At 41.3% G+C, this 60,948-nt stretch overlaps 5 protein-coding genes across 6 annotated transcripts; 3 read left to right on the top strand and 2 right to left on the bottom strand.

Moving 5' to 3' along the window:
- Nucleotides 1-3,786: 3,786 nt before the first annotated feature.
- LOC133013764 (nuclear receptor coactivator 7) lies at nucleotides 3,787-8,046 on the top strand. Of its 2 annotated transcripts, XM_061080806.1 has the most exons (7): nucleotides 3,787-3,999; nucleotides 4,707-4,893; nucleotides 5,482-5,634; nucleotides 5,736-5,888; nucleotides 6,150-6,245; nucleotides 6,505-6,578; nucleotides 6,859-8,046. In XM_061080806.1, the coding sequence occupies exons 1-7, from the start codon at nucleotides 3,875-3,877 to the stop codon at nucleotides 6,995-6,997; spliced, it is 927 nt and encodes a 308-aa protein (XP_060936789.1). In that variant the 5' UTR covers nucleotides 3,787-3,874; the 3' UTR covers nucleotides 6,998-8,046. The 2 variants fall into 2 exon arrangements, with proteins under 2 accessions (XP_060936789.1, XP_060936790.1); XM_061080807.1 differs by lacking the exons at nucleotides 3,787-3,999; nucleotides 4,707-4,893 and adding an exon at nucleotides 5,227-5,377.
- A 1,983-nt stretch (nucleotides 8,047-10,029) lies between these two features.
- On the top strand, nucleotides 10,030-13,869 carry hint3 (histidine triad nucleotide binding protein 3). Its single transcript, XM_061081642.1, has 5 exons — nucleotides 10,030-10,168; nucleotides 11,351-11,468; nucleotides 11,762-11,831; nucleotides 12,284-12,410; nucleotides 12,868-13,869. The coding sequence occupies exons 1-5, from the start codon at nucleotides 10,031-10,033 to the stop codon at nucleotides 12,913-12,915; spliced, it is 501 nt and encodes a 166-aa protein (XP_060937625.1). The 5' UTR covers nucleotide 10,030; the 3' UTR covers nucleotides 12,916-13,869.
- A 1,344-nt stretch (nucleotides 13,870-15,213) lies between these two features.
- On the bottom strand, nucleotides 15,214-15,753 carry si:dkey-29b11.3 (actin-binding Rho-activating protein-like). The gene has a single exon (XM_061081847.1). It carries the CDS (start codon nucleotides 15,751-15,753, stop codon nucleotides 15,214-15,216), a length of 540 nt encoding a protein of 179 aa, XP_060937830.1.
- Nucleotides 15,754-16,943: 1,190 nt separating this feature from the next.
- On the top strand, nucleotides 16,944-27,120 carry trmt11 (tRNA methyltransferase 11 homolog). The gene is made up of 13 exons (XM_061081640.1): nucleotides 16,944-17,021; nucleotides 18,478-18,543; nucleotides 18,682-18,755; nucleotides 18,871-18,952; nucleotides 19,082-19,174; nucleotides 19,281-19,415; nucleotides 19,493-19,649; nucleotides 19,734-19,814; nucleotides 19,897-20,061; nucleotides 20,713-20,785; nucleotides 21,021-21,155; nucleotides 24,284-24,404; nucleotides 26,778-27,120. Exons 1-13 carry the CDS (start codon nucleotides 16,944-16,946, stop codon nucleotides 26,910-26,912), a joined length of 1,395 nt encoding a protein of 464 aa, XP_060937623.1. The 3' UTR covers nucleotides 26,913-27,120.
- A 16,987-nt stretch (nucleotides 27,121-44,107) lies between these two features.
- LOC133014580 (DIS3-like exonuclease 2) lies at nucleotides 44,108-45,883 on the bottom strand. The gene is given in 1 exon segment (XM_061081845.1): nucleotides 44,108-45,883. A coding segment is annotated over 1 exon segment (1,776 nt).
- Between the last annotated feature and the right edge of the window lie 15,065 nt (nucleotides 45,884-60,948).

Genomic DNA, 60,948 nt, shown 5'->3' with positions numbered 1-60,948 from the left:
GAGAAGTTCCCAACCAAACCACAAAGGCACAAAGGAAACACTTTTGGTCAGATTTGGTGAAATCGTCTTCACGTCCTTATAGCAATCAATTAATATTGTCATCTGATAAAGAAAAAAGGAAAAGAAGCTGGAGTCTGTGGCCCTCACAGGACTGTAATGAGCTCAAACCACTATTTCATTAGGTCCCCATTTTTCACTGTGTTTTGTTTTGTGCTGGCGTACCTGTCCGTCACTAACCTGCCAGCGCTCTCACTGTACATGACTGGAGTGCAGAGAGTCACACACCGCTGAACCACAGCCCATAGCCAGAAGTTAGTTTTCAAAGTGGAGCCTGATCTTGCCTGCGCTTTTCCAGGATTACCAACCCTAGCTTCTCAGCTTCCTCAAGATTTATTTTCATTCCCATACATGAGGTACATGAGAGGGAATGAAACCAAGTACTGAATAAAACTAAGTACTGAGGTTCATGTGAGCAGCAAAGAACAATAGAATCTAAAAACTAAGCAAAGAAAAGCATTAACCACCGACAGGAACAATGAGCTCTCCTCTTTTTTACAGTTTCTCTGCATCTCTGAGAATTTCCCAGCCAAACCACAAAGGTTGTGGTCTACTGTCAGAATAAAACGTAATAGAAAGAAGTTGGTATCGGTATAGTATGGTGTTCTACTGGTATTTCCTGCAATACAGGATGCAGTCTACAAGACAAAAACAAAATTATATATGAATGGCAGAGTCTCTGTTAAATTGAGTGTTTGTCTGGGTGGTTTACTAAGTTCCATGAGCTGATCCAGTTTTCTACATTAATAAAGAAAAACACAAGGGGGGGATATCTAATTTGAATGGCAACTTTTGGGTTTCAAAATTACATTTAGCCATTATCCTATTTTCTACAGTTAACAATTACCAGTTATGCAATAATCTTTACTGTCCAAAAATATGAGCAATAATGCTTTTAATACCCCTCACATTTTACCAGAACATCATTGATATGATTATATGTGATAAAAAAATGGTTGTGGAAAATAATAACTTTTTGTATTCATGTATTAGTCACCCGTAGCCGACTGAAAAGCCTGTATGCTCTCTCAGCTTCCTCCTGTCAACTCTCTGTGTTGTACAAGCACACACACACACACACACACACACACACACACACACAGACACACACACAGACACACACACACACACACACACACACACACACACACACACACACACACACACAGACACACACAGACAGCACTGTGTTTTAGAGAAGACCAATGTGCGTCTACATCCCAGACTCCAAAACCCAAACACTTTAATAAGACCTACACCACCACAGTACGTCAGCCAGCAGAGCGATGCCAATTTCTGTGCGTGTGTGCGCACAGGAGCTGAGCCTACTGTCTCATCAAGGTTTTTTTCCCCGTGGCTGATCGGAGCCAAAAGAGAATGCATCAGACAGGATTTACAGGAATTGGAGTAGAGATGAAGAAATGATGGTGCTTCAGCAAGTGATGCCAAAACTTACTGCCACGAAATTTGATGTTGTTCTTGTGTTTGTGTACATGTGCGTGTGTGTGTGTCTGTGAGTGCTTGGCCCTCAGCTATGCATACAAACAGAAAGTGTGTGAATGTACTGTATACACAGCTCATTTCTCAAAAACCAACACCCCCTGGGAAAAGTCCCCAGACATTAACTGATGGTCTGATCAAACTTACATTTATGAATTAATTAAATTTTTCCTTAAAGTGATGGTGGGAGGAATTTGCCATATTTATTATCTTAACCATTTCCTTAATTGTTTATTATCCTGCCTTAAAAAGAGAGCTCTAAATTTGGTCATGTCAAAGCTTGATGATAATAGACAAATATAGTTGCTCATCATGACCTCAGTTATGCTTAATTTTTGCATTCATTTTTCATGTTGCTTTTAAAGGGATTGTGTGGAAACAGTGGTGTGGTGACACTGTAGCCTAACAGCATTATGTTTCCTGGTTTGAATCTTCCTTCCCCCTAATCTCACAGCAGCAGTGGAGAGGAACTGACCAATAACTTTATTTTTTTCACATCATAAAATATGTGACTCTCTCAACACTGCCTTAACTAACATGTATGCATGCATCAGGTGTAAGTATGGGACTTTTGATAGTGTTTGCGAACATGCATATTTAACTAAACATCTTTTGAGTGTGTGTATCTGTATATATGTGAGTTTACACATCGAACTTGTCTGTGCGTCAGACCGGACCACTGTCTCCAATTGATCTCTTTCTATTTCTCTTGTGTAAGAGCATCACATAGCTGATTGTTGACCCCGCAGTGTCCAGTCTGCAATCTCCTGACCTGATATCTTAACATGAACAAACCTGAGTACTGGGACTATTATCATAAACTGCCATTTTGTAATTTAACTGAACCACAGTCCTGCCACAGGATCTGTTAAGACGCAGTTGTTGTTGTTGTACATTCATACATACAGGGTTACATTCATACATACAGGGTTATATTTCTGGTTACAAAAGCTTCATGCAGCTCTCACAAATAGGATTGGTCCTTCCACAGGAGCACATTCAAATGGTCCAATGATAATTCTTTATGTCTGTTTACGCATGTAATCCCAGTGACCACAAACAGAACCAACATACAACTCTAATTCTATTTGAGAATTAGCGCTGAGAGATAAAAGCCTACTATGGAAATTGATCAAGTCTGAATGATATTGAACATTGATTAAATGGTCAACACTCTAATCAAGGGTCGGTGCTTTGATTAACTCTTGCTATTAACGCCTGAGCCTGAGCCTAATCCTGAAAGACAGGACACTGTTAAGATAAAGGTCTCAAATGATAAATGCAAGGTGATAAGTGTCTATGTCTAAGATTGTTTTCAAACCTACAATCAGAAAGAAAAACAACATCAAAAGCAATATGCATATTCTATAAAAAACACACCCTAACCGACAGTAGATATCACACAAAGCTATGCTGTCACATGACTGTTCAACCAGTTCCTGGATGTTCCACAATCCCAAATACACACACATCTAATGACTGCTTGGCTCCTCTTACAACAGGCCGCAACTATTCATTCGACGGCTTCTCGTCCCGCTCTGGGAAACCTCTATTTTGGGCTGGTTAAAAAAATACATAATAATAACTACATTGACTTCTTCTTTATCTTTATTCAAGAGGAAACAGAGAAGACGAAACTTAGGGAAGGTAACCGAGAAGACGAAACTTAGGGAAGGAAACCCAGAGAGACAAACCTAGAGAGACAAAGAAAAACGAAAAGAGATAGAGATTCAGAGAGAAAGACGTGAATAAATGTCATGCAGTGGTGGAACAAGTATCTAGAAGTTTCTTTAACATGCTTTTGTGTAACAAACCAGACAAAATTCACATACACACTGCTGCTAAAACAACAACATCTTCCCACACCCAACCTTTCTGTACTCAACAGTCACTCACCCACTCAACTGCCACTGCCGTGTTTGTGCCTGATGATTTGTTAAAGTATCCTAAACTATAAGAGTAACTCAGTCTAAAATACTCCTTTAGTAATTTATAGTAATGTCCTACATAATCACACTCATATGAGGAGTTTGAGACAATCAAGCCAGGCCAGGCTAGACATGCCTCTTTCATGTTATCAAGCCACTTCATTAAATATCTGAGCCACAGCCTTGACACAGTAACAGTCTGAAATTCACCCAAAAGCTAAGGCCAGGGACCTAGAGCAGGTCAAGTTAATGTGTCACCAGGTTTGGCCTCCAGGCGTCATTGTGAAATCCTTGAGAGAAAATGTGCAGGCCCTGCAGATCTGCAAGGGGAGAAGGGGAGGGTTTACGGTCAATAGGAGCTTATATCACAATTGATCCGTTGGTATATAATGCAGGCAATGGCAGACTCGGAGCAGACACACTGGATCAGCTCTGAGCTCCAAACCAACTTCTCTTCACAGTCTCAACACCTTCATCCGAAGTCAGCCATGGGAGTTGCCTACAGCGTTGGAGAGTAAGTGACACAGATCATCGACACAGCTGTAGACATCATGCTGGTTCCTGTATATGGTGGGGTTACCTGGATTTGAATCAGAAAGTATTTAGTTCAACCTGTTTCTACTTAATGCAAAGAAAATGTGAGAACTGAGATGAAATTCTAATTTTTACAAGGGTTTGAATCAAGTCAACTCTGATCAAATGCAAGAGGAATGAACTTTTTCTAAATCCATTGAGAACTACTTGGTGGTGTTGTGTTTATTAGTTATTACATATGTGCAAGAACAGCAAGCAGAGTTAGTTTGGTGTCTAATGGTGGAAGGGTGGAAGCCAAAGAGATGGAGTCTATGTGTTTTATGACAGGCAGTGACTGAAATAGTGAGAGGAAAGAGAAAGAGAGAGATTTAATCAAGGTTTAACATCCATAAATCAAGTAGCTTTGCACTTTGAATCCCTGTTTCTCACTAACTGTTAATAGAAGAGAGTTGATAATAGAGAAATAAAACATCCTGTAGGGGTTAATCATTTCTCTGAGATCCCTTCAAATATTCCAACTGTGTGTCACTTTCCTGTGATTCAAGCCCAGGCACGTTTCGACACATAACAGCAATGTGGAATCTCATTTGTTCAACCGTGACCACTTATTAAAGCCACACAGCATTCCATGTCAGTACAGAATATGATGCTTGTTTAAATATCACGTTCTCCCTTTCGCCCCTGTAGGGTCGACCACCTCAACACCTTCTTTGTGCAGTGGTCACCAGACATCTACACCAAAGGCAGCAAGAAGCACCGTCAGCCCCGACTCCTCATCAGAGAGAAGCATCCGAACCACCACCTGGTCGTGAAGAAGAACAAAGTCAACAAGCTCTTCAATCACCCTGTCAACCCCACTGAGAAGAATTGGGAGGTGAGGACTGCACTGGACTGACATACACACATGCTAAAGAAGTCAATGTTAAGCTGCCATGCTTATCTGCAGCCATATAAACCCTGCAAGCATCTCCTGAATTACAGTAAGTTAGTAAATGGAGAATTTGGGAGATTGGCTGGGGTCCCAGATGTTCTGGGAAATCCCACATGTCTATATATGGACATCCTCTCCACCGCTCCCTCCCAGTCACAAAGAAACCATGCCTCACTTTCCTGTTTGATGAGAAAAGAAAGTTAACAGTGTCAGGGCTAACCAATGGGAGGCCCCTCTACCCAAATTTCCAACCAATGGCATTTCAAGCGGAGAAAGTGAAAGTAACCCAGAGAGTACAAAAATAAGTGCAGCCTTGGTTTGACTTATGTGTAGAACTTGACAGAGGACTGTAGGAAAAATGAAGCGGCTGCCAGAGAATATCAAAGTACTTTACATAGCCAGTGACTCTGAGGAGCCCTATGTTGAGGTATGACTAGTGCTCCTTTCATCTGTTGCATCAGGAGAAATGCTTGTTCTTCAAGCTACTTTAAAGTGTGAAAAGGTTTGACAAGCCTGTGTTTTCTCCTGCAGATTATCAGAATGAAGGACTCCAAACGCCGCACGAGTCTGTGCAGCTCTGAGGACTCAGAGGCCGAGGAGCCCGAGCTCCAGGAGGAGGAAGATGATGCTCTGCTGGTGCTGAGCAAGCACAGCCAGCTGCTGGATGCCCACAACCTGGAGCAGGTGAGTTCCCGATGAATCTAAGAGGAGGATTTTGAATTAGTTACAGCCTATTAATATTGTGACACCATGGGATTCACAACTACTTTCCTTTTTACCAACAGCTTGCTGCTCAAATGCCGGCAAGGACCCGGGGCTATCCGTGGCAACTGGTCTACAGCACTGCCATCCATGGCAGCAGCCTGAAGACACTGTACAGGAACATGGCTGAACTGGACAGTCCTGTGCTGCTGATCGTCAGAGACATGCACAAAAAGGTTTGTATCTTCATTTGTACCAATGTCATCCAAAAGATAAATAAATAATAATAATATATCAATATATATCAATATCGATAAAAAGGCACATTTCTCGAAATGATGAGCAATTCTTTTTAGGTAAGGATGTTTATATAAGTATCAGAAGTGATAATGCTCATTGTTCAGAATAGATCATTTAAAGCTACAAAGATCATATATATATGTATAGACTGACATCTGTGGCTTCTCGTTTAATAACCGTTGCCTTTGTGTTTTCAGGTGTTCGGGGCGTTTTCTACGGATCCATTCAGAGTCAGTAAACACTTCTATGGCACTGGTGAAACCTTTCTGTTCAGCTTCAACCCAGACTTTCAGGTAAGGAGAGCAACTGATCATTCTGTGTTACCTAGTCTATCAGTAGGTCTGACAGCAGGTGTGTTTTTATAACCAAGAAAGTCTTATTTTCCATAATTTTTGCAAACATTGGAGAGAATTTCTCAAGTTTTGAAATTAAACAAAATCTATGGAAAGTTGGGAAATGTAGAAAAGGACACAAAATATTAGTATGTAGAATCTCACATATATGAAAGCTTGAGTATTAGTTTGTAATGTCTTGTGTTTGGCTTTTATTCAGGCGTACAGGTGGAGTGGAGAGAATTCCTACTTTGTCGTCGGCAAATATGAGTCTCTGCAGATTGGTGGAGGAGGGTAAGTCATGTGGTTAATGATTTCTCCCAGCAAAATAAAGACAGGCTCATGGAAGGATCAATAAGATAAAGCAGTGGTTATCAGTGCAGTAGAGTAATAAAAACTTTGCCAGCTGGCTATGCCAAGGCAATTTCCTACACCAAGGCAATTTCCTGTATGTGCAAATATACTTGGCAAACAAAAGAATTCTGATTCTGATTCTGAGATACAAAAACTTACAATGCCAGTCACCTCTGGGAAATATCTGATGTTTAAGTGCTGGTTTTTGCTCCGTTTGTAGGGCTGGCTTCGCTCTGTGGCTGGATGCTGATCTGAACCATGGGGCCAGTTTTTCCTGTCCGACTTTTCACAACCCACCGCTCTCCACGAAGGAGGACTTCATTGTACAAGACCTCGAGGTCTGGACTGTTCAGAAATGAACGAGAACGTCAGTTACAGAACCTTGAGACTTCAAGGAGTTCAAGTGGTTAGCTACTACTGTACTAAACCTGAAAGAACAGTCGCCACTGTATCATGTGTGTGCCTGGCTGAGATATGTCCACACACAGCTCGTATGAGGCCTGTTCTGGTGGTTCCTAGGCCGGACATTCTGCTTGCACTGGTTTCATCTATGCCTGTAAAATAGAGGTGTCTAGATGAAACCCTGTGGTTCAGCGTTCTGCTGCTTTAGACTTGCCCTGTGCTGAGCCCAGAAAGTTACTGTCAGCATCTGAAGCTTTAAGTCCTGCATGCCCTCCTGGGGTTATGGACGGTATTATAACACAAAGTTACAAGTACCTAGTGAAAGCACATTCAGGGATTTAGGAACATTTTTTAATTTCTATTCTGTCTAAAAAGAACACCTGAAATTCAGACTACATGTTTACAGTAAGTGTTGCCATGTGTGCACAGGTGAATATGTTATATCGTGTGTCACTTAAAACCATGAGCAGCCTTATAAACCTTTAAGACAAAAAGCTACAGAGTTGATTAATAGTATAAACACTGTAACATGATAGTGTGAATTATTGGGGGAGATTGTAATTTTGAGCTTTTCCCAACATGACGTCTCCAATTTATGTTCTGTTACAGCAGCATATGAATTCCTCACCTCTCAGATGTTAAAATAAACAAATTTAGTTTCACTATGAACAATTCATTATTATTTATGTGTGTGTGTTTGTGTAGGAACAGTTAACTGTCAACTGTAACTTCTGTTTTTTTGTAAGTGGCCACCTGCCTGGCTATTTGCATTTGGATGGATCATGTTTTATAAAGAAACCTTTAAACTATTTCAAATCTTTTAACTTATCTATATATTTAAAAGTATTTTTAAGGAATTTTAAAGCAAAGCCTCCAAGTTCCAGTGTGACTGTTTATGTACATGACTTTGTGTGAAAATCTGAATTACAGAAGCTGTGATGGTACTGCCAATGTGTGTCTTTTTTATTTTTGTGGACCCACATTAAAACTTTATCTTTCCTGGTGACACTGACTTTATTTTGAATTAATCCTCATTACAACATCAAGAAAGTTATCTTTACAGGAAGCAAATAAAGAAATAGTAAATAGGTTGGCCTGACTCTAAATTAAAGTGTATAATTGGCTCGCGCTAAAACATGACTAAAATAAGTACAGACGGAAAAAACCCAAGCAGATATTAAGATAAATATAATCATTAACGTTCACCTAGAAATATTGATCAACTGAGCAGAGATAGAAGTAAACAGATTAACTGTGATAGCGTAAGTTGCAGTCTCCCAATAGATCGCTGTACATTCAGGAACTTCAGGTATCTGGAAAAAAAAAAAAATCATCCAAACAACCATCACAGTTTGCAGTGCAACAAGGGACCAGGTACAGACACATGATGGTAACCAGCCGGTCAAAAAGCTGAAGAGAAATACCACAGACAAACCAAATCAAAATATATCAAACCTTTGGGCAAATGTAATATTTTGTATATCACCTTACCTGCATAACTTGGTTTCTTCTGAAACCAGCACAGATGAAGGCTTTTTTGGGGTCAAATGGGAGTCAAGGGGCTTCAGAGTCTCAACCAAGAAACATTTACTCAGGGAGTCACTGGTGTCGGTCCAAAGTAAATATGCCCTGAATGTATTTTTTCTTTAGCTCATAATGATGCCAAATCTGATCTAATGTTAGTTTGTATTAGAAATAATTACTCTTAATTTACCTGCAGAGTGCTGCGTGCATGTAAACTAGAAGAGGACCTTGTTAGACTTAGTGAGATAAGTCAAATTTGTGTGTGACAGGAGCATAGATCTGTAATCACAGGATTCCTGATTGTTTTTGATACTTTATGTTTGAGTGGGGACAAGTGTCATGTCAGATTTATGAAGGCTGGAAGGTTTGGAAACTATTTATTCAAGCTCTTCACATTTCCAGCAAAAACAATTGAGTTTCAAGCGGTTACTGAACTTTACAGTTGACCTATAAAATACCATGGAAATAGATGACAACCCACAGGGGAAGATGGAGGAGTGTTTACACCAAGGCAGGAACTCTACATCACAGTAGGGGAATTTTATTTTGCCTCTGAGTTGCATGATATCACGTAGCCTGTCTGTTGAAGTCAGAAATTATAATGCCATTGTAACAATAACATTAACTGAGATTAATAAATTGCACACTTCATTATGCTTGTTTTTTCATCCTTTAAGCAATTGGTTACAAACCTCAATCTCCTCACGACTGCCGTGGTTCACCTACTCTGACAAAGGAAATTATCTCAATCTCTCCCTTTCACTGGGATCACGTACAGTAAACACACAATTTACTGACTTTGGTATCTAACTATAAATGTCTTTGTTGGAAGTAAGTTGTGTTTGAAGTCATTTTTTTAATGGTTAAAATAATAGCCCCATTTATATGACGAACAAGCAACATTTTGCACGTATAAATTGATACATCTATATACAGTACGTATCAATTTAGTAATGCATTTGTAGAAATGCAGTAAGCGCTTATGTTTATCATCAAAGTGTATATATTTCTGTTTAATTTATGTATTTGATTATATATTTCTGCACATATTTATGTTTACTTGACGTTTATTATAGATGTTTGATGATATTTATTCATGGATGTAATTTTCCCAGCCACACATCCCTATAGTCCTAAACATTGGATTTCACTTTGAATACAAATCTGAGAATAAAACGAACAAACAAAATGAGCGGACTGTTATTTTCGAATGCAGAGACCTCGTTGCTGGAAGTTGAAACAAGGAACAAGAATTTTTAAAGAATTTATTAATGTGATGAATTGCTCAGTCATCCATTAAGAATTTAATAGAATATGACGTATATTATATGATGGAGCACATTGCCTTCTTGTGGTGGTTGTCTTTCACTACACGATAATTTACATCGACATTCCTTTGCTTCCCCTGGTGACCGCTTTGATCTCTGGGATCGACTGGGCAGGTCTCACCTCTATAACAGTTCAACATGGCGGAAGTTGCAGCGACTCAATCTGCTCAGGCTGAAATTTCTAAAAGCAGCAGCGAACCAGCGGAAGGATACGACAAGAAATGTATCTTCTGCAAGATTGTACACCATGAAATGGGAACGGAGCTTCTTCTCTGTGTGAGAATATTTAAAATCCTTTAATGTATGACGAAGAAGCTTTTAGCTAGCTAGCTAGCTAGCCTGTTTATTTTGTGTGTTTACAAGTCTCTCTGATAACAAAAACTAGCTTTGTGAAGATGAAGCTCATGTTTTCGTGTCTCTGTAGGTTTATTTAAAAAGTAATTTAATTGTCAAGTTTCTTATTAAGTGCTATTGTTGCAGATATTCTGGTTTATTGATTTGTTTTGCCAAGTGAACCACACCCAGCCATCATATACGTACATTGTGTTTTGTTTGTTCTTTTATTTTACAGCGATAGTGCTAATTAATCAACAGATAATATGTCATTAATGAGCCAGAGTTAGCGATATAAACTACTTTAATCTGTTGTCCAGTTTTTACAATGCAAGCTGAAGTAGCCTCTGTAGCTAACAAGCTAGTTTTACTGTAGCCCAGATTTACCAACCCTTTGCCCGATCACTAACAACACTGAGTTAATTCAGAATAGAGGCCCAAGCTTGGAAAACAGCTGTCCCCTTGTGATCAGATCTCTGGACGGATGTTGATGCTATGTCCTTCCAGGGTCACAACCTTCCGAGAAACCATACAAAGCAGAAAAGAGCCGGTTGTTCACTTGTTATTTTACTAGTTATGATTGTTATTATGCCAAACAGCAAACACAATGAGCTCATGTGGTCGGTTGTTTGCGAAAAACCCGGTCACGCCAGCTGCACTTTGCTACTTTTCATTATGGCACTCATAACTTGCTCGTATTAAATGTTAATTTAAACAAATTCTTAAGAGGTGACAGATATTTCAACTCAGTTTAGTTAATGTTGACCCCCACTGTCTGTATGTCAGGTTTCAGATGATGTTACTGTAGAAATTCAACTGTGTCATCTCTCATGCATTTTGTAAATACTATTTAATATAAGCAAGTCATGAATGCAGGATGACAAAATAGCCAAATTCCCCTTTACTTTCAATAAAGATTCTAAAATAAATTATTTTGAAATTTGAGGCAGTGGGGGTCACGATGAGCAAGAGTGAGGTGAAATATCTGTGTCACAACTCAAGGATTTCAAGGACTCCACATGAAGTAAACACACAAGCCTGTGCACTTGAACCCTCCCAGTCTTGAAGCACAAGAATCAACTTCTACTTGCTGACTTGTTGTTTATTCATTCATCTCTGCCCCAGGATGAAGAGATTTCGTGTTTCAGAGACATTAAACCTGCAGTTCCTCACCACTACCTCGTTGTCCCAACCAGACATGTAGGGAACTGTAAATCCCTCAGTAAAGAACACGTGCCTTTGGGTAAGGTTTGATCAACGTGCCTGTGGAAATATTTGCACTTTGAAAAGGATGTTACCACTGCATGTCTCTGGTTTCAATTCATGTCAACATATGTTATTTCACTGGCTATGCATTGCTTGTACCTTGTGTTACAAGAAATGCTAAATATGCTATGAACAAGGTATAGTTCTTTCTATCTTATATTCAGCAACTGATTAAACTGGAATGGAATGGCAACGTTGTTTGTTAGAAAAAAATCCTGAAATTGATGGAAAGTAGTTTTACAAGTTTTTTGTTTTGGTTGTTACCCTCAGTGAAGCGAATGATTGAGAAAGGGAAGGAGATCCTACAGAAAAACAATTTTACAGACCTCAGTGACGTCAGGTAGGCTACTTTTCCTTGTTTGTACCTTTTCACACTTTCAGTTTGTGTCACATGCTCCTGTCGACTTCAAAAGGAACACCCCAAACATTTTCAGTGATGGCGCTTTTGTATCTTGATCAAATCAACCTCAGGCACAGCGTTACTTACGTTTCTCTGATAACAAATAGTGACTGGCACTGATAATCAGACACAGATAAAAGTTCTAGTTATCAGTACTGATCATTATAGTATGTACTTTGGAGTAGTTTTACCTTTGAACTGTATTTACCAAGTGAGCATTAGTGCTGAATCTAATCGGAACTGTGATAAATAATTTAGTAAGATGCTGTGTGATTGTTTCTGACTGATTACTTAGCTTTGGTAACCTCCCTGTTGCTTTGTTGTTGTAACAGCTGAGCGACTTAAACTCAGTAAACATCGTTGTCAACACTAACACTCTCCTGTGCCTGCAGGTTTGGTTTCCATTGGCCCCCATTCTGTTCGGTTACACACTTACACCTTCATGTCCTGGCACCTGCCAGCCAAATGGGCTTCATGTCTCGCCTATTCTACAGGCTCAATTCCTATTGGTTTATCACGGTAAGCCCCATTTTTTACATTTGAATTGGGCTTTATACATTGTATATAATTGAGTTATTAGCAAAGTGTCAGTCTCTTGCAGGCACCATGTTTTAAAAGACTTGTGGTCTTATATTTTTCTTATCTGATTAATCCCCAGCCAGTCTTTACTGTGCCTGCACATTTCTGTCTGTTATTTTGAAGAGGGATTCCTCTGGGGTTTCTCTAGACAAGATGAGTCCATAATAATATGGTGGGATTTTTGGACATAGATTAAAAGTAAAGCCAGATACTGCCACCTGCTATATAATCGATTTATTTGTATTATGATAACTCGACTGGGAGACCGCGCACCGTAGACCTACAGTCAAACTCATATTTAGTCCCGTACATCAGTTTAGTCAGGTTGATGTTTAAGATGAAGCAGGTCTGTTTTCATTATAATTTCTGTTCTCTCCTTTTCATGGATATTTTGCAGGCAGAGCAGCTGATTGAAATTCTCAACTCTAAAGAACAGACCGCTTGAATGCACTTCCTGCAGCACTCGGCTGGGATGCAGCGACTGGACCATCCAGCCTCTTGCAGTTGTCATGTTGGATGTTGCATGCCCACATTAGGTTGCTGCCTCTATGAACACAACAAATGATATTTGTATTTCCATGATGTTTATAATAAGTGACCACTAAGGTTTTTTGTTTTGTGAAAACACTTCACACTTAAAGCCAAAGTGAAAGCTTTAGCAAAGCCAAATAATGTGTCTTGCTGCTTGAGACTTTAACATAAGTTTTTGTATTTTTACAGAAGAAGAAGTGAATTAAATCTTCTTTCATCCACCAAAGATAAATCATTATTCACTCTTTGGACCAAGTTTCAGACAGTGTGATCCAGAGCTTTTTGTTGAAGGCAGTCTTTTTCTACTGAGAGGACTGGAGAGATGAATGGAACAATAGACTTACTGAGATCATTTTCATTTCACAGCTAGAGAAGTGATGATTCATAAACTGGTCTCTCGTCATGCAGCAGTGCCCAAGTGCTTCACAGGTTTGACTTATAGGAATGTACTTTTAAAGATCAATTGATATGAATCATATGTTGAGAGATCAAACAGCAGTTCACTCTAATGCACCAAGTGACATCAGGGCGGCTGTGGCTGAGGGGTAGAGCGGTCGTCCTCCAACCTGAAGGTCGGTAGTTCGATCCCCAGTCTTTTTATATAATTTCTATATAAATACAAAACCATTTACCATTACCATCTTCAATCACCATTGACGAGGCTCTGAATTAAATGCCTTATTTACTCATCGTTTGAATTGAAGAAATGTTCTCCAACCGTGTTAATAAATAATATGAACTAGCTAGATGGTGCATGTTGTAACTACGAATGCAGCTGTATTATTCCCTAATATATTAATGGAATGTGAAGAAATCCTACTGTACTGCACTTTCAGAAATGTTGATTTAGAATAAATAATTTATTGTTTCTGCTCAGTCTGAATCTCTTCCACTGAGGTGACTTCAGTGTGTTTCTATTGTATAAAGTCCTAATAATGTTGTCAGTTTAGAACCTCTCTCTCTTTCCCATTCATTAGTTTAAATGCAGCAGTTAGTGCTTAAGGATCATACAACACCTCCAAGTAATAGAAAACAAACAGGACACTTTGTATTTAGTTACTTTATTATAAGACAATGAGAAGTTGTGGTTTATCTATCAATCAGCTGCTGCTCGTGTTAAGAAAGTAAAATGAATGTGCATGGCAGTGTGTGCTCTTCCAATAGCAGCAGCCTCAGTAGTTCATCATACTGTTTCACACTGTCTTTGTGGTTCATGTATTCTGAGTTTCAAACTACAACAAGGTTTCCTAAATTACAAGCACACTGGTAATAAATACACACTCTGAAGCACCCAAGCCAAGTCGGATCAGGTTCATCCTATAGCACCATATTGTCTGTCACAGGGAGCCTCATGTTCTCTTTGGTTCACTCTCATTAACCACTCTGACTTCATCTCAGCTGCTCACTGCAACACCTCAACTACATTAAAAAGCTGTAAGGTTTCCCCACACCTAATGCAGTTAGCATCACAGAAATGAATCTGGTATAATAATGTAAATCAATTTTGTACTTTAAGTAACCAGGTAGTTGCTGCAAACTGCTACAAAGGTGGGAAATATGAGGTAGAATTGACCTTTTACATCCATTATATCCCTGATGTCTTTATCGTTAAATATAAAAGCTTGTTTGTCATATACCCTATTGATTTTGTTCCTGGTGCGATGGTTAACGCTCACTCACAGCAACAAGGTTCCCGGTATGAATCACGGATTGGCAGTTTGCATGTTTGAATTTTCTCCTGCTTCCTCCCACAATCAAAAGACTGGGTTCTAAAACGGTGGAATGATTGTTTGTCTCTGTTTGTCAGACCTGTAATGTGCTGGTGCTTGGCTCAGGGTCTACACTGCCTCTTGCTCAATGGCAGCCGGGATTGGCTCCAGCTCCCTCCGCGATCCTAAAAAGGATAAGTGGTATATATAATAGATGGATGGACTTTCATCCTTATATTAGACATAGGAACAAATGGTTTAGAGGACTATAATTTTTTTTAAAACTCAATTGTCAACTGCTCAAAAATGCTGCTAATTGGCATTATATATTACAATATTTCTAACTGTCAATGACTTATTTTAGTCCATTAACTTGTGTGCCTCGGAACAGTAGGTTAGATTATTTTGTTTGTAGCATTTAGAGAAAATGCACTTGTACATCTAATGTTCTTTGAGGTTCTTTGGAGATGCAACAGGAATAAAGGCATCAACACTAATCCAGTTCATTCAAACAGAGTAATAACCACATGCTCATCCTTCCCCTGCCACAGCATCTCCCCCTCAAAGTCCAACAGCCTCTGCTTCCTCGCTCGCAAAAGAATCCCAACCAGTTTATTCGAGATATTCACATAATGCTCAAACAGTTTCCCAAATTCTACACGAACGGATTTCCCATCGCAGCTGGTTCCTTCCCCGTCGCAGTCTCTCGGCTCCCCAATGTTCCTGATCACCTCACACAGCTCCTGAACCTCTATGCTGATGCGCGAGTGAGCATCCTTCCCCCGCTGCTCCGTCATGGAGCCCCCCAGGGGCCTCCCGTAGTCATCCTGCCCCCTCTGAGGGACTACTGCACTGGGCCTGGCATCGTGACTGAAGGGGTTGTGCTTCTGGTATTCCTGGTGCTGGTCAGACCACTTCTGCCAGTTCTCCTTTAAGCCTTTCACAGAGACAATGCCCAATGCAGGGTTGTCGCCAAGCAGAGCTGGAGCTGGGGCGTCATCTTCAGTGTCCACCGTGGCCGTGCTCTGGCTGTTTGTCCCCATCACTGGCTCTGTTAGGAGAAGATTATATAACTGTAATTGGGCATTTTACAAACTAATAAACCAATAACCACCACTGAACTTTGTGAAAGGCTGAAGCCTGGAAGATCCCATTCAATTTAAGTCTGGATGTGGGTCCAGGGAGTTTTATGAAAACATATAAATATTTATTATTATATTATTTATTATTATAATGCATAATCTTGGTTATCAGACCAAATCCTTTGTTCAATATTTCTATTAGAAGAACAAAACAATCATATGTAGTTTTGGTAAACCTTGGTGTTATGGTTTGTGTTAATATGCAAATTTCATATCAACAACCTAAACTCATGTCAGTAATCTTTGGGATTACAGGTTTTGTACCTTTCACCTGATTGTTGTTTTCAAACATTTCATAACAACTGAAGAAAAGAAGTCAAACATTTTACGAAATCAGTGTAGAAGTATACAATGAGTGGACATCTTGCTTTGTAAAGTAGCCTGGCTCAATCCAACCTTTACAACCTTTCAGAGACTTGGAGCAAACACTGATCAGACATGATTGAACTTACATGTCAGACACTGACTGGATCCCCACTTCACCTGCAGCACCCTGTCATGGTTTCAGAAGTTAAAAAAAACCCATCAATCCTGTGGTTCCATGTGAATCTCACCTGGCATCTCTGCAGCAGTGCTGACAGCAGCAGGAGTGAGCAAGAGACGCCTGGAAAACCCGCTGTGATGGACGTCGGTGTCGGCCAATGGCTGCTAGAGAAGATATTAACAGCCAATGAGCGGTGAGTATCAGGAGATGACAGGGTGCTCTGAAGAAAAGCAGATTAGAGACAAGAGAGGACGCGACTTTGTCTACTCACGTTACTGTATTATACAAATCTGTGCATGACACAAAAACAACAACATGGCGATTACATAATTTAGTTGGTTAAAAATAAATAATATAAAGTATCTGAAATAGTGATAAAAACCAATGATGCCAAGATTCTGCAGAGAATAACAGCCGGTAAACATGACATGTGTTCAATGAGCACCTGGAAAAAAAATGTTGGCACCATCCAGCTTCAGTGTTTGAATAAACAAAAGAGAGGAGCCCATTCTACAACCATTTATGGTAATTTGAATTTAACCCACACCTGGGTACGTTGTTTCAGAGCCGGGTTTCCAGCCGGACGTATTTTGAGATCGCAACAAAGATGGCGGCTTCCAGCAGTCGAACACGCCTCCAGTATCTGCTACATCTGGCTCAGGATAATCTGGACTTCAGGTTACCGGTAACCTGCATAAACTACTCGCGGCCTCTGTCCGTCCCTTCGTGTAGAAGTTAAATCCTTTGGGGAGTGGGGGCGGAGTCCCGCCTGCCGTGCGGGGCTCTGGGTTAGCTAACACACCTAGCTTGTCAACCTGGGACAACTCACTGTCTGATGTAGCTCCATGAGAGGATCTAGTTTCTTCTAGCACGTTTCTCCACCTGACCTGTCTCTGTGTGTTCTGTCTCCATGGCTGGGACCAGTTACCGGATCAAATGGACACTAGGGCCGGATGCTATGGACAAATCAGGGGACGTTGATCATTAGAGCACATTATTATTAATGATACATTTAAATACTGATCTGTGCACCTGATACAAGGTTGTGGGTTTAATTTATTCTTTATTAAGGATAACGACAAATCTGAGGTGTATCAGCCATGTGTTATTATTCCTCACTGTGTTGTCACAATGCATAAACAATAAATCAACATATATATTGAACCTTTGTTGTATTGCTATTGATGAAAATTACACTGTGATAACTATTCACATTGTTTCATTTCCCTGCCCCAGTGGACACACTTTGCAGAATGCATAAGCTGTAATGGACACTTGTTATGAAACAGAATCATGATCGGTTTATTTGAGTGTTTCTACTTTAAATATATTTGACTCTGTTCCTGTGATAACATGTGTCCTTCCAATAGAAATTAACTTAAAGGGGTATTCCTCTGATTCCTCTTACTGGTCACAATTAGAATGAAAGTTTCATATAAGTACTTATAATGCAATTAAGAATGGCCACTGCTTTCAATCTATTGAATAAACATCTAGTTTGGAAAGCTGGCCTGCTGTGTGTCTTAACATGCGCTGATCAATAACTGCTGCTCTACAACATTATTAAGAATTTGTGATGTGATGCCAATTCAGTTACATAACGATATCTCAGCAACTATCAAAAACCAAAGACCAAACATTTTTTGTGGGTCTTGATATTATTTTAGGATATATTTTTATCTTTGGTGAAAATGTAAATCTTCAACTGTTATAATTACTGTTATGATGCTGTTATTCTTTTATATTGGGTAAAGCCTACTGTTTAGATAACTATGAAGCAAAGAGCTTTAAAACGATATGAGAGCCATTTCTCTGTATTACCTGTTTTTAAGGAGATGTGACACAGAGCCCATATCCAAGACTCATGCAATTTCAGTTCTTTAGTTTTCTCATGTGACCAAATCAGCATGAAAAATTCCATTAATATCTGTGATGTGCGTAACAAAAGTGTGATGGTTTGAGACAGAATGACCAACATGGGCATTTACCACACGGAAAGGGTCTAACAAAAGAACTTTAACGTTCCCACACTTTATAAACGCGATTTATCCCCATTGTTTCTCCTTAATCTGCCTGTTAGTGTAATATTGTCCAATAGATGCATGAGTCAGTACTTCTGCTTTTTCCGCCCCCTCTTGCAGGAGATTAAAGCTCTGCTGGCCCTCAGAGGAAAACCCTTCCATCCTGGTGAACACTTCAAAGAAAAGGTTTGCCTGTCCAGTGCATTTGTTATAATTCATATTCCTTCGTTTTCATTGCTGTGCCTAATAAAGTATGTTGCTACAGAATGACATGACATGACAGGGATCAAGACAGCCGCTGAACTTCTCTCTTCTTCTCTCCAGGCTCCTTTCTGGTGTCTGGATGGTTTGTGTGAGGACGATGTCCGTGGCATCATGGCCAGATCTGTTTGTGCAAAGTAAGCAATGTCCCTGCCATGCATTCATTAATCTGTGGTCTTGTCACCGTGGCAGTATTTCCTGCACTGTAGTGACTGTAATGTAGATGTAGGTTAAGATGCATTTACCTTGCAGGTCAGCTTTTGAGTTATGGGGCCACGGAAAGACGCACAGTGAACTCAGAACATCCCTCTTGACCTACCCATCAGAGCTAATGGTTTGTGGTGCTACAGTATATTGTTGTATTGTGTCATACAGACAAACCCATGGAATCCATTTGATGTAATCTAGAGTATATTATATGTTTTCATTTATATTTATGCTCCTCCTCCATATTCCTCTACAGACACCATTCCTGCACAAAGACTCCACCTACAAAATCAACGTCTACACTTTCAACAAGACTCTCGAGTTTCCAGACAGAATCAAAAGGATTAATGTGAGTCTTAAGATTTGTGGGATGTGTTCAGAAATGTATGTAGTGTTTTTTTCTCTGAAAGCTTGTGTATATGTTCAGAACATCATGATCTGTACTTTCATGTCAGGCTATGGAGTATCTTCCATTTGAGGGCACAGTGAGCCTGAAGAACTCCCAGCACATCTTCTGCTTGTTGGAGGATTACGGCACAGACCCCAACAACATCCCAGAGGATCCATACTACATATACTTTGGCCGATGGGTGAGACTCAGGACTTTGTGTTTGCATCAGACTAAGAAAAGTTAACCTGCAGCTGAACACTCCTCATCCTGTACCAGATAGCGGACGGTCAGCGAGAACTGATTCGCTCCCACAGTGTGAAGAACAGACACTTCATTGGAAACACCAGTATGGATGCCGGCCTCTCATTCATCATGGCCAACCACGCTAGGGTCAAAGAGAATGACCTGGTTTTTGACCCGTTTGTTGGCACAGGTGAGTTATTTCTGCCACTGCCCCTCACCCACAGACTTCCACCTGTGTGGGACCTCAAGAGTCAGTTCTTTGTCTCTGTTTCAGGAAGCCTGTTGGTAGCATGTTCTCATTTTGGAGCCTATGTCTGTGGAATTGACATTGATTACAACACCATTCATGGCAGAGGTAATTTTTTTCTACTCTGAGCTTACTTGGTCTTTTGATGTTATTATCATCGAGATTTCCTAAATGTGCGTCTGTTTTTCAGGTCGCTCGAGCCGTACAAACCAGAAATGGCGAGGACCCGATGAGAATATCAGAGCTAACCTGCGGCAATATGGCAAAGAGAAGATGTATGTGGATGTGATGGTGTCTGATGCATCCAAGTCTGTGTGGAGGGAGGCTGCTCTGTTCGATGCCATTATTACTGATCGTAGGTGCCGGTTATGTTCTTAACAAACACATTAAACATTTTAGAAATTCAGAGTATGAAAACCTTTTATCAATGTATCGTATCTGTGGTATAATTCTAGCTGCTTATGTTTTTTTAGATGGGGCTGTTAACATTTTGAGCGGGTAGACGTATTCTGAGAAAACCAATATCCAAATCGCTGCTTGTCCATAAACCTGAATCTTTGCCAGACCACCACTGTAGAAATTATCTGCTTTACTTGTACACATTTTACTTGCAGTGTTTAACACACAATGGATTATTGTTTTTTGCTGTATCACAACTAGTTTGTTCTGCAGCTACACTTCTGCAGGCTTTAGGTTCCTCTCTCTTTGTCTTTTGTAACAAAAGACAAAAAACCTCCACCAAGGAAGTTATGTTAATAGTCAATCAGATTTTATTGAAACTTGGTGGCAGGGTGGTGTATGGGCCAAGGACTTCTGAATTAAATTTAGGTGACAGATCCACTTTCTTTATAATTGTGAGATGGGTATTTTTCAATATTTTTGTGAATTTCTCAAGAAATAATGCAGATGTCTTAATGAAATAATATAGGAATATTTCGAGGACTGTACACAATTTGAATTCTGAGTTCTTGTTTTTGAAATTCCTCTGTGTTTCTTTTGTTTTCAGCTCCATATGGTATCCGTGAGTCCACAAGGCGAACAGGCTCCAACAAAGACGTCACTAAACCTGCTGACGGCATGTAAGTTCACCTTCTATCTTATCTACAATCAGACTAATAGTGTCTGGGCCTGTTTCTCTGAGATAATTTTTAAAAGCATAAGCCTGACATGTGCTTGAGAGCAACTTTCCATTAGATCCTTAAACAATCTCTGCAACTGTAAAACTTCAGCAAATAGTTTGTAACTTCCGAATGTGTGTTTGTCATCATTACTCTGTTCTAACCCTGTTCACATTTGTTTCAATCTTCTGCCCAGATACTTAGAGTCTCACGTCCCCGTCTCACAGGCGTACCATCTCAGTGACATCTTCACAGACCTGTTAAACTTCTCAGCTCTTCACCTGGTCATTGGTGGGAGGCTCGTCTATTGGCTGCCTGTCTACAGGCCAGAGTGAGTCTACAAACTTACTGTATGTTGAGCCTGTTCACATTCATGGTTTTTCGTAGTTTATGTTTTAATTCAGCCTCTGACAGTTACATTCAGGCTCAGCATGCTGATGTCTGTTACTGTCATTACTGACTGTGTTACTGACACTTCATATATGACTTTTTGTTTAAAAAATGCCTTGGTGCAGAAAAAAAGATTTATGTTTACATACATTCTATTTATAAAACAGGGTAAACTGTGGTAACAATGGAGAGCCCTGTTTTTAAAATTATGCTATTCTCCAAATAATAGTTTCCATCAATAGGGGGCAGACTTATACCATAAACCACAACTCAACAATACAGACTTAATATTCAGAGCACAACCTCCAAAACTATTATTGACATAATCAATTCTTAAATAACCAAACAACATGAAGAAAAGACGGATCATATTATAAAAAAGGTAACTTTTTATAAAAACCAAATGTTACATATAATTTAACCTGGCTTTGTAAATTCATTAGATCCACAAAAACAGCATTCCCCTTCACTTTCCCACTTGTTTTTTTGTTTTACCTTTGAGCATTTCCCATCAGCACTATTCCATTCCCACTCCTATAAAACATTGACCTCTTTATGTAACCACCTGTGTGCATGACAGTGTTCAGGTGTGTTGAGGTTTTCCCGCCCATACAGCTTGGCCTCAGTAAACCACAACTGACAGTGAGGGAGTTGGCCACATATAAGAAGGCTCCTCGGAAACAGAGCTGTACATTGTTGGATGTTCTGCGTTTTATGCAGAAAGTGTAAGTGCTGACTGGAAGTGCAGCTGTTTGACTGTTTAGGTTTAAGACCACAACAGACGGTGGCAATAACTGAAGAAAAACCCTGCAGGGCTGAGACTCCTTCAGGGCCCTGATTATAAGACCAGAAGGCAATAAGACCATCATGCATCCTCTCCTTTTTTCCATGTGTGTTTGTGAAAAAGTACAAATGTACTCACACTGCTTGCAAATCTTTGACTTTTGTTCACATCCCTTTGCATTTGTCTATTTAAAGCAACAGCGCCCTCTGCATCGCTATGTAGTGAATTATTCTGTTCGGCTCTGTGTCCAGGCGAAAAATTTAAATACAAGGCCATTCAATCACTTGACGGCATAGTCCGATAAACGGAACTGAAACACAACTAAAAGGGGGACATAACCCATGATCCCCGGCTGCTTGAAACAGAAGAGGTGCAACAAATACACCGAACTCTGTTTAGAATTCTTCATCTATATATTTCCTCACTGAATATTGGAGATACTTTTTAATGGATCTAGAGTTCAGCATTACCCTCGATCTTCTGGCCCTGATTCTGGCAATTTAAGCAGTGATTATCAGGGTTTAGGCCCAAGGTTGCACTGAATGAAAGCTGCAGCATCTTCCCTTTTCCAAGTCAGTGTATCATCAAACTCATCTATAAACTGCTACTTTAAGGGATAACGTGGCATAGTTTAGGTTTCTAAATAGGCATGAATGTGTGTGGTCTGGTGTATGAGCACATGCATACATGTGTGTCGTCATGTTCACACATTTGTCTTTGCTACTCATCTACCGGTGCTCGACACTGTGCCTGTCAGAGCACCGAGCCAAAATAAACGTCTGAGGCCAGCCAAGTCAGATATGTGAACTATCTGTCCTTGTGGTCTGCATGCCGACCTATGAGTGTGTGTGTTTCTGTGCACAATCCCAACGTGGGTTTTTCAATACGTATGTCTGTGTGTGTAAGCTCAGACGTAGCCTGTCTCCTGGGCCTAATCTGGGGCTCTACAGGGGATATATCGGGTTTCTATCACCCCCACATATGTGTGTATCCACGGCTATGGCTGTGATAGAAGCAGTGGGGATTGTGTGTGTCTGTCTGCCTCATGAGAAAGGGGAGTTGTGTGTGTGTGTGCGTGTGTGATGACAGGTGACACAAAGTCCTGTCAGCAAAAGACAGCACCTACATCAAGTTAGACCCCTTAAACTCTCTTCCCTGTCTCCCCTTTTAATTATATATACGACAGAAAGAAAACGTATAAAGACAGACGATGGAGCATCCGTCATCACAGCCATAAACTCACCTAATTACAACATAAACAAGTGAAGTGAAGACGTAGAGTAAAAAGTTAAACTGTCAGAAGTAAGGTGATACTTGTGTCGTTGAGTACAAATGTTTAATTTTCAGCCCATCATTTTTTACCTCAGTATATTTTTTCTGACATTTTAGCCAATCATTCATTTAGTTATTCGACACTTCTATTAAAAGCCATTGTTCATTGCTTCCAGTGGTGGGATGTAACAAAGTACATTTACTGTGTTATCTTTACTTTCTGTAGATTTATTTGTCGTATATAAGGTGAAAGAAAAATAGTGTAAAACAAAATAGTCAGTGATCAGAAGCAGCCTATGTAAAGGTGCCCTCTATAAAATCTACTGTAATGAAGAATAAGCAGTGAAGACGACCCTCCACTTAGACGGTAACACCATTCCAACAGGTCGACCTGACTGCTAACAACTCCTGATTGGCAGGAGAGAGTTATCGCCTCGCCGCGACGACCAAACCTCCTGTAGCCGCAGAAGCCCTGCATGTAGCCATGGTGATAGTGCAGGCAAACAGTGACATGCAAGTCTGGCTTTGATTCGAGACTGTCGCTACCAGGGATGGTGCAGGAGAAAGTGCTACCGACACAAATATGCAAACACATACCTCATGTGCTGGTAATGGTTCCTAACCTGGCCAGGCTGTGATGACAGAGCAGCAGTCGACCTGTCGGGTCAGAGTCACTTTTTCCAGCATCATCTGTGCACAGAAAGCTGTGTCTGCTGTGGTCTCGCTCCAACCGTCACATGTGCAGGGATTTAGTGAGAAAGGTGTTGGCGTAGAAAGCAGAGAAACTCAAATTTGGTTGTAATATTGACAGGATTGGTCCCTGTGTCCAGAGAGACTTTTTTTTACTGCCTCCTGACAAACTGAACAGTCACTGGGGCCTTACAAGTTCCCTCTCATCTATTTCTCTGAGTGTGCCCAGTCAGTGCATCATGCCCAAAAGAAGGAAAGTGCTCTACGCCTGTCTTTCTGTGTCCTTTTGGAGATGAATAACTTTGTGTCTTTGTCCTTTCCAGTTACTGTGAGGAGACGGTTCCTCTTAATCCATGTCTCCGGCTCATCAGTAACTGTGAGCAGATGCTCTCCAGCCACACATCACGACGCCTCATCACCATGGAGAAGATCAAGGAGCCAGAGGTGTGTGCTTATGCTTCTGAATGTGTTTGTATTGGAGCTGAATTTATTAATCAATCAAATGGCACAAGGGTAAGAGAAAATTGATCTGATGATTCATGACAAACATTTTCCACCTCCAAGGGGTTAGAGGTTGCTCTGATGGATCTCCCTCAGTTAGATTCCACGGAGGCCATGTATGAGATCTGTGGATAAAAATATGATTTTAATTTACGAGGATAAAACACACAGTTCTACAACAACCAATACTCTGTACTTTACTCCTTTTATTAAAACATGGAGGGTATTTAGATTAAAAGCAAGAATGTAAGCAATCTTAAATTAAAGCTGGAGAATGGATGCAGACGTTGCTATGGTGACCGTAACCTATAATCCATCTCTGTGATGTGATTGGTGATTTGTTCTTGGTCTTAAAGCAAATTACTGCAGAAAATAATTGACCCACAAAACTCTGCTCATATAGCTCCTCTCCACCTCATTTGGCACCATTTGTCCTCAGGATTTAAACCTACATATAAACATACAGTGTAAATATATTGTTTAAAGTTATGCAACGTGGTCACGTAGCATAAATGACAAACACATTTGCACATAGCAACCTGTGCGTGCTGCAGAATTAGTTCAACGTGTTTGTATGTGTGAGCATGAACAGCAACATAGATGTGACTTTTATGTAAACAGGGAGCACTGGTGTTTCCGCCTGTGCCGTGTTTTTTTTAATGTGTATAGCATACAATTGTTTGTACAATGTATATGTAACGACATAAGTAGGTGTCATTTACATGTATGCAGGATATGCCTGTGTATGTTTTTTGACATGTCATCCCAGTGGAAGTGATGGTGTCTCTCTGTCTGTCTCGGGTTAATCCTCACCATCTGGCTGCCATTGGCTCATTTCTTTTAAACTGAAACCCTAAATGGCTTAATCACATCGTATGGAAAACAATCCATCTTCGGATCTGTCATCCGTTCCACTTCAAAACCCCAAATTGCTCCCATAAAGGGCCTCGTATGACACACACACGAACACGCACTTGTTTGATCTTATCTGACTGGTATCTCTCGCTTTTTTTTCCTTTCCGTTTATCAGGGCGAACACTAGAATGGGTTTGCATGTCTATGACATGTGTGGACTCACACTCTTCCAGTGTTTTGACAGTAAAGCAGGGCCAGGCTAATTGCTGGTTATGCTAAACTAGTGCAGAACACACTCTCATCTTTTTAATTTATGGGTCATGACATGGTGTTAAATTAGGCAAATAAGTATTTCACATTGATTATATGGATCCCTCCACCTGTATAATTGTTGGCAAAGACCGAGTGATTATTTCCACTGTTTGTCAGTTGGTTGTAGTCATGCCTCTCTATTCTTCTTCATTTGGGGTCATGGTTAGGTCTGTTAGTCTTGTTACCGCTCTGAGTTTTTTCTCCACGTGGTTATGGAAACAGTTTTTAGTTTGCTTGGCAGTATCAGCAAGCAAACGAGAGGTGTTAGCTGAAAACTTACAGGCCCCAGCATCAGAGTCATCCTGTCCAACTCAACTCACCTCATTATTCCTCCTCCCAGCATCTCTGTTTTTTTTTTCTCCCTTCATCCCTCCGTTGACCAACGGCTACCTTACAGCCAAGACAAACTGTTTAGTTGTAGGGATTCATAACAGTTCATATACATTGTTCAGACACAAGAGCACAGCCCTGCTCCGACATACAAACATGGAAAAGTTATGCAAACCTTGGGATAATATACAGACATGTGGTGGGAGGAGCGTCATAGACTGGGAAGGAGAAGAGAACCTTCAAGATGACATATGTATTGATATGGTGTTATCAAATCTGCACATGTGCTCCTTTTGAAGAAAAAGGCATACATGTCGGCTGTGGCTCTTGAGGCATGGCGGGTTGTCCAACGGGTTGGAGGTTCAATCCCAGTCTCCCACATTCCGCGTGCCAAAGTGTCCTAAGATACTAAACCCCTGACAGCAGTGTCGGCAGTGTGTAAGGGATGTGTGATAGAGAAAGTGCTGCCCATTGGTGCACTGTATGAATGTGTGTATGAATAGCAGAAGTGTACTGTGAGGCACTTTGAGTGAGTATCAAGACTAGAGAAGCACTTTATAAATACAGACTATTTTTACTTGTCCAGTTTCGTTTTTATTAGCAAAATTTAATCTGAATCTGAACAGGAAAACATCCAAGGAAGCTGGATACAAGTTTGGATTTTACTCATAAAAACTGATGTTTTCAAGCACATATTAAAATCCATATAATGATGCAGTGTCTTATGAAGGCTCGTTAATTTGGGAAAACAGGCAACACTTCTCGGGAGCAGGGTTAAGTAAGTGCAGTACGATGATCTCTAAGTTTGTCTCTTTGCAGGAGTTCGACAGCCTGGCTCATCTGGCGGATCCAGGCTTCAGCCCCTTCCAGGGACACAATGCCTTCAGAGAGAAGTATTTCAGCGGAGTCAACAAGAGGAAGGAGGAGAACAAATCTGATTTGAATGGAGAATAATTTGATGCCTCAGGAGATCTGACAAAACAACTCTTCAGTGTCTTACCGAAAAGACAGACCACGAATCAGTTTGGTAGTGGATTCAAGAGAGTAACACAGTGTAAACTTATTTGTTATAATTGTGCTTTTTTTAATCTTTCTTACTATTTTAATTGTTATTACTTTTACTCCTGTACTTATTATTTTGCAAATAAATGGATAAAATGTTTCCAAATGATCCTTTTCTTGTAAATGGGGGTTACAACTACAACAACCGCACCCTAACCTTAACTATTGCATGGACATACAGTCTAAAGCCTTACATTTATATTGCAGTGATTTGCTTTCATGAGAAATACTTGCAAAAGAGAATTAATGGAATTATCAAAATTTAAACAACAGAGGCTGTGAAATCCTGATATAAGATGTATAAGATTAATATGGTTTAAGCTCCCAGAACATTGAATCCTTAACTTCCCAGGGCTGCTTTCAGACATGCACTGATCTCTAGCTATTGTCCTGAAACTCTCCGGAGTGGCTGTATGTGAGAACACAAATGTCTAAAAAAGATGTGTCGTACATGTAGCAGAGGCGACGATGTCAACTTGGAAAAACCACCAGATTCGAGGGCTTTTGGTGATAGAGGCCGATGCTGGTGTAGACACAAAAACGCAATCTCCACAGTGGAATTTATACATCATGTCCTGCCTCCTGCAGGCTGTACTCAGGCATCACCCGTAAACTGATCGCTTCTGAGATTTTCCAGTTGTCCTGACCGCCCCTGACCTGAACTATACACTGCTGCGTTTTTCTCATATGTGAAAGGCAAAACTCCACATCTTTCGGATTCAAAATCCTACCAATCTTTTTGTTGTGATTATCCTGTTGACATAATCAGAGGTATAGTGTCATGTTTTTACCAAGCTCCCCCAGAGCCACATAGAACATTCTGAAAAAAAGACCACAGGGTGATCAGTGCTTCATATCAACAGAAAGTTGCATTTTAAATGTCGAGTTGTTGACAGTATCGGCATCTCTGTTGTAAATAGGGTTGCAAAGGGGCAAAAAGTTTTCGGTAAATTTCCGGAAACATTCCATGGGAAGTTAAGCTTGGGAATTTTGGGAATTTTGAAAAAAAAAAAAAAAAAAAAGCAAATTAAACGCTGAGCAATAAAAACATCATTCAAAACTTTATTTTAAAGATGTATGGAATGCAGCACAAGCTGCACATTGAATTTCAACCCTCCACTGATCATTCTTCCATCACATGCACAGATAATTCCCAGCATCCTGCACACTACAGCAGGGCTATTGAGGCCTGCTGTAGTGTGCAGGACTAGTCAGGTAAGTTTCGATGATATTACTGGGGAAAATATATGAGCATGCTGATTGAGGATTGTTCATCTGTTCATCTAGCCTATTTCCATTCATTTATCCATCAATTGTAAAATATTTTTACAGACGATTCCAATTGTTTGGCTAACTATTTATATCTCTAGCATTGCATTAGTGTTTTTTTACAAACTTTTTTCTCATCTTATTCTACAGAACAATGCCACGTGCACTATCTCATGTGTGGAGACATTTCACCCCAAACAATGTAGAAGGAAAGGCTGTGTACATTTGCAAATACTGTGCAAAGACCTATGTTAAGAATGACACAACGATGCAGAGGTGTTTAGTCAAGTGCCCAAAGTTTCCTCAGGGCTCAAATCAGCCTATGACAAAACAAAATGTTCATATTTATGTCTGTATATGACAAGTTAAATACAGCTAGTATAAAATACCCACAACATTTCCAGTTTATTCCCATTAATTCCCATTAATTCCCGTATATTCCTGTTAATTCCCGTTAATTCCCGTATATTCCCGTATATTCCCGTATATTCCCGTTAATTCCAATGGAAAGTTTCCCACTTTGAATATTCCCGGAATTTTGCAACCCTAGTTGTAAATAGATCTATTTGAATTAAGAAGTGTATTTACTATAATGATTAGCCCTGTCTTTAATTTACCTCTTATGTATTTACAGGCCTTATGTACCAGCTTTCTATGGACTCACTCTTATTTTGACTGTATTTTTTAATGATTTATTAATATTAAGAAAAAGTGCTACTAAGACATATAGAGTCTACCTACACTTAGAGCCACGGTCCTGCTCTATTCAGACACAGCATGTTTAGGTGAAAGAGGGCCCCCCCCCCGCGCAGGCGAGAGCCCAGATGACAGAGCGTCCCCACCTCACCACACACCGCTACAGTTAGTCAGCAGCTTTTGTTGTTTTCCAACCACAGCCCGGCTCATTATTCATCTCCTGCGAGCGACGCATTCGGGCCTTTATGTACATTACCCCTTCACTCTGTTTATCAGTTGGGCCTCTGCCTTCTCCACCACACTTCCCTGTTCAGGCAGAGAGTTCCAGGCCCCATCACATGATACTCCGCTCGCCATCGTTTGTGGTGCCTTTTGTTTACAGTTCCCACAGTGCCCTTCAGTTGTCCATCATCATCGGGCGTAATCAAATGATGCCGCAGTGAGAGACCCAGTCTTTCTGTGCTCGTTGCTTCTGTCCTCTCTCTCTCTGGCTTTTCTTTTCTCGTCACTTGTAAATAATAAGTGCCACTTTTGCCACATAAGAAGACCCCATCAATGCTGATGGTGGTAGTTTTAATGCTGCCGCTGTCTATTGTTGGTTTGAAAAGTGCTGTGTGTGTGTGTCTGTATGTGTGTGTGTGTGTTCTCTCTGCCACAATACAGTGATAAAACGTTTTTCTCAAGAGCCCTCAGTCTCCAATGATGCAGACTATAATTAGGGAGGAGGGGGTTTCCTCTCGACACCGTGTAATGCAGTCCAGACGTTGAGGAAATTCTGTCTTTGTGTGTGTGTGTGTGTGTGTAGCCTACTTGTTAGATCTGGTTTCGTTTCCTGATGTAATTCAGTGACAATAGAACAGTTTGAGATCGAACCTGTATAAAATTGTCATTTTCCACCCACTGGTTTGCAACATAATAAATAAAATTAGGTCCTTCTTTGATTTACTTAAGTCTTTACTTTTCTTCCCTCCTATATTTCATATATATATTTTACATTAGTTCAATCCTCATCTTCCACTCCCTTTGTCCACCTCCCCTCTCCCAGCCCTCTCCTTCCCCTCCTCACCCATCTCACCTCTGCCCTTTACTCCTCTCTTTTTTCTCAAAGCTGACTCCCTGCAAGAGGAGCGGGCCGCTCGTTCGGAACAATGGCTCCTGATTAAACTCCCCTCTGCCCGAAATCTGATAGAAACCTTCAGACTGCTGAATCAGCTGGAACACAAAAAGGCTTAGTGAGCACAAAATGCACAACCCACATGTGCAGCAAACTTAAATCTAAACATATAATAAAAAATTAGAACCAAATAATAATACTGATTGTTATTTTTACATGATGGTTGTGATTGCAGTGTGTGATGGGTGTATGATAGAGAAAGTGCCACTATATAATTGTTTGAATGGCAAAACTGTACTGTAAAGCACATGGATTGTTCAACTTTACCACACTTTATTCAGATTGTAGAAGCAAATAGCACAGTAGAGAAAAAGAAGTGTAGTAAGTGAACTGTGTTGCCTTGTACAGGAGCCAAGCTGGACAGTCAGAGGAGGGAGGTTATAGTCATGATGTCTTTATGAGTCATGGTTAGCTGTGATTGCAATGGATGGCGCTTCCACACATTTGTCGGCCAGTGAACGATACCTGTTGACCTGATATTAAATCTGGGGTTGGGTCGTGGTGGCAACAGGTCATGCAAAGTACATTTGACGACATAGAAATAATGTTTCTTTACTGCAATTTGTCCGGAGTGGGTGTGAAGCATGAATGAAGCAGTGCAGAGTTCATTTAAAAGACATGACATGAAGTTCAACTCTGCAGGGACATTGGTTTTCATCCCAAAGTCATAGCTGCTAAAACCCACGATTTATAGGCAGAGAATGTGTGTGTGTGTGTGTGTGTGTGTGTGTGTGTGTGTGTGTGTGTGTGTGTGTGTGTGTGTGTGTGTGTGTGTGTGTGTGTGTGTGTGTGTGTGTGTGTGTTATAAGGGTTATCATAGGTAGGGAAGCGTGTGAAGGCCAAAGAGTAAATGCGCCCAGCTGGAGTTCAGGAGTTTCCAGACACACACACACACGTGAGTGACTGAACATCCGTATGGTGCACAGGTGCAGTGCACCTGTCCGTAGCCAGGGAGGTTGGGACACCTGCAGGTCCTCCGCCCCTTCTCTCCTTGCCTCCCCCGCCCCTGAGGTCATCACCGGCGCCCTCATCCACCCCTGGAAGCCCTCTGCAGCCCCTTCAGCTGTCGATCGGGGTAAGGTGAGAGCTGTTATCTCAGTGTCTGGGAGGAGCAGCACAGCAGTGGAGGAGCCATTATAGTGCTACAAATCACCACAGGGGTTCACGGCTGACGCAGCTATGTGAAACTCATGCCACGCTCGGGAGAAAGCAGAGCAGTGAGACAGAGAACCAAGAGTGGGCTGAGAGAGAAGCGAGGGGCAAATCCTGTGATTTAAGGGAGTTCGGTTATTTTGCAACTAATCATACAGCAACTTCAGAGCTAATTCTCTCTAGCACCATTATAGTCGGTGCCACTAGATGACAGCCTTGAGCAGAGAAAGGGATCAAACCGGCTGCTTCACCGATGGCCAAGGGTTCCTCATGTGCTGTATGTTCTGTGCTCAGGCCTACACACTGTTTGCCATACAATCAATGCTGTGCAGCCTGTAAACAAACAGTTGAGGGACGTTGTGTTTGAAGTGATAGAGCTGCGGTTGAGAAAGTGCAGAGCAGCTCCGAGCACAACACATCCTCTTTAAAGACACTCGCCTGGAAGTGATGAGGGTTGTTGGCACAGGAAGTAAAGGCGGTGATTGAACGGCTTGTCACACAACTTCCTCGTCCGTCTTCCACCTATTCACAGCCCACCCGCAATGACCATATTTGACGTTGATATCGCCATCCTGGATTTATCACAGAGTTGAGTTCGAGAAAACTATGCAATCCAGTCGTGTTTATTTCAAACTTTAAATGAACCACCAGAAAGAAATTGTTTTGTTCTGCTTCACATATGGTAGTTGGTTTGACAAAAGGACAAGTGCGTCTGTACGTGCCTGTCTTTATGGGTGTTTAAAGGGTCATCAGTCTTAATACGACCGGAAAGAAGGTTAGAAAAAAGTGTTAGTAGCAGGGAGCCAAGAGTCAAAGACAAAACAGCCAATGCGTGTATTTGGATTTTGTGCTTCATCTTGTGTTTATAGTGTGTATTTGTGATTTCCTGCGGTTGTCAGTGCTGTTTTTCATTAATGACAAGAAACCGCTGGATGGCTCCCTCACGCCCATTTTTAATGACTCTCAACTGCCAAGTGGGTACACACATAATTACCACCCCCCCATACACACACACACACACACTTACACACACGCATACACACACTACCAAGATGGCAAACATGGTGGCTGTGACACATTTCCTCTTCTAGTCTTGTAAGGATCATAAAGCACTAATACCTCGGACTGGGTGGAACATATAAAAATATAAGACACCATCGAGGGTGTAGCAATGCAATTTTCATTCATTCACACATTTTCCCTAACTATCGTATTCAGGGATACTACGAGCCAATCCCAGCATGCACTGGGCTGAAGGCATGGAAACAACCTGGACAGGTCAATCTGCAGACACACACCCTCACACTGACATTCGCACTAATGAGCAAATTTGAGTCTCCAGTCTCACTAGACCTGCACATATTTGCAAAGTGGGAGGAAGCTGGAGGTGCCAAAGGAAATATCTGTGAACACAGGAAGAACATTACAGAGAGGAAATATTAATATTCTCTGTGCTTTGAGTGATATATTTGCAACTGCTTTAAAAATGACTTTTTTATGAACTAATAGCAAACTACTTCTTCCTCCAGCCTCCCTTCTGCACTACAGTATATCATCCAGAGTCCGGTGCGTAAAAGTACCAGCAGATGCTTGTTCCTCCATTTCTTTTATTTTTCTATTTCAAGTCGTCTCTTTATCTCTTCCACCTCCAGCCCACTTTGGTCCCTGCATCCACCCCCCCACACCATCCTTCTCCCTGAGAAATTACATCTTTCAGGATGAGTTGCTCGGCCTCTCAGCAGTGAAGTGTGCTGTCTGTGCAGGGTTTGAATTTCAGCGATGCACCTCAGTGCCTTTTGGGAGGGTCTGATTGAGCTGTAGGGGTACTGTGTGTGTGTTTGTGTGTGTGTGTGTGTTTGTCAGTGTATGTGTGTGTGTGTGTGTGTGTTTGTGAGCATCCCTTGCTGAGTCGATATCTACTTTGCCGATTACACCGACCACTCTCACGGTTGTTTAGCTGAGCGGAATGTGTTATCCATGGGGGTGTACGTTAGTCAGGGCCAGGATACACGCATGATGCTCAAATGTTTTCTACTCCGGGACCTGTGGAGGGTATCACACCCCTATCGCCGCTGGGTGTGAGCTGCCTCCTTGCTCCCAACACACTCACACCTGTCCGTTCTGCACAGGTGGGCCTGCTAAGGACCGGCTGAGCCCCGCTCACCTGCATGCCTACTTGCATCTGTTTGTTTCACAATGTGACAATCTATCTCTATCTTGCTTTGACTTTGTTAAACTGCACTTTCTCTGCCAGTGTTACTGATCCTTATTCTCTTGCATTGTTTTCAATACATTGGGACCTTAAAATACACAGTGATATTGAAAAACTTTTAATCTGGCTTTGATATAAGAGAATAGCTCATATTGGAAAATACACCACTCTCATATCTGTATGAAGCTACACCCAGGAGATAATGCTCTAAGGTTAGTGTAGCCATGCTATCGCCATAACTCTGCCAACTCACGAGCTCCTGTCCAGTCATTTTTACCTGACTGGTCCCTGTCACATCACGTCACTTCCTCCTTTCCACTGAAATTTTGTTTTCAATGTGAGAAAAAATGCTAACACAAAAACAACACAGTCAACTAATCTCTTCATTTGCTGTTGCTCAGGAGGTAGAACGAGTATTCCACTAACCAGAGGGTTGGAGGTTCGATCCCCTGCTCCTCCATTCCACGTGATGGAATGTAAACCAGCAGGAGCTTGTTCCTCCATTTAACACTGAACCCCTAATTTCCCCAATTTGATGTGTGTGACTGTATGAATGTGTGTGAATGGGCGAATGCCACAAGTTTGAACAGTCATCAAGACTAGAAACGGACTTTATAAATACAGAGCATTTTTATCTGGGTATACATTAAATACCCCCACCGAGTCCAGACCTTCCCTCCACTGTCACAACTCTGTTATCACACTTGGGCTTGAGTGAATGAAGGCACTTTCTTTATGATGGAGGGTGTCAATGTAGCAGCAAAATTTAGGAGGAACTTCTTTCTCTCACAAACAAGAATTATTAATTTGTTTTTTCATTTTTAGAAGTATCATCTACACCCCCACCTGCTCGTGGTTAATCCAGTTGGGTTCCCCTGCTGTTTACACATCAACGTCTCCTGGATATCTACAGACTTTATGAGGTTATCAGGCAGAGAAAGTCTGCAGACAAGCTGAGCGTCTCACTCTGACATTTGCGTTCACACATGCACCTCCTCCTGAGAAAATACAGAGGGACTTCATCTCCTATTCACAGCAATAATAAGAGACTATAAGGAACAGTGTGGGCAGTGAGGCTGCAAACTGACAAAAAAAAGCTCACTCCCAGACCTTTTGAGCCTACATAAAACATAACCCTCAGTTTTATGACAATATTAAATGCTTATCTACATTGAGGAGTTTAGGAGTAAACATACTGGTCATCTCAGGGAATTTGTACGCATCTTCCATGCTGAACACAACACAGGTGTTCATCAGAAAACCTGCTTTTATAACCGACTTCCACTCTCCACTAATTCTTTTAGGATGGCTCTGTATTTTGAAGTGCTTTGACAAACATGCCAAACTTCATTTAGAATTCTTGATGTTGAAGTTCCCTTGCTGAATATCTAAGAGGAAAGCTGATGGTCTGTGACACTGAGTCATTTGAACTGAGATACTGTTTGGCATTACTCTTCAACTTGCTGGGTTTGATTCTGACAGTTTGAGCTGTTGACTATTACTCCCGGCTCTCGTTTGCTGTGCACTACGTCCAGTGTTAGTATTTTCCTTTAATCGCATCTGCAGCAGCACTGGTAACTCTACTCTAACCTAATTTTAAGTTTACACATACTGTATATGTGGCCTTCCAGTGTATCCAGCAGTGTATGATTGGTATGTGATGGTTAACGTGCATTAAATACTCCCGTCACACCTGATCCTTGTTCTTGTTTTTCGTTGCTATACAAATATTGGACAGACGTGTTGTTTAAATGCACACATTTTATTCACAGTATCCATGTTTTTTCTGCATTCCGACTTAGAGCACATGAACACAAACCAGAGTCAGAACAACTCCCAAAGTCTGGAGGTCGGATGATCCAAGGAGCACACAAATGCACGTTATTTCATTTTCCACGTCTGTTTCTTATTTAAGAAACAAAAAGTATATATGCAAATTTTCCAGGATGTTGAACTAAAACGAAAAATGTTAAAATAGGTTATCAAATCTTTACGGTTCGTAAATACAAAAACAAGAAATGAAACGCTTTTATATGCCCGGTTTCGTATTCCAGCATCTTATAATGACCTGGAAAAAACTTTTCTCTTCAAGCACGGCCAAAATAACAACTTGTCCTCACAATTTACACAACTTAATTACATTTTTTTCCATTCAGTGTTTTTCTGATCTGATAAATCAGTTCTTATAAAAATGCCTGGATTGAAGCACTTTTCTAACTTCATTTTCCTCTCTACACTGCTGTGTGGCCAAAAGCAGTCTCGCCAGTATCTGACAGTGTGGAACTCAAACCAAATAAACCCTGAAGATTTGAGTTAGTGCTTGTTCTTGTTGTTACAGCTTTTTGGCTTGGCACAGGCCGGGACCAACACTGAATTTCATCCATGTAGCGTTCAGCGCTGGCCAGAGCTGTAACAGTTTTGTTTTATATTGCAAGGCAGCGAGAGAAAACACAAGGCTGGTATAGGTGTCTTAGTTGTCTGTAAGTTAAGTTTCTGCAGAGATAGTCGAGAACAGAAGGCATCTTGCTGGCTTCCATTGCCTCCAAAGATTTAAAAAGACATACTTAACCATTTTATTTCCCCCTGTGAACGACAGCAGGCTCTGTCTTGGAGGAAGAGGATTCTTGAGGCATTTTAAATGGTTGATATAAAACTAAGTGTTACGCGCAGATTAACACGAAAACACAACATTCTCCTACAAACCACGAGAAATGCTGTTTATTTTTGTACTTGTGTCTTTTCGTACTGTTTTTAAACAATGTTGCTATGATACCTCTCCTCGCCGCATCACCATAAACAATTTGCAGACCGCAGAGCGACCCTGCTGGCAGCTCGGGGCATGCACATTGGGCTGCCAGGTTACTGGGATATCCAGAACATGTCGAATAGAATGGACATGTTTCTGTGTGTTTCTGATTCGACGTACTTTGATTTGTGAACTTGAGGAGACGGGAAATAACAGTCGTGACTCACTCTTCCACCTCGAACTGAAACTCTTTGATGAGACTGTATAGGTTCCATGCTAGGATCTATAGTGTGTGACACGAGGCTCGGGGGGGGGGGGCGGTTGGTTACAACTGTTTACTTTGCATGTTTGGATAAGCCATGATGAGAAGTTTGTTGCTGTTGTTTTTCATTTCATTGGAGCATAGCGTTTGTTGAACGTTTGAGTCTTTACGAATCTAAATAAATGTGTGTTTGTGAAAGCTTCTGCGTGTGCATGCAGGAGCATGTTTGTGTGAGTAGGTGTCAGCAGCAGACGGTGTATATGGTTCGTACCGGGGGGGCTTTCCATTGCATCTCAGTCTCCGCTCGCACATTTTCCTTCCTCCTTTAAAAATCTGCTCTCTTGGTGTTTTCTTCCCCCTCTGATGCCTTTTACCTCCCACCTGCCAGACCCATGCAATGATTCAGCATCTGCCATAAAACAGCAACCAGCCCCGGTAGTCCAAAACCACCACTCTGTTTTATTTGGATTTGATTTGAATCAAGGTGTAACATGGTCATTCTTTGTGGCCAAAGGTTTTTCCGCATACAAAGCACAAATGTTTCTTTTTTTTTTGACAATGGATCAAGCATGGCACAAAACTGATCTTTAACCATGATTCCTTTTTAGTTACTATTTGGTTAGGGGTTGAAGCAGTTCTGAATGTGAAACATAATGGCCCGTGTCTTTACTCTGTAGTCTTCTTCCTGCACCAACCTGCAGAAACAGCCAGGATTTTTCTTCAACACCAGCTTTGAAAATCTCTCACAATGTCATGCAACACTGTTTGATGTTTCCATACGTCTCTACTTGCTTTAAAAAAAAGAATTATTTCGTTCTGATTTGGTTAAACAAATCAGCTTTGTGTACATTTATTGTTTATAGATTTTTTTTCAAAGTTTCCATATAGTTTTGTGGGCAGACCTAGGGTGATCTCCCCACAAAGCAGGATGCTGAAAGAGACCTCATGAAGGTTTCAGAAGTTGGACTGAAGAGTCACTTTAGCTGTCTTCAGTCATGCACTGAACTCCAGAGGGGCTGTATGTGAGAACGCTAACGTCCAAGTCAGTTGCTGTGGTTACTCTCTGGCAACCCAAATGTCCAAATGTGAGAAAACATCATGAGGTTATCCAGAGGTCTCACCATGAGTGTGGGTATGTTCATGACCTTTCTAACATGCAAACAGACACAAAACTGAAAAACTGATCGCGGTGTCGATGTGCCATAAACCAAAACACATGATTTCTGCAGGGGAATCGCATCCTGCCTCCTTGATGCTGCCACACCGGCACCAGGGAATTGATTCTGTTGTGAAAGCGTCTGACCGAGGATCCCCTGCTGCAGTCTTCATCTGTGAAAGAAAAACTCTGGAAAAAACGTTTTTCCAGAGTTTATATCGGAAAATGGCTTATGGCTGTTTTTTAGATATATTGTGAGATAAAAATGTATTTCTTCTCTTGGCTGAAACATGTCCATTTTTGTGGTTATGCCAACATGCGTCACTGAGAGAAGTTCCAAACCTGGAGTAAATTAGCAAATTAGCGCAAATTAGCTCCCAAATATAAATCTTGAAGTTGGCACATCACTGGATGTGTCCTTGCAAACAACAACAACAGGAAGTGAAGAACTTCCATCACTTAGTGGGTCATTTTCACCATAGTTGTTAGATAGAAAATAAGACACCTTATATTTTTGTTTCTTAAAACACATAAACTGTCGACTGATGGTGTGTGCTACCAGTTATATTTTGGCAACTGATAAAGCGATTGTAAAAGGAGTGAGGAAGGAGTCGTGTCCTGATTCTTGGAGTTTAATCTCACCCTTTATTAGACACTTAGCACCTCATCAGAACTTTCCAGACAGAGTATCGCTGTAAAAACAGATGATTGGATGCTTGCCAACCTGCAGCCATGTTGAGTAAGACAGGCAGGTGTTGGTGGGTGTTTCCGCTGGTGGCATTTCCTGGTACGGTCCACACCATACTGTGAACAGGCTGTTTAAAAGCTGCTGTACCCTGATCTGAGCGGGCAACACAAAGCCTGGTGCTTTCATCAGGCCAAACTGGCTTTGAATAATAATGGCAGCCATACGCCATATTGTCTTTTAAGTTTGCAGATATTTGAAGTTTGTCAGAAGGAACTATTTGAACCAAACTTGCACCAGGTCTGCACCATACTGCTCCACACGTATAGATCAACACCACATGCAAAGCCCACAGTTGAGGGAGTCGTGTGAGAAATTCCTCCCTGACTTCATGTGCACTGAAGTCATTCTTCTTGAAACCTGCTCTGCGTTCAGACAAATAAACGGACCAATTTACCTTTCGATGACTAATAGAAATGGTCACCAGGGAACCTTTATTTTGAAGGAAGAAAAATAGGAATTCATCCTTCTTTCACCTCGCCAGCCTCACACCTCACATCCCTCCGTTCATTCGTCATCAAAGGTACATGTGCCCGCAGCGTAACACCGTGTGTGCCTCCAACACTCATTTATCATGATAGAGCTATTTAGAAAAAAATAGAAACATTTGTGCAATGAAAGCTCAGAAAGGAAACTTGTAATAAAAAGCAGACATGCCATGCAGGAGGCACAGTGATGATGTCTCATTTGCTGCCAGCGCTCCCCAAGGTGCTTGTGGTTGGGGGTGGGAAACGTTACATTATAAGGAATGAATTAGGGCTTGGATGCAAAGAGATGTAAGTGCTCTCCACTTTCATGAGGCTGCAAGCAGAACCAAGCTTACTGGTATCGAGGTGGCTCATAATAGCTGAACGGTTTTGCACAGCGGCATCACCACTGACTGTCATATTCCCAGAACTGAGGCCCATTTTTCCACTGCTAAGATGTCACCAAACAAAAGTTGAGCATGTATGTCCAGCAGTGGGGCAGATGTCTCTCTGACCAATGTTAAGAAGGGGCGGTTTGAGAACATGTGGAAGGAAACAGTCTCAGTGATGATGTCAGAAATTATTACTATTTGATAAATAGTAATTACTAATACATAAATTAAATGTTAAATGTGTGGGTATTGTGGTAGAAGCAAGTGACTGCTTAATTGAAAACCTCATCCAAAGATTTACAAAAAATGTAAATTACAAAACCTTTTAAACAGCGGATGTATTATTATAAAAGAATAAATTTGATGTATATAACAGAAAAAAATACAGAGAGAGAAGAATATATGATATGAAAACAGATGAATAACAGAACCTAAAATAGCTTATTTTCATTTCAGTTGTTTTAACAGCAGAGCATTTCCTATTTTGTGATGACGATAAATATAAGTTTTTGTTAGACAAAAAACGATATTGAAAAGTGAACTGACCACAAAATGTTATAAACAAAGGTTGAAGGAGAGTCTGTCTAGTTTGAGCTCCTGTGCACTGTGAATTGCTCCTGAGATTGTAAAGAAAAAAATGAGGTAAATCTGAGTTCGAATATTTTGCTTTGAAAAAATATACAGATCTCATATATGTTAATGTCACGATGTCATCAATAGTCAGCAACTGCAATTTACTGCACTTGGTAAAACAGCTTTCCAAAAAGTTGTTAATCTAATAAACGTATTCTGCGACCAAACTGAGTTTATTATCAATCATAGCACCCAAAAACATGATGTAACTTAATATTTTTTTCATTTTGAATGTGAAGTCAAATTTGATCTCTGTCATATTTCTTGTTTCCTGTAAATAAGATGCATTAAGACTTGTTTGAACAACTAAGAAGACCAGGACTTACTTCTTTAATATTTGAAGAAGTAAGAAGTATATTTGCAACAACAATCTTTTAGTTTTTTCAGTATGTACCGTGCCATAGGGGTGTTTGGAAATGGGATATCCCTTCTTTACATACTCTGAACCATTATTTGGTTTACTTTGCCCTTGGGGAAAAATTATTTTATAATCACAACAGTCCTTCAGAGAAATGCCTAGAGTCTGGCACAAAGCTGACATGGTCACGGATGTGAAGTGCAGGCTGGAGTGGAAGAGCGGGTCATTCGCGTAAAAGTGACTTACTCTGAGTCAGGTCAGTGCGAGCAGATGTGGATGAGCGTCTTTTTCCTGGATGGATTTTTAACTCCGGTCACCTCAGATAATCCTCAACAGGTGAGGGGTGGCTTCTCATTGAGTGTTGCAAAATTTAGCAGCGGTCATCAGGGTATCATGGTCCTTTACCTCCATAATGGACAACATTATGCTTTTAAATAAGACAGTGTGGGAGAAATGTTTTTCCACCTGTTTCCATTCTTCCTGGCAACTTGACAAACCTGGCTTTGTTAAACACCCACAGTAAGTGGCATGAAATACCACGTTATGCTTATTAAAAACAAAAGCCATGAGGTAGTGGACTGCTGTGCTGTATCTGTTCTCCACACCCTCTTTAGCAGCGAGTTCGATACAGGACACATGCGAGCAATGTAAACTTTGTGAGTTAATGTCCAGTGAATTGATGGTAGAGATTGCTAATTGGTAATTTATACTATTTAGTGGGGATAAAACATATACCGTTTGCAAATTCAGCTACACCTTGTTTCCTTACCTATCTTTGCACAGGAAACTGAGCCAGGAGCTTTCACGCAGATAAAAAACTATTGGGATAATATCGTAGCAATAATATTCTTATAAATCAATGTGTGCATACGTAGATATTCATATGCAGTTTATTTTGCAGATATATATATATATATATATATATATATTTTTTTTTTTTTTCTCCAAAAAGTACAACTCAGGTTATTGGATTAGCTGTGTGAGAAGAAGAATAACTGTTTGTCTTTTCATGTGTGAACTGCAGTGTATGACATCTGTGATGTGTTTTCTTTCTCTGTTTCTCTTCAGCTCCTTTGATTTGATCCCACAGACAACAAACAGTTCCTTTCTGGCCAGTGTGTGTGAGCATTTGTTAGTGACTCTATCATAAAACACAAGCTTGGTTGTCGCAAACATATGCACAAGCTTTACTTTATTTACAATACTTCAGAAACGGCCCATTTCATTCCATGCTCCAGTTTATGTTCGTCCCTTGCGAACGCTTTCCCTTTGTCTGTTTAATTTAATCTCCCGATCATTTCCTGCTTCTTTCCTCAGATGTTTTCCTCTCACCACAACACCGGGTACTGCTACTTCTCAAGAGAAATGATGAGCGTGCTACTGTGAAACAGACTCAGGGTCGGTTATGGTTCCCTTTAAGAAGCAGGTCCTGGAACATTTCAGCGGTTATCCCTGAAGATTGACTGAACGACATGTTTTTGTCTGCAGGGGTAATCTGATCCCAATGCAGCACCAATTTGGAGGAGGCAGATTTTATATGAGACATTTTCATTATGATACCAACATTGGCATTAAATTTGATTCAACATTAGATTTGAGCATTTTTAGAGAAACTCGCACAAATACATCATATCGAATCATAGATGACCTCAGAGCAGAAAGTTATCAGAGGTGACATCACTTCTTAGGCTCAGAAGAGGAATTTCTATGTGTCTGAAAAGAAAAATAATGACATCATGCATTATTCAGGTTATTTCCGCTGCGTTGGATTCGTGCTTTCATGTGGTAAACATTATATCATAATGTCAGGAGATTAAAGGACTAAGTTACTTTATAATTGACTGTCAGGCCTTGTGTTTTAATGTCTTCAGTGTTTCCTCTTGACACGGTTATATAATCGGTTGTGTGTCTTAATGTTCTGAGGTAGAACAAAACTGAACTTTGTGAAAGACTTGAGCTCTTTTACATCTGAACCTTACTGAGGAATACCAAGTCAACACCGACGATTATGATCAGTCAGCGACATGGATTTAGTTTGCATCTAGTGTGACATCTGATATATCAAACATTGAGTTGAAGCTTTGAGATTTATACATGTGCAGTAAATGTAAAGGATTTACTAATGAAACAAATCAAACAATTCACAAACATAGTTGTTAAATGACAATAACAAAAAAGACAAAGCTGACAAAAGGGGTCTGTGTTTGTGAAGATTATTTGCTGCTAAAGAAAAGTTCAAGTCCCTTATCGCGAAGTTAGCACAGAGATGAGACAATGTTTGTTGTCTGTATGAGTCCTTACAGATCTTAGTTAGTCTCACAATAAATAAACCAAAGAAATATACATTATTTAAAGTAAAAAAATAATTAAACTTGCTAACTAAAAAAATACAATAGAAATAATATATACATATAAACAGAACATATACAGTGGAATACAAGTAACCAGATTGCACCAGACAGCCATTAAACATCTTCCATTGACTTGTACAGAGAGTAATAAGATATTAGCAAATGTTTTTTAATTTTCCATTAATTCAGTTATTTTGTGTCCAACTTTGTGCAAATATCCTAATTAGGACTTTGTAAAGATTATGTAAAGCCTGACCAAAACCGTATCCCTAACCTTACCCATGACCAATTTATACTTAACTCAAACCTTAATCTAACCACATTCACAATTTAACTAATCTTAACCACAACCTCATGTATTAGGTTTTGCCTTTTTAAGTCCGGGCTTTAGTCCACATGAGTACAACTGGACCTTGTCAGTGTTTATCCTGGAAAAGTCCATAAAGTGAGTAAACATACATACAAGTAAACCAGTTGTGTATTAAAACTGGGGTTCTCACTGTCAGGCCAAAAGTTACAAAATATTTGTGTGATCACGAGAGGTCCTTCAATAAGCAACTTTGGCTGAACATTTAGCGATCAGAATATTCAATATGAGCAAAATATATTTAGTCCAACTCTTTTATTCATGGACATGTTGGCAAGTTTTTAGCTGGAGCATAATCTGCAAAACAAATTCAGTTTCAATGTGGATGTTAACGTCAGGTCTGGAGTTACAGAGGGTTTACTGGGTTCAACTTCATGACACAATGTGAGAAAACCTAAAATGGAGCAGAAACAATGTCAGCTACGAGTGGCCTGGGGGGAAAGTGGGTTGAGGCATGGTTTGTTTTCATTTGCACTATTAGCGCGCCTGTGTGTGAAGTGCGGGGATCTACTAAAGGTGTCGATGAAATAAACATAAAAACAAACAAACATCACAAGTAAATGTTATGTGTCCGTATCAACATCACGTTTAGACAATATAAATCATATGGGTAAAAAAGTAAATAGTGTAAAAATCTTGAACGTGATCCGAAACGATGAGCCAATGCAAAATTAGATTCAGGGAATTTTATTTATGTTAATTATTTTATTTATAAATTTTATGATGATTAATGTACATGTTCTTCGAGTGGTGCTCTCTTTGCCCTGGATTCCCTTGTGAAGGCGATGAGCATGCAGCATCATCATGACAGACATTGTTTTGTTTCAACAACTGCAGATTCTGGCGGTCAGTGTGGATAAAAGAGTCTGAAGGTTCCAGTTATCTGTGGGTTCAAAGTTGACTTGCACTGGGTTGATTGTTTACATTGATACAGAAACTCAGTATGAGCTTCAAATTAAATCAGACTCCGATCTGATCTGTGACCTCCCTGCCCACACAATAATACTGTTTCTAAACTACATGTCAAGTCTATGAATAAACAAAAGAAAAAGTGCAATCCCAAACTTCTGTGTAAGTGTTTTTGTGCACCAGGGCACATCCCTGTATTTATGGTGTTTTGTCATCGGGCTTCTTGAGCACTGTGCTGTATTTCATACGGTAGATGTGGTGGGAGGTGGCGATGTTCGCCAGTAGCATGAACTCTTCCACCAACTGTTGACTGTCTCTGTACTGATACACATAGCAGCCCTGAGGCATCATGGTCTCTCTATTCAGGGTGAAAGAAACTTTCATCTGGTCGAGTCTGAGGGCTCCGCCTGAGAAGCGTTGAGCTCGGAGGTTCTTGGCAATAGAGTGCAGGTTGAGCACAGCCTGGTGGATCTCAGCTATGGGGTGCACAGGGTCCACAGGTGGCAGCTCCCCAGCGGAGAACAATTTCTCAGGGGCCTCGATCATGCACTGAGCATGGTCATAACTCAATTTCACACAGGAACGGATCACTGAGCGGCCAAACCACTCACTCAGGATCTTCCCCTTCGGTGTAATTTTCCAAATGACAGAGAAAGTAAGTCTGTCGGTGAGAGGGTTGAGACTGCACAGCTCCTCACAGAGCAACCGAGGTAACATGGGGATCACCTTCTGAACAAGTTACACACTAGTTGCTCTTTGGCTGGCGATCGCATCCAGAGCACTGTCCTCCTCCACAAAATAGCTCACGTCAGCAATGTGAACCCCCATCTCAAAGTTTCCATCTGGGAGTTGTTTACAGGAAAGAGCATCATCCAAATCTCTGGCAGTGGAAGGGTCGATTGTGAAGATACACTCGTTCCTCAGATCTCTCCTCTTCGTCATCTCCTCAGGTGGGATGGTCCAGGGCAGGTTCTTAGGCAGGCAGTCCAACACGCTATCTGAGAACTCAGAAGAATCCACATCATACTCCGTCAGGATGCCCTCTGTCTCTGGTTCGATTTCTCCAGCTTGACCCAGAGTCTGAGCCAGTCGTCCTTCTGCGAAGTTGCTGTCGGCTGACCAGTTGGTGATGCGACAGATGAACAACATGTTAATGTAGTCGCCCGAGCGGGAACTAAAGTCGGCAGGGCAGTCAGCCAGGGGAACGTTAATACGAGGCACCCGGTGGTCCACAGGGGCAAACATGACAAAGGGCTTGTTTGGTAGGAACTTGATGAAGCCTGTCGCTGCTCTGAAGTGTTTCTTCTCAACAATGTAGACCACTTTAGCAGTCTTTTGGAGTATTTCCCTGTTGGACTGAGAGGTTGACGGATCTGTGTCAGTCAGGGTAATATTCTGAACCTTGCTTGAGAGTTCATCCTGGTTCCTACAGCGATCGGCCACAGTAGCATCAGGCCTGGGACTGTGCTCTTTCTTCTTCTGGTTTGTTTTCACCAGATGTTCTCTCTGTGTCTCTGACTCACTGGCGCCCTCGCAGTCAGTGTCTGACCTCACAACCTTCCACTGCTCTCGAGGTAGGACTTGTATCACCACAACATCTCCGTTCAGCGCTCTGTTGCGAGCTACAATCCCATCCAGGAATATATCTTGCATGTCATCAGGAGATGGGATGAAAGCCTCCTGGTACTTCTTAGGGTTGATTCTTAGTTGTCCTTGAATAAGCTCTCCTCTCTTCAGGCCATGGGAAACGTCTTCAGCTGTCATGTAAGAGTCAAACACTTGTTTCTTGGATCCTTTTCCTCCTTTGTTTTTGCTTTTGTCTGCCGGAGAATTGGTAGTTGAAGCTCGGATTTGCTGCGTTTTCTTGTCTTTACCATAAGGAGACTTGGGATTTGACATTTGAGTAATGGCTCCAGGCACCTCTAGGCTCTTCTCTCGTTCTGCATGCTGGGGCAGATTCTTCATCTGATGCATGTAAGTGACAATAACAAATATGTACAATACGAACTAGCTGTTAGCTAACTGGCTTCTTTTCTGGCTAGCTAACCATAGCTAGTTCAACAAAATAAAACTCAAAATATTACAGTATATACTCAATAGAAATATTGATATGCATTTGAAAATGTGCTTTTGATTTTCTTTATCTAGAGTGTTAGTATGGCTAGTCACGATCATTTCAGACTTATGGTTGTAAGTTGCTTACGGTTGACATGTTCATAAAGATGCCATATGAAGAACAGGATGAGGAAAATGAGGAGGCAATCCTTGGTCTTGATTCTGAGTCTGAAATCTCTGATGCTGAGGACCTAGACTTTGCTCCGTGTCTGTGTCTTGGAATCCCGCTCTCATGAATGGAGATGGCTCCTTTGATGATATAGATGTAGAAGATGAAGCTTCTGTCATCAAAGGAGCCTTCTCCTAAATGAAGAAGGAAGAATAAGCTGTAAATGATCACGGATTCTTCTTCTTCTTTGAGGTTTATGGCAGCTGGCATCCATAGCGTTGCATTACTGCCCCGATCACAGCTAGTTTTCACCACTTTCCAATTTTCTGCAAATTTTGGCCTCACTGTCTGTCAGTGCCGGTCAGTGCTCAGGCCCTAACTACCACATTTAGATATAAATTTCCTTTCAAATTCATGATAGCACCATTATTTTTACCTAATAATAATAAGAACAACAACAATAATAAAAATAATATCAACGATTATCTTTCTCAATTAATTCCAGAGATCTATGTCTGTCTGTGGAACATATATTTCCAAAAGCACTAATTTTATTGGCTTCACGCTCAGCACATGTATTGTTAAAGGCCAAAAGATGGTTGGGACTCATCAACGTAGGTTTCAATGGATGCGTTCATGAGAAGGACAACTGATTCTCCAGTTGGGGGTTCTGTGTACGAGGTTTGAACTTTTGATAAACAGGTGAACAGCTCTATGTGCAGCGGCCGTGGTCTATGCTTGCGGCGGCAGTATGATAGCTGCAACCAGCATTCCCACAGGCCAAGCAAACATCCCCTTCCAAACAGACATGTTCAAATTAATGTAATAATAATCACAGCACATGTTTGTAAAATTGGACATTCAAAGACTGACCATAAGCCTGATTGTACAAATTAGTTGTCAGCTTCATTCTAAAGGTGAATACAATTCTATGTGAAGATCCTTCCCCAGTGTCGAGGAACAACAAGTGAGTCGGTTAGAATAAGACCCTGAATCCTGTACTTAATGGGAAGTCAGTTTATGGAATATACGGGTGTGATATGAGGCGCCTTGCTGGGTCTGGTCTGCAGCCTGCCCCGAGCTTTCTGCATCATTTGTAGATAGGAGTTACAGATGCAGGTGAGAAGGTAATTACAGTAGTCTGGCCATGCAGGATGATATAAAAGCCTCAATGACCATCTCCAGCTCAGGTTGTAATACACACCACTTAAGTCTGGCAATGTTTCTCAAATGAAAGAAACCAATCTATCTTTCCACTGAACACATTGATGCTTGATCTTCAATATTTCCGCTGTTCACAAGCTGCCAATTGGCATTTTTTTTGCTGCACATTAAAGGGTTAGTCAAGCGGATATTTGTGCTTGTGAGTCAGCGTTGGCATTTCTATTTGTGTGTGCCGTGCCTGCAAATGGTGTGTCCAGCATGCACTGGCTGCTGCTCTGAAGCACCTGGCATACCCCCACTGTCTTGTTAACAGGGCCTGACAGGTCCGCTTCATGCAGGTCCAGCAAAGGAAAACACTCTAAGTTGGGTCTGAAATTATGATGAGTTGGCAGGTCATTACTAATATGTAAAATATATAGTGTGACGGGATAAGAGTAATTTGATAAAAATTGGACGAGTTACATAAGTCACACACACACACACACACACACACACACACACACACACACACACACACACACACACACACACACACACACACACACACACACACACACTTACATTCTCTGTGTGCGTGTGCTTGCATGCCTACATTCGTTCCTACAGATAATGCTGCCTGCTGGTGCGTGGTGCTGAGCGTGTGTATTAATAATGTTTTGTATGTGTGCACAAGTTCTGTGCACATGATTTGTTCTTGCATTTCTCATGTTTGTGTGTGTGCATGCGTTTTGTACTCTGTAAGCCCCCCCGTCTTTGATGTGCACTCGCTGAGCTGAAAGGGTAACATGAGAACTGAGGATCCACAAAGCTGCTCTCACCTGTGTCCTTTGATGAGAGGACAGAGGCTAAGTAGTGCAAACCATGGATGTCTCTTTCATGAAATACACACACACACACACACACACACACACACACACACACGCATACAGACAGATATTCTCCCTGACCTTTTGTTGTGGTGAGTGCACGACTCAAACGGTCAATCTGATGCGCTCCTGTTACGGCAGTGGATAGATGGGTGTCGTACAGAGGTGAAGGCCGTGCACTCCTCTTCATCGCTCAGCCCTCACAGCAGGAGCCGCTGAGAACTTTGGACAGCACTATTACTTCCAGACCACTGCTCCTCTTCATAAATCTACATTACAATGCTCTTCATACCTTTGTATTTATTATCGATGATTGTCATGTTCATATTTTTTCACAGCTTTGCTTGAGGAATGCTTGTTACATCCTGGTGTCAGACAAACTGTTGTCAAACTGTTGCTCTCTGTTTCTCTACCTTTAGTGTGTCGTAGCTTTTTTGTACACATGTAAGGTTTATTGTAGAAATGGCCTATGGCATGTTTCTTCTTTAATGTTCTGCAGGTCTTCATTTACAAATGTTCTGTATGGAATGAGTCAGTTAGTCATGTGTGACTGCTTTGCCCACAGGAGGGAGCAAAAGGGCCATTTCTTATCACCATCCCCTCACTCCATCCCTGGGTCTTTTTTTGCCCTGTCCCATTTTAGATATGGTTCAACACATTCACAACTTCACTCACTTTGGTTTTGTAAATGTTGCTATATTTTTATTTTTATACTGACTGAAATCGGATGGCTGAACCTTTTCCAAGTGACTTAAGTGAAATATCTTAGCAACATTAAAGGTTCAGTGTTTAAACCTGCCATAGTCTACATCATGTAAATAACCCTCCTTTTTTAGCTGATTCACAGTTGTTGCAAACAGAGGAAAACTCTAGTTCATTTTTCAGCCCACTCCGTAGCCACAGGTTGGACAGAGAGTGATGAGCTGACAGTGGGATGAGGAGGAGATCCCCTCTGGACAGGTGAACCCGATATTGGCTTGGGTCAGGACAAGGTCAGAGCACAGACCCGTGTGTGTGTGGGTGTGTGTGTGTGTGTGTGTGTGTGTGTGTGTGTGTGTGTGTGTGTGTGTGTGTGTGTGTGTGTGTGTGTGTGGGTGTGTGGGTGTACGGGTTCATTCTTGCACGTGGTAACACTCTCTCTCTCACACACACCCCTCCCTCCACCCTCCACACAAACCAACTGTTTAGCCGGGGCAGAAGTAACCCATTGTCAAGCCAAAAAGGCGCTGAAGGCTCCTGTCCTCTGGTCGCTTCATCCCTCCCTTCATCTCTCCACCCCTCGGAAGGGATGACAATGACCTCTGTCTGAAACAGAATAGCTACTGCACCTGTGGAGAGAGCAGGTCCCGTGCAGGCTAGTTTGATTTTTCTTTGACCCTCGTCAGGCCTTTAGCATGACAGGAGCACTTTTTTGTTCTTTTCAGATGGTTGCAGATTAACTGTATATACTCAGTTTGAGTTTCAGTCAGGATGAGATGGATGAATGAAATATTTAAATATCCAAGTCAGTGTAGGAAATGGGAGAATTAGGGGCAGGTGATACATATCCAACCTAAAATCTTTAAAAAAAGGATACAAATATATTACGATGAAAAGAGAAGCCACACAATGAGATTTGAGAGCTTTTGGTGATAAGAACCAACGCCAGTGTTGATGAGCTGTAAACAACAACATGTGATCTCAGCTGTGGTTTTGAACGTGTCTTACATCAGAATCTCCTGCTTTATTCTTCATATGTGGGCAAACTCTGCAGAAACTCCGGACCCCATTTTGCAGACATTCTTCATTTCTGAAAAAGGGCTACTAGAAGTCCTGGAGTACCTTAATCTATGCTAACTGATCCAAATTGAAAGGGGAAATTATCCTTTGAAAGTTTTCATGCACTTGCACAGATGTGGAAGTTAAGGAAGTCATTATATATATATATATATATATATAGATTATATAGATTTAACCCTCAGCAGCACAGCATCACATCCATTCTGTATCTATTTACATATCTTCCTATTTGTTTTTCCTCACTCAGATGTCTCGTTCTCATCTCCCTATTTCTTTATTATTTAACTCTCTGCCTCCTGTCTCCTCCCTTCATCTCTCTCTCTCGCTGCTGTGTCTACGCCAGACTCAGTCTGTCTGGAGTGACCCAACCTGAACCAACAGAGCTGTAATCCCAGGATCACCTCTCATCTCTGGGTGACAGAGAGCGGGATCAGCCCTCCTCCCCACCACCAGGATTCTACAGTCCAAGTCTCGCGTCCGGACCACACCGCGCTGAGGTGGAGGTCCCAGGATGAGAGCGGACCGACTGAGAGAATGACAGATAGACACATGCCTTACATTATTGTCTATAAATTTACAGTGCTGGCTGCTATTTATTGACACAACTTAGCCTCTGTTTATTGTGTGTGTAATTGTCTGGTACAAGGTGAAAGCTTGTGGCTCACTCATAGCGAACACTCCTCTGCAATGTGATACAGCAGCAACACACTGAGGCCCTAATAAGAGGAATCACATGAAACACACACACTGGCTTAAAAGGCTAAAGTGTGTTTTTCCATTGTAGCAATGACAGAAAAGTAGTTCCACACACACACACACACACACACACACACACACACACACACACACACACAAACACACACACACGGTGCAAACTTGACACACGCTATCCACTGCTATTAAGCGATCCAGGTCTCTCCAAACAGCCCCACAAGAAAGAGTTAATAGTTAATAATGGGTCTGGTCACCCCCCCCCCCTTTTGCACTGACAGCTGCTGTTAATCAGGAAACTGTTCGAGCCGACCACAAAGGAGGGCAGCGGGCAGCCAGAGCCCTCTGAAGACTGAGGGGTTGACTTTGGTAGCACTGTAGCATGACAAGATAACACACAGCACATCTGCTTAGTCTCAGCACCAACACTTTATCATGATCCGCTGCTGCTGAAATGTCTCTGGCCCTAATAGTGTAATTGAAATGTCAAGCCTCACACGTATTTGGTAATTGTCCAAGAATTGCATTTAGTTTCTGATCTATTTGTGAATCAAGCCCACGCAATACCTTCTGAAAGAGTTTGGTGTTTAGTTGTCAGATAATCACCGTAGATTTCCACTATATTCTTCTATTGTTGTATTGTAATTATTCTTGAAATCAAATACAACCTTTGATTCCCACATTTCCTTCAGTAGCTTTGTGTCATGACCAGATAAAACGCAGCACATCTGCTCAGTGTCAGTGATCCAACACGGCAGCGGGTTGGAGGGATAAACTGGTCGAGTGGAGTGAGTGGTAGAAGTAAACTCATGAGCCGATGTCTCTGGTTTTTCTCTGTCTGAAAATGGGGGCCAGCAAAAGATGCAGATGGTTTAATGCCCAGCTCAATGCTCCGTCACGTCACGTGTGTGTGTGTGCTTGTGTTAAGGGCTGTGTCATGCAAATGTTGGGTTGTAATCGAGTATCTCTAAAAGCATTATATAATATAGTGTTGGTTTTTTGGGGGGTTGATTTGATTATTCGGCAATGATGATGCAGAAATTAACAATTGAAATATTTATGTTTTTCCTTGCCTGGTAGTTTGCAGACTTTGATTATTTACGTGTGTGTGGTCCTCAGCTCTCTCATACACACATTACAACACAACCACATGCATGTGCCGTACCCTGTGTGAGCTGGTCGGAGGTTTACACAGCACAGTACAATCATCTCAAAGAGGAGTTGCATCCTCTGACTAATAGGCTCAGGTTCATCATAGTGTCATCACTCACCACTGGATGCTTCACACAGTCATCCTCTAATTAGCTGAGTCCTTCTGGAACTGAGGGCTGTTAGTTTCAGGTTTTGTGCGTGTGTGTGTGTGTCTGTGCGTATGCGTGTGTGTTTGTGTGGAAAGAGTGCTTACTAACTAAATAAAACTCATCAGACCTCTAGAGATAATAACTCACTCTCATTCAGTAAAGTCAGGGCACTGACTGTATAGAAAGATGGATGATACAACAGCTCCCAAAGCTGAAGCCAAAGTGTCCTGAAACGCCTCCTCCATGTTAGTAGATGTGACACGCAATAAAAAGCAAAAACTCAATTATGAGATGTTATAAGCTTCTTCGACATGTGACCTTTTCTTTATTTGGGGAACAGTGGTTATAGTGCATTAGGTTTGAGCAGTTCCAGTCCATCAGGCTGTGAATAGCAAATTGTTGAGTGATATGATGAAAATGTATGACGTGCCATATGACGTATTGCATATTTACTACATTTATGTTACGAGTCATAAAGCCAAAGAGGAGGATTCCAACCATTAAGGCCTATTTCACAAAACTGAATCATGTTTCATTTTCAATCTCATTGCGTTTAGTCACTTTTTAAGACTATTTTATACTTTCTGTGCGCCTGTTTAGCAATGTGAGACTGAATGATCGAGACCAGGTCAGCTCGCTGTGTGAGATATCTCATGGTGTGATGAAACACAGAGATTAGAAGAAGCTTCACAAAGTATCTTCCTGCAAGTTGCTCTGCTCGCTTCCCCCTTTCACAAGGTGGGACCTCTGCCTTGCACAACCTCCCTGAAGAATGGCAAAGCAGAGCAGGCAAAAACGCACACTCACGTGTAAACATGCAAGTGCTCTGAGAGGCTTTTTTATTTTTTTTACATTCTCTCACTATCTCCACATCAAGTTTCACTGCATTTCCCTCTGTTGTGCAATGATCATTAAAACTCCCAAGAAACTAATCATAGAAATAACAAATCGTCATCAATCAGCAGTAGGAACGAGATTTGTTTGTCATATTTTGGGTCCTAAAAATGTCACTGATAGTAATTTTATGCGAATCCTAATCTATCCCTTGTTTGTGGATGTATTAACGTACCTGCTCACATGTTCATGGGTCTACTTCTGAACAGATATCACTCCATCTTTCAGTGTGTCTTTAAGTACTGTACGTATGCATATGTGTGTGTTTATATGTTCCTGTGTGCGTGTGTTACCTGGGGTCATAACTCTGTCCAGGACAGCTTTATAAAGTGTGGTGCAGCCAGGGAAGCGGCAGTAAATCAGTTTTATTTGCAGTGTGTTGGGGGTCAGCTCTCTCGACACCCCCGGACCCTGACACCACAGGATTGGACTGGCTGGCTTTTGCTATTGCAGCTGTGTTGTTGTAGGCTGGTAGTTAAGGTGGATTTATTCTTGTGTGAATGTGGTTCACCTGAGGAAAAAGAATGGGTGCCATTGCCTTTTGAAATGTTTAGTTTAGTTTGGACATTACTACATTTTTGCTTATTCTATTCACTAATTACTGTATTTTTCTTTGGTTTAGACACCTTGAGAAAAAGTTGAATGAGAGGATTGATACTACTCTTTGCTGTCTGTTTAAGTTCTGGTTTATAACATTGGTTGTGCTGGTCAAAATAGTTATTATTGAATTTACCTCACTAAATATCATATTTCAACACATGCAAACATGGATTTCCTTTAAGCCAACAGTATTCACAATTTAACACAATTATTCTTTCTAAGACAACAACATATTTATTGTAGTAAACGTTCCACAAAACTCAACAAAATGGGGTTGAAGCAAACCAAAGGTTTATATCTGCAGAGGTTTTTGACAAGGCCAACTCAGCACTCATGGCTCCATTTCTCTTTCCTTTCTGTGGAGTAGGCTGACTACCACCAGTCGAAATTAATTACAGCAGAACATAAACGTAAAAGTTATACAAATCAAATGCATTATATTTTAATCCTTTGTGTAAATATGTTTTCCATTAGGGAAACAGAAAGTTGTTGTACAGAAAAGTAAACTGTATTGATTTTTCTGAATGAAATGTCCTTGTTCCAGGTCTAATGGTTTCACTTTGCTGTCATAGACTTGTCCCAAGTCCTCGAGTGAATGATTCATGATACACACACACACACACACACACACACACACACACACACACACACACACACACACACACACACACACACACACACACACACACACACACACACACACACACACACACACACACACACACACACACACACACACACACACACACAGTCCTCGAGAGCCGGGCTGCACTGTGCTGCTCACCAATGATATAAACACTATGTGGGAATGCAAACAAACTCCCTCGCTAGTTCTCTTTCTCTTTCAGCGAATCTCTTCTCACGCACTTTTTCTTGGAGCTTGTTTCCAAGTTCTCTGTTTCAAAGTCAAAAAACCTTTAAGCGATACAACATTTCTTTACTTCTAACTACATACATTTACCATTAAAATGAATTTATTATACTTGTCATGTGTTCTAATGACTTGAACATACATGTTAGATTTAAATGAGCCATGGGTAACGTGTGTGTTACAGTTCTTAGTTATAAACATACTTATAGGTTTAGTTATGACTCACTTAGAAACAACTACTTCATATTCAGACTTTTATTTATAATGTAACATTTTACTCAATAAATAGCACATATACAGTAGCTTTATCAGTAATGCCGTATGAGAAACCTGTAAAGAGGTTTGCTCATTTCCTTTGTCAAAAATAGACAAAATAAATCTCTAAAAGACCTTTTTTTTCTCAGTTTTATGTTTGAGAATTTTCATAGTTTAATTGATATTTATTATATATTCAGCATATGGCGCACGTTACATGCGTGTGATGTAAGATGTGATGCCTTTGGTTCTTAGGAGTTCAAGTGTCACACGTTGTTGGACTGGGACATTAAACATGTGTGGAGCTACACAGAATAATCTCTCCCTGTCTGCTTGCCTTACCAACAACTCTAAAGTAAGTTATAATTAAGGTTAAGATGAATAACAGATACATGAAAGTGGATGTGAAGTGTGATAGGGACGTGCATGATTATTGAGTCAATGATTACCAGTGGTATAATAGGAACATGAACCACAGACGCTGATCCTTTCAATATTAATCCATCAATACATACATGCTCATTTTTATTGGAAAATTAATCAGTAATGTATAATTGTTGCTCCTTCACTGCGAGCTAAACACTCATCAAAATCACGACTGTTTGCTGTCCTAGCTCCTAAATGGTGGAATGAGCTCCCACTCGACATCCTGACATCTGAAAGTTTACACATCTTTCGCCGAAAACTAAAAACACACCTCTTCCGACTGTACCTTGAATAAAAAAAAAACAAAACTAACCACTTTTGAAAACTAACACTTTGGTAGCACTAAAATGGCACTTACTTATAGCACTTTGTAGTTTTGCCTTATTTCGAAGAAATTTTACTGTCTTGATTCTTGTTGTTCTTGGTTTGTACCCTCAGGGTTGAATGCACTTATTGTAAGTCGCTTTGGATAAAAGCGTCAGCTAAATGAAATGTAATGTAATGTAATGTAATGTAATAATTCAGTCAGGAATTCAGAGTGAAATTCATGGTGCAGATATGTAGCTCAGGGATATTGCGAGTTTCACCATGTGCCCTGGTTCGGTAGCATCAGGGCTAATATCCAACTTAATGTAATTTGTCCAGATCCGTCTTTCAAGGCACTCTTCAATATCTGTTATCTAATAGATAAGAAAGCTGAAGAAATCATTATTAAGACCAGATGAGCAGAAGGAATCACAGCCTCACTATGGGGCCTGGCCCCCTGCTGGGACTAAAACCATGACAAATTGCTCTCTCTGATGTCTACACTAACCTGTGTCTGCCTACTATAGAAATATATTTATATATAACTCAACAGGGGGTAGAGGACTGACTCTCTGATGCTGCAGCTTTGTGAGATAAGAATAATGAAACACCAGTCTATTAATTCATCCAGCTGCAAAAAGAAAGAAGATAAAGCCACTGATTGATCTCATACTTAATCTAAGTCTTGAATGTAATGAATTATATATTGATTTGAGCGGAAATTTGATGGTAAAATGAAAGAACAATTATGTATAGTCTGGTTTTTGGCCTTAAGCTGAAAAAATATTGGATTATGAAGCAGATATAGATTGTGACTGTATCATCCTATATTATTTATGTTTTTTCTCTCTCCTGGCACAATGAGAGATTTCCGTATTTTCAGATGTAAAGCTTTATATGTTCTTTGTCTCCCGAAAAATCAGCATTAAGCACTTTAATAACACTGATCGGCTTTGCCACTTTCAAACAGTTGTTCATACGAAGCCCACACACCTCTGCACATGTGCATTGATATTCAGCAGAACTGGGAAAAATCACGCTTTCACACATTCTCTGTCAGGATTTCAGAGGCCATTTCCTCTCTTTGAATGTCTGTGTGTTAATGTGTGTGTGTGTGTGCACCGGTTTTATGTTTCTCAGCTATCAACTCTGGAGGTCTTTCTAAGCAGGTTGAGTTCTCACAGGGTCAGGATCAGTGTTTGTATAAGTGGAAAAGGAGAAGTTACTCTGGAGAAACTACTTCATGTGACCCCGGTTTAAGCTAATTCTGTGATAACTTCAGTGATGAAATAGTGTAATTGTGTCTGTATGTGTGTGGTGACCTGAGGTTGCCCTTTGAACACCAATGACATCCAGAAGTGCTCGGTCGGGCCTCTCACATTGAACTGGAAACCATTTCACCTCAAAAAGGCCCAAAGTCAAAACCAAGGAATATCAACACCTGAGATCGATAGTGTGTGAGATTGAGGGAGGGCCAGGGACTGTATGGTGTGTGTGGATACACTCAAAGCCAAGTTAGGTCAAACATATTGTGCTGTTTGAGTTCATGCACATGAGATATTTGCGTTATGGGGACCCAGGATTACACAATAGACACAATGATATTGGTGAAACACAGAAAGGAGAACAATGATCGATTTTGTGATCGTGTCATCTGATCTGAGGCCGCATGTTTTGGACACTCGGGTAAAGAGAGGGGCGGAACTGTCAACCGACCACCATCTGGTTGTGAGTTGGATCAGGGAAAGGGGGAAATTTCCGGATAGACCTGGTAAGCCCAAACGAGTAGTGCGGGTGAACTGGGAACGTCTGGAGGAGGCCCCCGTCCTAGGTATCTTCAACTCACACCTCCGGCGGAGTTTTTCTGGCATTCCTGTGGAGGTTGGGGACATTGAGCCGGAGTGGGCGGTGTTCAAAGCCTCCATTGCTGAAGCTGCGGCGGCTAGCTGTGGCCTCAGGGTCTTAGGTTCCTCAAGGGGCGGTAACCCTCGGACACCGTGGTGGACACCGGTGGTCAGGGAAGCCGTCCGATTGAAGAAGGAGGCCTTCCGGGATATGATATCCTGGAGGACTCCTGACTCGGTTGCAGGGTACCGACAGGCCCGAAGGGCTGCAGCTGCTGCCGTGTCGGAGGCTAAGCAGCGGGTGTGGGAGAAGTTCGGAGAAGTCATGGAGAAGGACTTTCGGTCGGCACCAAAGTGTTTCTGGAAGACTATCCGGCACCTCAGGAGGGGGAAACGGGGAACCATCCAAGCTGTGTACAGTAAGGATGGGACTCTGTTGACCTCAACTGAGGAGGTCGTCGGACGTTGGAAGGAACACTTTGAGGAACTCCTGAATCCGAATAACACGCCCTCTATGTTGGAGGCAGAGCTCGAGGTTGATGGTGTTTCGTCGTCAATTTCCCTGGTGGAGGTCACTGAGGTAGTCAAACATCTCCGCAGTGGCAAAGCCCCAGGGATTGATGAGATCCAGCCAGAAATGCTAAAGGCTCTGGGTGTTGAGGGGCTGTCATGGTTGACACGCCTATTCAACATCGCGTGGGAGTCGGGTACAGTGCCAAAGGAGTGGCAAACCGGGGTGGTGGTTCCCCTGTTCAAAAAGGGGGACCAGAGAGTGTGTACCAATTATCGGGGTATCACACTTCTCAGCCTCCCTGGTAAAGTCTACTCCAAGGTGCTGGAAAGGAGGGTTCGGCCGATCGTCGAACCTCAGATTGAAGAGGAACAATGCGGTTTTCGCCCCGGACGTGGAACTACGGACCAGCTCTTCACTCTCGCAAGGATCCTGGAGGGGGCCTGGGAGTATGCCCATCCGGTTCACTTGTGATTTGTGGATCTGGAGAAGGCGTATGACCGGGTCCCCCGGGAGAAACTGTGGGAGGTGCTGCGGGAGTATGGGGTAAGGGGGTCTCTCCTCAGGGCCATCCAATCCCTGTACTCCCAAAGCGAGAGCTGTGTTCGGGTCCTCGGCAGCCAGTCAGTTTCGTTCTCAGTGGGTGCTGGTCTCCGCCAGGGCTGCGCCTTGTCACCAATCCTGTTTGTGATATACATGGACAGGATATCGAGGCGTAGTCGTGGTGGGGAGGGGTTGCAGTTCGGTGGTCTGAGGATCTCGTCACTGCTTTTTGCGGATGATGTGGTCCTCATTGGATGATCGGCTTGTGACCTTCAGCACTCACTGGATCGGCTGGCGGCCGAGTGTGAAGCGGCTGGGATGAGGATCAGCACCGCTAAATCTGAGGCCATGACTCTTAGCAGGAAACCGATGGATTGCTTACTCCGGGTAGGAAATGAGTCCTTAGCCCAAGTGAAGGAGTTCAAGTACCTCGTGGTCTTGTTCGCGAGTGAGGGTACTATGGAGCGTGAGATTGGCCGGAGAATCGGAGCAGCGGGGGCGGTATTGCGTTCGCTTTACCGCACCGTTGTAACGAAAAGAGAGCTGAGCCGCAAGGCAAAGCTCTCGATCTATCGGTCGATCTTCGTTCCTATCCTCACCTATGGTCATGAGGGCTGGGTGATGACCGAAAGGACAAGATCGCGGGTACAAGCGGCCGAGATGAGTTTTCTCAGAAGGGTGGCTGGCGTCTCCCTTAGAGATAGGGTGAGAAGCTCAGTCATCCGTGAGGGACTCGGATTAGAGCCGCTGCTCCTTTACTTAGAAAGGAGTCAGCTGAGGTGGTTCGGGCATCTGGTAAGGATGCCCACTGGGCGCCTCCCTTGGGAGGTGTTTCAGGCACGTCCAGTAGGGAGGAGACCTCGGGGAAGACCCAGGACTAGGTGGAGAGACTATATCTCAACACTGGCCTGGGAACGCCTCGGGATCCCCCCGTCAGAGCTGGTCAATGTGGCCCGGGAAAGGGAAGTCTGGGGCCCCCTGCTTGAGCTGCTCCCCCCGCGACCCGACCCCGGATAAGCGGATGAAGATGAGATGAGAGAAAGGAGAACTCACAAGTATTCATATGCAATTTAACAACCTTAAGCCACAACAAACTGACACAAACGCTACTGAGAGGTTTAGCCTTCACAATAAAAGTTATCATCATCAGTTGTCATGTAATAAATAAATATTTATTCAAACCTTTTTAAGATAATCAAAGTAACAACTGAGAACTCAGAGCTGCAGCTGCTGTTTGTTAGGCCATTGAATTGAAGCATCTTGATCTTGTATTAAGTTATATAAGTTCGAGTTTCCGTTTTTTTGGCATACAGACTTTTACAATAAAAGAAAATATCACAATTTTTAAAGAACTTCTATTTTTGCAAAGCACCTGACATTGAGTAAGAATAAAATGAGAAGTAAATGATACTAAACACATAACAATAAACATTGCTATCAAATAAAATTCTTAACTAAGTTATAACAGAAAATAATAGAAAAGTTCATAAGAGGCTTTTTACTTTTTATAGGTGCTGTGATCTTCATATTTCACTGTTTAATTTTAGTCTGATCACTTCCCATGAATTTTGTCCCATAAGTCGCTAAACCTATTTAACCTCCCTCTGTCCACATAGATCAATTTCTCCACTGCAGTATCACAAGTATATGTCCAAATTAAAAAAAAAAATTCCAACCAGTGTGAAACATTTTGCTTAAAATGTTTGCATTAATTTCATACTTATTTATCTTAACAGTTATGATATCAAATGAAAGCTTGCCTTCATTATCATACAGCTAATTAATTGACATTTGCAGTATTGAGCTGTGTGGAATACCATTCTGCTGTCCCTTCACTGTTTTACTGTTATCATGTATGAAATCTATGACAAAGAGATTAGGTGTATTTAAACTGAACGAATCTACTCTGGGTGAGTGCAAACTTCCAGCAAACTGAGAGGGTGTCAAAAGTAGCAACAGGCTTGAGTCGTTATAGCAGCACTTCCTGGTTAATGGTGTATGAAGCGCCTTTGATCGCCTTTCAGAGCCTGAAGCCACCATCACTGCAAAGCCGAAAGTAGAAAAATGTGTCGAGGCCAGCAAATGCTTTGCTAATTATCAAAAACGACCCTTTTTGTATTGTGGTTATCTACCAAATGAGTTTAAAATGGCTCCCTGGCTCTGTCCAAACACACAATGTGAATTATACTAACAGTCTGTTAACAACATGCGACCCTGTTTGAGTGTTTTTGATCTTTTCATTTTCAGCTTCACAGTTTCCTGTTAAAGCTTCAAGTCACAATTTGATTTACGTTGCAGATAAAACACGAATAGCAGCTGCAACTTTCTTGACAAAGTGGGAAAATATTTTTTTTTGCATTTCTGTAAGCTTTCATCAGGAATATGGAACGTGATACCATCTGTGGTGTACAAAATGGCCTTTGATAAAGGGCAGGTGCCTTTAATCTGCCTGCTCATAAAAAAGTTGCTTCCGTATAAGGATGTTTAACATAGATGTCGGTAATGCAGCTTGACGTTCGTTGACATTAAATCGAAAAAAGAAGAAGAATGCCAAGGAAAAAAGAAACATGGATAGTCACATTGATATAAAATCTGTCCACTTCACAAAAAGTCATGTAAAGGATACATTTAATTTCTCTTCAAGTTTTTATTACTATAAAATATCAGATAGACACTGAATAACATAAGGGTAGATAGAGTATGGGATGAAAAATTGACACATAACTGAAAAGCAGTACAAGTAC

The sequence above is a fragment of the Limanda limanda genome, chromosome 11 (assembly GCF_963576545.1).
Source record: "Limanda limanda chromosome 11, fLimLim1.1, whole genome shotgun sequence".
Taxonomy (NCBI): Eukaryota; Metazoa; Chordata; class Actinopteri; order Pleuronectiformes; family Pleuronectidae; genus Limanda; species Limanda limanda.
Note: the sequence above shows the minus strand (reverse complement) of the source record. Positions and strands in the feature narration are given on the sequence as shown.

What these genes read in the sequence shown, in the direction of transcription:
- hint3 (XM_061081642.1), top strand. Translation starts at nt 10,031, where the DNA reads ATGGCGGAAGTTGCAGCGACTCAATCTGCTCAGGCTGAAATTTCTAAA. An exon ending in TAAAGAACACGTGCCTTTGG is followed by an intron (nt 11,469 to 11,761) that starts GTAAGGTTTGAT and finishes TGTTACCCTCAG; the next exon opens with TGAAGCGAATGATTGAGAAA. An exon ending in ACAGACCTCAGTGACGTCAG is followed by an intron (nt 11,832 to 12,283) that starts GTAGGCTACTTT and finishes CTGTGCCTGCAG; the next exon opens with GTTTGGTTTCCATTGGCCCC.
- si:dkey-29b11.3 (XM_061081847.1), bottom strand. Translation starts at nt 15,753, where the DNA reads ATGGGGACAAACAGCCAGAGCACGGCCACGGTGGACACTGAAGATGAC.
- LOC133013764 (XM_061080806.1), top strand. Translation starts at nt 3,875, where the DNA reads ATGCAGGCAATGGCAGACTCGGAGCAGACACACTGGATCAGCTCTGAG. An exon ending in TCAGAGACATGCACAAAAAG is followed by an intron (nt 5,889 to 6,149) that starts GTTTGTATCTTC and finishes TTGTGTTTTCAG; the next exon opens with GTGTTCGGGGCGTTTTCTAC. An exon ending in CTGCAGATTGGTGGAGGAGG is followed by an intron (nt 6,579 to 6,858) that starts GTAAGTCATGTG and finishes CTCCGTTTGTAG; the next exon opens with GGCTGGCTTCGCTCTGTGGC.
- trmt11 (XM_061081640.1), top strand. Translation starts at nt 16,944, where the DNA reads ATGGCGGCTTCCAGCAGTCGAACACGCCTCCAGTATCTGCTACATCTG. An exon ending in TGACCCGTTTGTTGGCACAG is followed by an intron (nt 19,650 to 19,733) that starts GTGAGTTATTTC and finishes TCTCTGTTTCAG; the next exon opens with GAAGCCTGTTGGTAGCATGT. An exon ending in AGAAGATCAAGGAGCCAGAG is followed by an intron (nt 24,405 to 26,777) that starts GTGTGTGCTTAT and finishes GTCTCTTTGCAG; the next exon opens with GAGTTCGACAGCCTGGCTCA.